General features: G+C 39.3%; 1 protein-coding gene across 2 annotated transcripts; it reads left to right on the top strand.

Annotated features, from left to right (window-relative positions):
* ETNK1 (ethanolamine kinase 1) lies at positions 238-35,470 on the top strand. Of its 2 annotated transcripts, none has more exons than XM_021391599.1 (8): positions 238-533; positions 14,883-15,142; positions 15,946-16,086; positions 16,907-17,049; positions 22,982-23,065; positions 25,226-25,386; positions 27,474-27,547; positions 28,713-35,470. In XM_021391599.1, exons 1-8 carry the CDS (start codon positions 378-380, stop codon positions 28,783-28,785), a joined length of 1,092 nt encoding a protein of 363 aa, XP_021247274.1. In that variant the 5' UTR covers positions 238-377; the 3' UTR covers positions 28,786-35,470. The 2 variants fall into 2 exon arrangements, with proteins under 2 accessions (XP_021247274.1, XP_021247282.1); XM_021391607.1 differs by lacking the exon at positions 238-533 and adding an exon at positions 1,510-1,530.

Genomic DNA, 60,948 nt, shown 5'->3' with positions numbered 1-60,948 from the left:
AATTACAGGCTAAAAATTAACCGCGGTGGGTAACTCGGAGCCCGATTGCGATCAGCCACTCGACCGGCTGCGGGCTGACCCGCGCCCCCGCCGCATTCCTTCACGCCCCGCTCGGCCGGACGTGCGCCGAACGGAGAGCCGGCCCCGAGCAGACAGGTGAGGGGAGGCAGAGGGGACGGGAGGGGAGGGGACGGGAGGGGACGGCGCCGCAGGCCCCGCCCGCCTGCCCGCTCTCCCAGGCTGCTCCGCGCCGCAGCCGGGGGAGGTGGAGCCGCTTTATCGAGAGCCGAAGTGGAAATTTCCCCCTCAGTTGCCGGCTCCACCGCGGAGGAGACGCCAGATCCAGCCGCTCGTCCTTGTCGTGCTCGCCTGCCGCCATGTCCAATTACATCCACGTCCCGCCCGGCTCCCCGGAGGTGCCCAAGCTGGACATCACCGTCAGCGAGCGGGAGGGGCCCGGCTGCCGCCAGGGCGCCCTGCAGTTGCTGCGCCGCCTGCGGCCCCACTGGAGACCCGAGGAGGTGACGCTGCAGGTACGGCAGGCCGGGGTCGCGCCGGCGGGCAGGCGGGAGATGCGGCGTTCTGGGGCTGGGGAGGGAAGGGAAACGAAAGGAAAGGAAGGGGGGGCGGGCGGCCATTGTGCGGGGGAGCGCCGCCGCGCCGCCGTCCCCTCCCCCTCCTCTCCGCAGGCAGCCCCCTGCGCCGAGCCCCATTCGCTCGGCTGCCTGGCGGCGGGGCGTGGCGGCCGGCAGCATCCCCTGCCCCCTCCTCCGGCTCTCGCTTCCCTCTTCCTCCTTTCTCACCCTGCCCTCTGGAACTTAGCTGCATCCGCCCTGCTGCCCGCGCGGGGCCGGCGAGGGAAGGCAGGAGAAGGTTTGCCCTCGCCGTGCCTTCAGAGCCGGCGGGCTGCTCCTCCCGGCACCCGGGGGAAGGAGGGCGGCGAGGGGCGGCCGCTGAGGTAACGGCGCCGCGGGCTGGGGCGCTCCCCGGGAGCGATCAGCGGGCGCGCCCCGCGTGTTCGCGTGTAATTAATGTCAATAAAAGCCTCGGGTCGCTGCGTTTTTTCTCCGTGTCAGTGGTATCTCGGTCGCTGTCTGCCCCACTAACGGCCTCATTCGCCTCTCAGCCCCGGAGCCTTGCCTGGTGCTGAACTAGGTGAGCAATCATTCATATTTATGATGAATCATCTGTGTGAGGATTGGTTGCTTTGTGCTTCTAGAACATACTTCATCTACCCCTGCTTGCATCTTCAGTACGTGTGTACAGCTGCGAGAAGCAGCGGCTCGCATCCTCCCTGCACTCAGGTGGGCGCTTTGTGCCATGCCCTTCAACTCTGTGACCCAGCAGTTACAGCGTGCGGTGGTTTTGGATTTTGGTAAAGTTTCTCTTTTCCAGAGAATTATTTCTCTTCAGACTGCTATAGCGAAACTGACCACGCCATGGTAATAACTCACAAGTTGACTTGAACGTTCCGAAGTTCTGTGATGGTGGAAATTTGACTTGCACAGTACAGTTAATATGAAAATGAAGGTAACGCTTCTTCCAAATAATTTCCTTGAAGGCTACAGCCATAAGTGAAGCACAGTTCCAGTGGGTAGGATGTCTTTCTTCAGGGAGTTCTTTTTTTGATCTTGATGTACAATGAAAAGAGCATTACAACATGAAGAAGGATACTGAACAGGGCCTTGGGGGTCATTTTGTTCTAGTTCAGTTATGGGGATACTTCCCAACAGAATCGTTTTTCTTTCACGCACCCCAAGAAATAAAACTGCTTTTTAATTATTATTTAGGTGGGATGGCGCTAACCTTTTGGGAAAGTTCTAGTACGCATGTTTTAAAAAAAAAAAAAAAAGCCTAACCTACAAAAACACGCAGAACCCAACCAACCGCACTTCCTTCCTCCACCACCCAGTTTGGAAGAAGGAGCAAAGAGCAGAATAAAAGCCGCTGGTACCATTGGTGTAGAATGGGGACACATGACTGGTTGTGCTGTAGTAAAGTAATAGGCTGCTGTGTTTCAGTATTTGTATGTAAAAACAAACAAACAAAAAAAAAAGTCAGATTCTTGCTTCAACTAAATTACTTCAAAACTGAAACTTTTTTACTAACTTTATTTTTTCTTTTCTTTCTGTTAGCTGCACAAGAGCATCCTGTTCACAAAACTCTATGCTAGCCTTCTATTTTTACTCATCAGTCTGTTTCTAAACTTGACTGTATGTAACAAGCAAGAATGCTTGTGGTTGCACATGTGTTGCATATAGTAAGACGCTGAAATAAAAGGTAACTGCCTTTGTTCGGAGGGTGGAGCAAACAGAATGTCTGCCCTGGGTTCCTCTTGTTAGAGTAGCTATGTATTTACCAGGGAGGTGAAACTGAGACTCATGTATTGCATGGAAAATATGCTTGACTAATCTGAAACAGCAGCTTCATAGCAAAGCAGACAAAGAACGCTGATGGAGCTTCCTCTGCTGAGCTGTGCTGTTAACTGACTTTGCTCTAAGTAATTCTAAGGGCAAAAAGACAAGTAGGAAGTTGAAGAGTCCAGGGTTTGACTTATAAAAGTTAACTAACTTTTCTTGTTTAAAAAAAAAAAAAAATTCTGTGTCAGACTGCTTAGTCAGCAAAACAGTTCTGAGACAGCATAGTTAAAGCATCTTAATGTTTAATCTTTGCTTTAAGATTTGTAAGTTAAAATATTCATGATTTAATTATTTATTTTTTTATATTGTAGTGTAGCACACAAATGTAGGACAGCGGATGAAAATCTAAGTAGTGCTTAAACTGGTTCTAATGCTTTATTTTTAAAATCGTAGGATCTGTACTTGTTGCCAGCTACTTAGTGAATTTCAGGCAGTTTATTGTAATGTAACTCTTCTGTGTCTAGTTACATGTGATTGTTATCACCACAAAACAGCGTAGATACTCAGGCTTATATGCTGGTAAGGAAAAGGCAAGTTTTTCTGTCTGAACACTGTCCTTCATGTATTTTGTCTGTGCAGTTGTCATTAGAGGATGTGCTAGAAGCTGCCTAAAACTAAGTATTTTCTCTAAATTCTTGAGGTTTGCTTTCTCTGCTTTATGATTGCAGAAAGCTTTGTCATCAAAACAAGTATGTGCCTTTTGCACTAGTAGCTTTTGATTTTATGACGTGTGATTTTTAGTAATAAAATCATATGGTAGTTCCAAGTTGGAAGGGATCTCTGGAGGCTTCAAGCTCCTGCTGAATGCTTACAGCTTGCTGAATCCAGAAATTGGTTATAATGAATACAGGGAATGATGTGTTTGGATTTCATAAAAGAAAATGCCTTTCAAAACTCAGACACTGTTCTGGGTTAGTGAAAGTGAACATGCCAATTTTTATATCCTTGCCAATTTGTTCTAAATTATAGAGGGAACTTTGATTACATTCAGCTCTACTGCCTTAAAGAGGTTGTGAAAATATGATCATAATTTACGATTTTTTTTCTCATCTTATGGAGATGAAATTTTGTTTTTGAAGAAGAATCAGTTTTCAGTTATAGTATGAGAAAACTTAGTGACCACTGCCGTAAGTGCAGACTTGAGATTGTTTTATCCCATGACCTATTAGAGATCTTCTAGGTCAGGTCATAAAGAAGGATCAGTAGGCTAATACGTGATTGCCTCTCTGTAGTGTAATGCTATGGAACAGGGAATACAATATTTATTTCTTCCCATTTTGAAGTGATCTTTATAAAGGATGCCTGATCTTACTCTTGAAGAGCCTTAGTGTTAATTTAGATGTTGGTTATTTGCATAGCATGATACGTGCCAAAAGTTCAGCAGCCAGATTTGGGTGTCTAAAATAATTAAAATTACATGTAGCACACAGTGTTCATCCTTCCCCAAACCTAAGGAGAAGGAGGGGAACTTTTTTTTTTTAAAGGGAAATTAATATATTCAGTAAAATTTACTTTTTTAGGATCTTGCATTTGACTTGGTTCCATATTGTCTCCAGACAAGTTTCATGAGTGGTTCTCCCTCATATAATAAAAAATTGCTTGCTTTTTAGTAGTGCTGTTATGAGCAGGATGTACGTCTCTTGGCATTTATCAGCACTTCCAATATGTCTGCTTTTTTCTTCCTGTCTTGTGCTCAGTAGCTTTTCTGTGGTCAGTATTTTCTGGTGGCTGCTTTCAGTTCTGTTCTTGTGTGGGTCATGCTGTTTTCTTTATATAAACCATGCCTAGGTTCAGATTTGCGAATGACTTAAAAATACTTCAGTTTGCCTAAACTGTATTTGGAGTTCAGAACCCTAAAATAATTGAATGAGAATAAAATATGGATATAATGGGAAATGATGTAAATTGTAACCTTATTTTTGAATCTGTGTTGTTATATTTTTCAAGAGAATTATTTTTATTGTGTAGCTGTTCTAGGACATCATGATCTTTCAATAGTTGTGAAAGTTCTTACTATTTAGAGAAAGGATGACAGGAAAAAAATAGTTTCAGAATATGCTACGCTACGCTGATGCGTTGTGGTGAAACTAATCAGAGGTGTGTCTTGAACTCAATGTCATCGTAGTTTGAAAATTGAAGCAGTATTAGATGTCATCTGCTTATTGGTTCCTTCATTCTCATGAAGCATCTGAAGTTTGATAAACTCAATCACTTGTAAAAGAGTTTTTATGGTATCGGTGGGTGGGGCAACAATCATGTTCATGTGGTGAGGTCTAAATTTATTTGCCACGTCACAGTGCATGAGGTAACCCAGTTGTGTGTGCTGTAGGTGCGCTGTCTGTTCTAATGATTCTCTTTCTAGATAAAGGTAATCAATACTTGCTTAGTCACAGCTTATGATCAGGCTATGTAATGGCACATAATTTGCCCTAAGGGTTTGTGATTTTTGGAAGGGAAGAGGGCTACTGAAGATGTTCCTCCTTAGTCTGTGGGTGTTTTCTACTGTTAGATGGCCATTTCACATCAAAGCCTTCTGAGGGAGGAGCAGCAAATTCATTCTTGAATCAAAATAAAATCTTATGTTAGTTTTTTTTCTGGATTTGCCTGTAACTTTTAATCAAAATCACAAAGTCTGTAGAAAGATCATAGAATTGTAGAACGGTCTGGGTTGAAAAGGACCTCAAAGATCATCTAGTCTCAACCCCCCTGCTGAGTGCAGGGTCGCCAACCACTAGACCAGACTGCCCAGAGCCATGTCCAGCCTGGCCTTGAATGCCTTTAGGGATGGGGCGTCCACAACCTCCTTGGGCAACCTGTTCCAGTGCATCACCACCCTCTGTGTGGAAAAACTTCCTCCTATTATCTAACCTTCATCCCCCCGTCTCAGTTTGAAACCATTCCCCCTTGTCCTTTCTCTATACACCCTCGTGAGCAATCATTCCTCCTCCTGTTTATATGCTCCCTTCAAGTATTGGAAGGCCGCAATGAGGTCTCCCTGGAGCCTTCTCTTCTCCAAACTAAACAAGCCCAGTTTCCTCAACCTTTCTTTATAGGAGAGGTGCTCCAGCCCTCTGATCATCTTAGTGGCCCTCCTCTGAACTCGTTCCAAGAGCTCTGTGTCTTTCTTACGCTGGGGGCCCCAGGCCTGGACGCAGTACTCCAGATGCGGCCTCACAAGAGCCGAGTAGAGGGGGACCACCACCTCCATCTCCCTGCTGGCCACTCCTCTTTTAATACAGCACAGAACGTAGTTGGCCTTCCGGGCTGCCAGCGCACACTGCTGGCTCATGTCCAGCTTCTTGTCCACCAGGACCCCCAAGTCCCTCTCTGCAGGGCTGCTCTTGAGGAGTTTTTCCCCCAATCTGTACAAATACTCGGGATTGCCCCAGCCCACGTGCAGCACCCTGCATTTGGCCTTGTTAAACCTCATTAGGTTCACATGGGCCCACTTCTCCAGCCTGTCCAGGTCCCTCTGGATGGCTTCCCTTCCTTCCAGTGTATCGACTGCACCACTCAGCTTGGTGTCATCTGCAAACTTTCTGAGGGTGCACTCGATTCCATCGTCTGTCATTGATAAAGATGTTGAAGAGCACTGGTCCCAAGACTGAGCCTTGGGGGACATCGCTTGTGACTGGCCTCCACCCTGAAGTTGGGAAAGATCTGAAAAGGTGAACTGTTTTGGAAGTCTTAACTGGCTATCAGATGTTGACTGTCTTCTTGGGAGAATATTCTTCAGTAAGAAGTTAAGAAAATACTTAATTCTTCTTTGGAGATTTATTCCACCATAAACGAGAATAACTGTCACCTTCTAACTCATTTAGATCAGATCCAGTCCTTGTAAAAAGTGCCATATCTATAGTACGTTGGTCTTTCTGAAAGTAATGCCTCCTATTTATTTCCATGGAAACTGCAAGAGCTATAAAGAGCACAGTAACACTACTTGATAGAGCAAACTCTCAGCTACAAAACACTGTTTTTCAATCTAGTCACTGCCGTTAGCTATGTCTTCTTGCCAGTGATAGATGAGAGCCTGCATGACATACTTAAAAAAAAAAAAAAATCTGCACTAGTGGAGGTGACCTGTTTAACTGCTGTTATGATGGTGTCATTGCTAGGAAAATGTTGCCCACGCAGTCCATCTTTCATTGGCCCATGTAGATGGATAAGTAGGTACTAAAGCTGGACTATAAGGTGGATGTGTTAGGACAGTCCAGCCAAGGCTGGCAGTGTGCTCTATGATCTTCAAACTGGTATGGGGCCTGGTGTTATTTTGTTACAAGAGAAAGGTTGTCCTCTTCTCTGGCCTGAGTCTGGAAGTTTGAGCCTTCAGCTTAGTGTTGTGATGTAGCAGTCAGAGTTGATGGCTTATCCGGTATCAGTGGAATCCGGAGGAATCACTCCTTTTCTATTCCAAAAGACATTGCGCATCACTCTACCCACTGAGGGTTGCGTCTTGAACTTTTTATTCGATGGGGAATTCCCATGTTGCCACTCCAAACACTGTCCTTTTGACTCTGGCTTGTCATGTTGACACCGCTTCTCATCACCAATAATGATGCGATCCAGAAAACTGTCACCTTCAGCCTTGTATTGGTTTAACAGATCCTGACAAACTTGATTATGGTATTCATTCTGTACCTGTGTGAGCATTCGTGGGACTCGCTTGGCGCAAACTTTGCAATATTCCAATGTTGTCAGCATTGTTTCCAACGTATTGAAGCTGATATTCAGCTCTGTACATAGTTCCTTCCCTGGTTGTAATCTCCCTATTTGTGTGGATAAGCTGATCGATACTCTTGTTGTTTCATAGTGTGACAGCTGTGGTTTGTCTTTCATGTTGCTGATGCCATTACTGAAATGCACCACCCACTGCCTCACTGTGCTCACATCTGCTGTTTGGTCTCCAGAAGCATTTGGCAAGTGTTGATGGATGTCACCGCCACTCTTTCTGAATTCTGAGGAATTCAGTGTCATGCCTTTGCTTCATACGCACTTCCATGTCAGACACCATTTTGTCAGACTGCCCCTCTGCTGCCATCTATTGCACAGCAGCAAAATGCAATAGAATATAGATTGGAAGATTCAGCCTCTACTGCCATACCACCATCTGCCTCTGACTTCATGGGCCAACATAATAAAGCAGGAGACATTACTTTTGGAGCAGCCCTCATATTTTATAATAGATTTCTGCTTGAATTTTACATGATCTCCATATTGAGGATATGTAGGATGTGAAATAAAAACTTTCCAAAAAAAAAAAAAAAACCCACGAAAAACTGAAACACAAAAAAAGCCCACCACCACAAAAAAAGAATTCTTCAGGCTTTATTGTTTGGTAGCCAAAGAAGAGTGCTTATGATACTCTGCAGTGTGGGAAGTAGTACTATTGCTTTCTCCATGCTGCTGTCATGGCTGAGTGCCGTGAGAGTTCAGTGGAAAACTGCTGATCTAGCCTGGAGTTGAACTGATAATGGAATGGCACCGTGAACGTACTGGCTTCCTGTGAGCCTCAGTGTTTTTCACACCGAATCATGCTTGCTCCTGGTCAACTGAATGCCCAAGTCAGGCAGACACTGTCTTTCAGACGCCAAGTGCAGTGATCCAGAGGGTATGGCTCCAGTGCCTGGTGAGCTTTAGATGATATTTTCCTTGAACATGTGAGACTTAAAACCTGTATTTTCCTGGATTTCTTGGCTGATGTAATCCTGTGGATGTGCCTGTATAGACTGTACATTAAATTTAGTGCTTTATTTTCAAGAAGCATGTAAGAAAAATTTCTGAAGATCTTAAAGGTCATTTTGGGGTTCAGAAGCAGAACATCCCTGCTTATTTAAGCTGAAACTTGAGATCACTGTTCTGTTTATACAGCTGTACAGTTCTTATTTCGATTTTTCTCCTCCTATGGAGGAGTTCTATGTGATCATAATTTAATTCTCCATTTTTTTCTGTGAGCACCTGAAACAGTGGGATAAGAGAAAACTTTTCTTGAACCACTTCTGTATGTGAGATGGGAATATATCCAGCACACGCCCTCATCAGAAATCTAATAACCTGATCATTTCTTAAAGTGCTTTTAAAGTCTCAAAGACATTTCTCTGATCTTCATGGACCCGTTTGGTTTGTGACATTTCTATCTGCTGCTTTCTGCAAGAGCACTTGAATAACTCTTCTGCATTTTTCTTACGTTTGCTCTATATCAATAAGTGGTTCATATTTGTTCCCAGGAGCTAGAGAGCATTACTTAAAGCTCAGTCTCCTCCTGTAATTCTTGCCTAGATGGTGGTGCAGTATAAATATCGTTTCCAAGAATGTTGTCAGAATTCAGTTTTAGCTTATTGTCATATCAGCTGAAGGTGCATACCACCATGCGATGAGTGTGTGTCACAATATTTAAATTTGTGCGGGCTTCTGGAGTGCCAGAATCTTGGTTTTGGATTGTTCTGCGCACTCAGTTATGTTCTCTGCCTCTATTGGCTCTCTGTATTTCCTGATTCTTTTCAGGAATTTCTTACCTGGTACGCATAACATTCTGTAGGTTTTTTCCTTTTTCGTCCATTTGAGAGTTTACTGATTATTTTTTCTTATCTCTGTAATCAGGGTCCATTCTCTGTTCATGCGTTCGTTAAAGAGCTGCTGTTTTGCTCTGCTGCATCTCGGCTTACATTTCAGGGCAGACTTTCTAAGCAGATTCTTTAAATGTGGCATTAATGATGTTCTGAAAAAAAAACCAATAAAGTATTATGTTATTTTACTGCTAGACAACGTGTTTTTTCATGTTGGAGAATAGAAATCGTCCGCTCTGAGTGATGTTACTAGAAAAGTAAGTTAACTACCTTTTTAAGAAGCAACAAATAAAGTGCTCCTGGGTGTAAATAATTACTTGGAACAGCATGTTACAAATAGATGCTAATAAGAAGTAGAGTTCCTAAATTATCAGTTGAGGGAGGCCAATTTCCTTCTTGTAGAGATTTTCTTTTATTAACACTAATGAGGCTTATTTTGGAAGGGATAATAGACCTGTGCAGTATGACAAAAGCTGTAGAGCTGCCAGAAGTTTGTTTGACTAGTACAAGGAAGCTTCAAATTCTTACTTTGTTATACATGGTATTGCTGTTTCTCATGACTTAAAAGCTGATCTTCTACGTAATATGTTCTGTGCAGAGGGAAGGGCAAGTTTGGTTATAGGTTTTCTTTTATTGCTAAGGCTGCTCTTAGCCTTAAAGCATTACTTTAAATGCTTCCCATTTTATTATGTTGACCATGATGCCAGAGGTGGATGTCAGTGGTATGGCAGTAGAGGTAGAACCTTCCCACCAGTATTCTGTGACATGTTGTTGTGTGACAGATGGCAGCAGAGGGACAGTCTGACAAAATGGCATCTGACATGGAAATGCATATGAAGTGAGGGTGCAGAATTGAATTCTTCCATATGGGAAAAAATGGTACCCAGTGACATTAATCAGTTCTTGTTGGAGGTTGATGGAGACCAAACAGTGATGGCAGTGACAGTGGATCACTTTTGCTGGTGCAGATTTTGAGGAGCGTGGCATGCATGCTTTTGTTCATCATGCGCAAAAATGCATATCTAGTGGTGGTATGTTGAAAAATCATGTTTTGTTGCTGAGAATTTGCTCTGTCAAAAAGTGTTATTGTGCTCTTCGTATCTCTTTTAGTTTCCATGAAAATAAACAGGAGGCATTGCTTTTGGAGTGGCCTATATAGAACCATGATAGTAGGAGTAGCAGAAGGCCACAAAGATGATCAGAGGGCTGGAGCACCTCCCCTGTGAAGACAGGCTGAGGGAGCTGGGCTTGTTCAGCCTGGAGAAGTGAAGGCTGCGGAGTGACCTCATTACAGCCTTCCAGATCCTAAAGGAAGCCTACAAACAGGAGGGGAGTCAACTCTTTACAAGGGTAGGTAGTGGCAGGACAAGGGGAAATGGTTTTAAGTTGAAGGAAGGAAGATTTAGGTTGGATATCAGGGGAAGTTCTTTACCAAGAGAGTGGTGAAGTGCTGGCGCAGGCTGCCCAGAGAGATTGTGGGTGCCCTGTCCCTGGAGGTGTTCAAGGCCAGGTTGGATGGGCCCTTGGGCAGCCTGGTCTAGTATTAGATGTGGAGGTTGGTGGCCCTGCCTGTGGAAGGGGGTTGGAGCTTGATGATCCTTGAGGTCCCTTCCAACCCAAGCCATTCTATGATTCTATGAAGTTCAGTGATTTGAAGTGACACTGCTTCAGGTTATATCTTGGCTTCTGTTTGCTGCTTTTGCCAATAGATAAAGATGAGATACGTTTTTTTCTTCAGGTGGTTTAAATAATTTTCTTCTGCTGTGCTGGATTCTTAGTAATACCCCTAGTATTTTTTTTGAGGGGGGGAGATAACAAGAAACTCTTTGAAACTTTTGCTTATATAGGCAAGTTAGGGTCTCAAAACTTGGTTCTTGGTGGCTTAAAAATGTTTTCCTTGGCAGTTACATAGTGCTTAGCCATAGAGCACTGACTGCTTGTGGTACACTTAAACCATTTGGCTTGCATGCTTGACTTCTTAGGACTTGAGTGAAATTTCTTATTTATGAGTTTGTTTGTTTCTTTATCTTACAAATAGGATCGACTTTCCAACTACTTTATTGTGGCAGAGTTACGGTTTTTTGCTCCTCTATTAGGAGTCTGCCTATTCTTAAAATGGATTGCCAGGGATGATGTTCACTTCTTACTCAAGCAAGCTGATAAGTTACTAAACAGTGGTTTTTCAGAGTTTGTGAATATGACCTTTCTTTTATCACACAGGAGTGTTAAAATAGTAGTGTAACTTAATTCATTCCTTTTGCTGTTGAGGTTAGCAAGATGATGCCCTGAACCAGTTGATGCTCCTGAGCTCCATCTGTTGGAGTCCGAAGTAACAACCCCATGCTTGTCTTTCTGCGCTAACATCTGTGGCTTATTTCAGCCTCCACATGTTCGAATTCTGCCTGACCTTTGATTTTTGTCTGGCTAACTAGCTGAGATGTTGATGTACCTGTGCAGGACAAAGACCAGAACTGAGTCCAAGTGTGACTACATACTGAGGAACAAGAATGGGCATGGGGAGACATTATTTCAGGGTCAGGTAGGGGTTGGTCAGGATATGTAATGTATTAAATACCCTCACAACTAGCTGTAGTTCTGGAATATGCTTTTGTGGAGTGACCTCTTTGCAGGGGCAGGGGTTATGACTTGCTTTCTCAGGGACTTCTAGCAAAGATGTGATTGTTAAGAGGTTGTGTAACCTGTTTCGAGGTACTTTGTGGAACAAGTCAGGACCTGCCCATGTGTCAGGTGCTCATGTTTTGAAAACATGAATACTTTTAAGCTAAAGGTCTTCACCTTGGTTTAGTAAACTTGTTTTTTTTATGTGGATGCCACTAAGTCCGTTATTTTTTTGAGAACCAGACACATATATGCCTTAGCTGAATGCTGGTTAAGAGCATAGAGCATATGCTTCCAACATCAGTATGTTTCAGAAGTAAGTAGTTCTAGGTTCTGGTGGTGAACTCTTGACACTTTGAGTTAATTGTTTGTATTCTAAAATGTGTAAGAATCAGTACTTTGCTGATCACAAGAGGATCCTTTTGACCCAAACAATTCTGTAACAATACACTTAAATGGAGGGAAAAGGTTGTGCATTATAATGGTGTTGTTCATGACTTGAAACACAAAAATATTCTGCTTGGACAAAGCAGGTGATGTTGTTCCATTGCTCAAGCGCATCATCCTTATCTTAGAGTACTTGTACCATCTGCACAAGTATCAAGCGAAAGAACAGAGTGATGTTAAGAGTGTAAATGTATTCATTTTACTATAAAAATCAGTAGACATGGTGCTAAACTTTTCTTTTTAGTGCCTTAATGATGCATTATTTTAGTTTTTTTAGAGGACTGTTAAAGACTATCATTACTCATCTCTTGTAATGGATTATTAAAATAATAGATGGTAATAAGCGTCCATAAATTGTAAAGTCCTCATTTTGAGTGAGTTACGTAAGTAGTCTAATTTAGCTTTATGATTGGCCTCTGTAGATGACAAGCATGATTTGCTGAACCTGTTTGTACAAGTTTGAGTGTTCATAGCTGTTCAAACAAACAGAATGCCTTCATATCTTCTGCTATTCTGTATTTCTTTTTAGGGATGCTGAGATATTTTTTTTGTCACTATGGCAAGAAGTTGATTCCCCGCTCCATTTTTGCTTTTTCTGAGCTTGTTTGTGTCACCACATAAAGATTTGGAGGAAAGCAAGGCATGATAGTTTAAACATAATGTCTTTCACTGTGAAGTCTTGTCTCTTCCTCCTGAACAGTAGACTTGATTTCAGGATCTTTTCTTTAGCATTTAAATATTAAAAAACAAACAAACAAACAAAAAAACCTGTTCCTGATGCTTGATTTCTCCAAATCCATGAGACTTGTTCAAACAAATGGTGGTTTATTTCCAATACTACTATGCTTTTCAAAATTAGGGCCACATCTTGGGGAAAAAAATCAGTTTGTGACTCCTTTTGTCACTGTCACCAAAAACCAAAACCATCCGACTTCCTGCTGCGGGGAGAAGAAACACAGTAGTGGTGGTGGGAGAGAAGCTTGGGTGCATATCAGTAAATAAGGAATTCAAACTTTTGCAATGGAATACTTATTATTCTAATTATGATAAATAGGTTTCAATATTTATCTGCTTTTCTGGCTTTCATTATCATTATGAACTTCTGAGATTCCTCAGAGTCTACAGGTTGCCTTTGAAGCAAAAGCTGCTTGCAACTAAGGACCTACATGTTTTGAAAATGTTCAAATACAGATAATTGAGCCATGTCTCTGCTTGTCCGTTAGGCGTGTGCCAGAAGATTTTACTGAATAAGAATTAATGATAAATGTGCTTCCTGAAAAAGGACATTAAGTTAAAGTTGTAAGATGCCCACCAAAGGGGAAATTATGTTTATCTAAATGTGTGTGTTAACCAACTTGAACGTATTTTCTGGTCATTTATTTTAATGGAAGGTATTGAAAGGTTCTTTTGTACTTCGCTTACTTCTCATATTTAAAACAGCAGAGGGCTGTTGAGTAGTCATGAAAACATAGATGTTTTTTCTTGTGGTGTTGGCTGTTTGAAAGTGTGCTTGTCACCTGAAAACGTTAATGTTTTGCCCTTAAGTCACTTACTTAAAAGCTAGAGTTAAGATGAATAATGCTCATCTAGCAAGAACCCAGTCTGTGTTGGCAAGGCACAAAGTTTGAAAACACCAAACACCTATTTTCTAAGTTGTAAAATTCCTCAGGTTGTAGATGATGAGAGAACTGCTATTTCTTTTGTGTTGCTTTCAAATGTTTGACTACATGCGACTTTGTGCACATAGCTTCTTAGTAACTGTGGATTTAACCTGCTTACCTAGTAGCATTTGTGAGACTGCAGCCTCGTTAATGCCTAGTTTAGTCCCCTGTTATCAAATGTTGAAAGGAGAAGCAGTAGTTAGTGACAAGTTTTCTTTCTTTCTTCCTTTTCTCCATAGCTAAGAACTCAAAGCAACCATGCCTCCACTGTTACTTGAAGGGCAGTGAATAGGTTGTCATCAGATGTAAATATAATGCTTTTACTTATTTTTGTTGAGGGTCACTTGCCTCACCTCCTGTGTATTCAGGCATCAGTCACTAGGCTGGTCTCTGAAGCGAAAGTAAATTGCAGGGCTTTAAAAAACTGCTTTTGTGTGCATCTTTAATGATAAAGACTTAAAATGCTTGCTTGTCTTCTGAGTGGCATGAACCAGTTATGAAGCAGAATGATGAAAAGAGTGAGTCTTGTCAGAAGCTCTTAAACTTGGAGTGGTACCTGAGGCTGAAAACTTAGGTCTTGAATTTGAAGTGCTTTTTCACGTTTGTAGAGGAGCCAAAGTGACTGTAGGAATTGTTCTCAAATAGTAAAGCCTCATGGCTAGTGGGAAGGTAACACTGAACTTGGACTGCATCTTACCCCAATTTCACTTTGTTAAAAGGAATACCTTAGGACTCCAAGAATATCTTTTTACTGTTTGTGCACTCATCAGCAAACAGTGAAATTCTGAGGTGCATCAAAATTGTTTGTACTGCCTTTGTTCACGATATGGTCATTTTAGGATTGCTACCTTGTTCAAGCTTTGATTTCAGTCAGTTTCATCCATCAGTTTCAGAGTGGTTATGTAAGAACTTGTTTTACAACATTGAGCATTCAGCTACTGCCTTTTACGTGTAGTGTTTCTGTAGGTCACTGTAGCATGTTCTCACATTGTCCTATTTTCTTTTGATGTGTTATGTGGAAAAACTTTGCAATTTTCTTCGTCGTTTTCCTGTGTTTGAAAGATTTATTTTCTTTAAATCTCAGACTTGTGAGCCAAATGACCTTGCATTCTTTTCTTGAACCGCAGAAATATGGATGCAAAACTAAGTGATGTGTTGTTTTTACTTTTCAGCTGTTTACTGATGGAATCACCAATAAATTAATTGGCTGCTATGTGGGTGACATAACAGATGATGTGGTTCTAGTTAGGATCTATGGAAACAAGACTGAGCTCTTAGTCGACCGTGATGAAGAAGTGAAGAGTTTCCGTGTGTTGCAGGCCCATGGCTGTGCACCTCAGCTATATTGTACTTTCAACAATGGCCTATGCTATGAGTTCATGCAGGGAGAGGCCTTGGATCCCGAGCATGTATGCAATCCTGATATTTTCAGGTAAGCTTTTTACTTAATTATTTTATCATACAAGTTCTGTGATGTACCTATGATGATTGTCAAACCCAGAGGATTTCAGGCTTAGTGTATGAGCAGGCAGAAAATAAATGTTATTATAAGCCAGCGTGAAGCTGATTTTCAAACTTGTGGTGGTTCGCTGTTATCACATAGTTAGAAATGATATTTCAGTTGTGAAAAAATCATCTTTGCTGCTCTAACAGAGGCTTTATACGCATTAGAGTTCTACTTGTGAGTGTTCAATGCTTGAACATTGCTGTTTGGGAAATAATTTAACATGGTGCAGTTAGAGGGGCTGGGTTTCATTAAAATGAATCCTAGCTCTTTTTCTTCTATGCTTAATTTATGAGTAGGTTCAAAATGTTTCACTGAGACTCTTTTGTATTAGTGGCGAATAGAAAATGCTGATGTTTTAAGGTTTTTCTTAGCTTTTCATGTGTGCGCTGAAATGTATTTGATGCATAAAAGCTGCAACTAATTTAAGTCTTCTGAAAATATGCATGTCAAAGAGTAGACATGTCAAATATCCATGCTGCAGCTGAATTCCAGTTCCTCTCCCTGCTAGTGCTTCACACACGGTACTGCTTAAAGACCTTATGAGTCTTTAAAAATGCTACCCTGTGGCTGTGCTGTTCTTATTTATACTCTTTTTGATTTCTTTGTTGGATCTCTTACCATGTTTCTGTTAAATGTTTTTGTTGTCCTCTCTTCTTGCTAGGGAAGTTAGTATAAGGACTGTCTAATCTGTTGCAAACGTAAAATTAATTTTAACTTTCTTTTTGAAGACTCATTGCCAGACAGCTTGCTAAAATCCATACTATCCATGCACACAATGGATGGATCCCAAAATCTAACCTGTGGCTGAAGATGGGGAAATACTTCTCTCTTATACCCACAGAGTTTGCAGATGAGGAAGTGAATAAAAGGTAGGTATTTGATTATTATGTGCTTTCCTGACTTTACATTTTTTCAAGATGATGGCTGGAAATCTATATATATATAATTTTTTTCTCAAAAAAAGTTGGTTTGAAATCCAAAGCTAACAAAAGGCTGTTTAGAGTGACAGGGAGGCACGGTCAGACTTCAAAGCTAAAACTAATTTGAAGGCGTATGTATGATATCATCAAATTTCCTTGATAAGCAGATTCTAGCTGAAATGTTCTTTATAGATAAATGTTCTTCATAGAATTTCTTTGAGATCATTGATACGAGGTGCTTCTTTCTCTGCATTGTAAATGCTCTAGCAAAGTTGTGGTTTTCTATAATTTTCTAAGTTCTCTATAATTCTCTAAATTCTCTAGAAAAGAGTAATTGAAAAATCTTAAAGATGTCAACTTAAGTACATTTACTGTAATTAAAGGGAAGAAAAGGAGTCTTAGTTAATCCGAATAGTTAAATGGTACTTACAGTTATGTATTGTAATTTGAGCCAACAAGTGAATGTAATTAATGCTATAAACCTTTTATCTACGGTCCTTTAAAAATGTGCAGGATTGTGTTCAAATTCTATTCCTGACTGGACTGCTGTCACATTTACAGTAGATAATCTATAGAATCGCTTCAGGGAGGACAAAGTAGAATATTGTCATAATTTAGCTGCAGTGGTGCCAGGGGAAATAGCACTCTAGTTTGAGAGAATTATTTGAAATAAGAGTGTAGAGGAAAATAATTAAGTTATTTCATTACAGATGCTTGGTATGGAACACACTACTGAAAATTAACTCTCAAACTTCTTACACTTGAAAAGGTTTTTAAGTGAAATTCCAAGTCCTCAAGTTCTTCAGGAAGAGATGGCCTGGATGAAGGAAAGACTGTCAAATTTAGGATCACCAGTGGTACTCTGTCACAATGACCTGTTGTGTAAGAATATTATTTACAACAAGAAACGAGGTAGGTATTAAACTAAGCAGTAAGTAGTGGCTTAGTTTGTTTATTCTATAGTTTCATTTGCTACATCAGTGGTGTCCCTTTAATGTTGGTAACAAGTGAACTCAGTTTGAGCTGTTAAGATGCCGTGTAATGGTAGTGATACCTGTGTAAATACTACATTGTTGAATTAGTTGATTCTCATCTATGTTACTGTACAGAGAAAAAATGCTGTTGCTGCTTGCTTTTATTTAATTAATTTGTTATTTTATAATCTGTATGACTAGGTTTCAAAGTATATCATTGTTTATGGTTACTATATTCTAGTCATATGAAAGGGAAAAATTATACAAGTGTAGAAAATAATCTGAAGATATCTCCTGTAATCTGTGTGTTGTTCTGGTTTATGATTGTGCTGCTGCGAGGAAAGATCTTCATGACGAAGTATCGAAGTATTTCAGTGATGCTTGGCACTGCATTCAGTCATTCAGTTTACGTTCTGCATGACGTACATAGGCATCATGTTAGATTTCTTTAAATACATACTTGATTCAAACAGTTAAAGGCAGTGCAGGTGTTGGTGAAGATGAATTACTTTTGAGTTAGTTTTTAATAAAACCAAAATAATTTTATTAAAGAATGCCTCATAGAATCTGTAAAGCTTCAGTATTAATTCAGTTTATTTTATTGGTTTGAGGTTCGGTTACTAAAATAATTAAATAGAGTATTAAAATAAACAGAGAAGGCAAACTTTAAGATGCTAAAATGATGTGGTAAAAATGGTTATGTTTGCACAGCTTTCCTCCCATTTAAAATAGCTGAGATCAGCTGAATGCAATAAATCCATCGGGTTAGATATTCAAGATTCACTTGAAATGAAGATGACGTGATCTTTTTAGTAACTTCACATGTCTGCAACAGTTCAGTAACTGTTGATAATTCAGCCAAAATTGTGTGGAGTGACTAGGAATCAAAAAATCAGCATGTGATCTTACATTGGAGTTGTGATACAGTACCCTCCAAAAAAATCTATTGTTCTTGTGTAGGTTTCTTCAGTGCTGAAACTACCATGGGTTTTAACATTCCCCAATCACCGTTTTAGATAAAATGTAGTTTTTAGTCACTTTTCCATGATTCAATGTAAAATACATCAGGAATTCCTCTAAAAGGCTCGCTGTCACGGTCAGTAGACTTAAAAGTTCCTACCTTAAAACAACTGCTATATGCTTTTCTTTTTGCAAACAGAATGGAGGAAAAAACAATGCCAGCAGTGCATCACTTATGAGCAATCCTACAATAACCAGTGTGTGAGTGTTTAGTGTTGGGGACAGGGTGGGGAGGAGTGGGAGGGGTACGTAAAGCACTTTGGCTTCAAGCTCGCTGGGGAAAAAAGACTTGGAAATCTGAAATGGGTAGATTGTTACACTTGTTTGAATGTTGCACAGGTATTGTGTTGTAAGACTTCTGCAATCTAGGTACAGCAGGTACCACCTTATAGTAACCAAACCTCAATGCCAGCTGTAGTATGTTTATATCTGTCCTTTGAAAGTTATTTCTTATAGTGTACTTATCACAGAGCAAAAACATCTATTTGCTTATTAGAATGATCTTATGTCATTTTTAGAAGTGGAGGGAGGCTCAACTATAATTCTACGTGTGTTTTGCTGGAGTTTTGTTAAGCACAGCAAAACCTGATGTTGGTATGTAGAGAACTTCGTAAGCACAAAATAAAATCTTTAAAGATGCACTTCATTGAGAATGACATCTGGCTGTATGAAGGTAGCTAACAGCTGTGGTGATGCTGAGACTTCACTAAATTTGCTTAATCATCTAGAGAGATTTGTGTGTCAAAAACGTCTTGGCTGAACCTCAGCTGGATCTGAGGAGAGAGAATCAGTCTTCTAGATAAACCACTCAGTTTTTTTTTTCCCCTTTCTCTCCATTAAACATTGAGCAGTGCTGGTAATGTTTATCTAGCTTTTCAGAAGCTGGCACAAAATAACTCATTGGTTTTAACAACACTGTATTTGTTGTGTTTGTAAATGCTTAGGACATCTTCTCAACATGTTTTTGTTTTTAAACTACAGGCTGACGACAGATATTAGGATTCTTGTCCAATGCAGTTAGAATGATAGTAACTTATTCCAGTGCCTTGCTTTCAGACTTGGACTCTGGATTAAATTAATGTTAAATTTTCAGACTTGGAAGAAAAATCATAATTGTCGTGCTGCTTTTGAGAAGAATCAATCTCATGTCCTTACATTTTATTTATGAGACTGGAATAGCATGTTGAATGCTATCTTCATTTGCTGCGTTGTAAGTTATCTGATTTGAATTTGCTCATGCTGTGACTGAGAGGACTTGGCTTCTTCTTGCTGCTTTGTTAATAGCTATTCTCAGTCACTCAGGATATGAAATTAGCAGGTGTTATTTTACATAACTCATAATAATTATCAATATGAATTACTGTCTGAAGGATACAACTCAGAGCTTCTTGTTGCCCTTAATTGCAATTTGGACATCAAGGTAATCAAAATGTGCTTAGTAGCACATATTTATAGAGCTCCTGTTCTGATGCTGTTCAAGTTTTTTTTTTTTTAACATAAGCTGGGAATATCCAAAATATATATTCTAAAAGTATTCAAATACTTGCTGTTCAAAAAGACCAATTACCAGTATTCTTTTGTCTATATCTGTGTTCTTTTTGAATGTTTTAAATTCTTCTGCCAGGAAGTTAAGTGTGTAGGTAGATGGTTAGATTTGTTCTGTTTATTCCCTCTGCCTACCCAATGTTTTCTATGATCTTTGGTAGGAGTCTGTGGGTGCTCAGTGCTTCTGAAGACTGAGGTATGTTTAAGGCTTCTAGTTTTGATCTAAAAACCTATTTTAATTTTGCAAAGGTATATTGGGTATTTATAACTAAAATTATTCTGTGGGTGTATGGCCCTTTTTTGTATTTTCAAATATGGTTGTAGCCTGGATCACTGTCTTCTCTGAAGCTGTCTTGTAGGACATCAGTGGCTCACCTGATGAGCAGGATAGGAGAGAACTTGCGATACATCATTCTAGTGTAGTAACTACAGCTAGGACTTGCTTGTTAAAAGCATCTACTTCATTAAACTGTTGAAAATGAAGAGCAGCTATAGAGAGGTTGCACCACCCTCCTGCCTTTCAGTTCCCTGAGGAGATCAAACAGATGTCCTCTTACTTTTTCTCCGATTTGAAATTTGAATTTCAGGTGTATAAAACACAACATGGATTCTGTTTTGTATCTTTATACAGTGTTCATAGATGAGATTGTGTTGCCTACAGTAGTAGACATCCCTTGATGAAAGGAATGTATCACAACTTGAAAAGTAAATAAGCTTAATACTTTTATTTCTGTTAGTAACAGTAGCTGCTCCAGAGAGATGACAGAGCTTAGTTTTAAATAATGTCTCCTTCAATAAAACACAGATATGCTCAGACTACTGTATTATTGGTCTCCCTACTCACATTGATACTAGTGGGATGTACAAATTCACTATGTTTCTTTAAAACCTTAAAGCAAACTGATTAACTGTAGTGTTACCGTACCTTTAGAAGCAGCTTTGCAGTATTACTGCAGCAAATCTTTAAAGCAAATTCTTATACTGTGGATATTTAAACAATAAGAACAATGCTTCTTCTAAAGGAAGGTAGTTAAAGCTCCACACTAGCACAAGTCTGAAAGAGATTAATAAGAATGCAGGATCTTTTTACTATGAAGCTTTGTCTTATCACATATGGGTTGCCAAATTTTCTTTATCTGCTACAGATAACGTGCTGTTGTTGCTGCCTTGTGGTGATATGCACAGTGCTACATAAGTGCACTGAACAAATGCTTTATCACATCACTTGTTTCCATGTGCCTCCCCATTGGAGAGTGCTTGGTAATGGCATCATCTGTAGCTTGTTAGATTCAATTTCTTATGAAATAAGACTATTATTTATATGTGCAAGTAAAAATTAAATTTTGGCTATATTTAAAAAAAAATGTAATGGCACATACATGTATGTTCAAGATGAAATTTGGACATAGAAGAAATTTATTTTAAGGTATATCTTATGCTGGTACTTTACAAGCAGACTTTAACCTGCTATGTTTTTATCTAATGTGGGGAAAAAGCTGAATACAGTCAGTTTCTAATGATGGTAGGGTGGGGGGGGCATCAGGAGGTCAGTTGTGTTGAAGAGTATTAACCAGGGTTGGGCGGTGCATTTTGACTGGCTTGTAACTTACAGGTGTTTGTTATTAAAAGAAGTACTAAAGAACCAGTGAGAAGCACAAGCACATGCACGTGTATGAATCTGCCAGTCAAGTAGCGGCAGAAGTTGGTCTGTGACAGTATCATAAGATCTTGGCTGCATCTGCTGTAAAACTTCTTGTCCCTTCAGACCCTTCAATTTTCCATTGCCAGCAAGATTTTCCTGGGAGGAACTTGCCACTTTGCATTCTCATGTTGGTTTGTCAGAGCCTAAAAGGTTTAACCTCATAACTTTGGTAAGCAATCCTCTTTTTCTGTGGAAGCAAGGGTAAATCTGACTTGGAGGATTGTGACTAAATGATTTTGTTAGTCTTTTGGGGTTTAACTTCAATTGTAAGTGCTTAGACAAGAAGATGGATGCGTCTGGAACAGATAGATGTGTTATTGTTTCAAACTTGGTAATAATGAACTGCATAGACAGAAGGAACACTTCTAACAAAGTTGTTCTGTGTTAACTTGCTTGGGACGTATGCCTGACATAGCTATTGTATTTGATATGTGCAATATTCATAAATTCTTAGGAGGCAGAGTATTAGATTCTTAATCCTAAGCCTAGAAAATATATAATAGTTAACTTTTAACATTATTCTTAATTTGCTTTTTTTTGATAGAGATATAATGGCATTAGTATCTATAAGTTTTTTTTTAAGTGATGCTAATAAGATTGTTCATTGAAACAGGAGAATGTTTTTATAAAGTAAATACGCAACTAGTCATTGAAAGAATGAGCGTAGAGAGGCAGAAGAGTACAACTGTGAACGTTAGCCATTTTAGCACAGTGTGAGAAATGCAAGCTTTCACATTTTAAGGTTCCACTTTGAATAGCACGCTACTTCCCTTTCTGTTGCTCCCTTAGAATAAAAGAGCTCTAATTTTATCTAGTTATTTGAACTTGTTGACGTCTTTAAAGCTTGCTGTGATGTAGACGTGCTTGTGCAGGTTCAGTGCTGTATAACATCCTTGAGTGAAGCACTTTTCCCAACTTCCCCAAAGACAACCACTGACTAGTAAAAAGGTTAAGTAACTTGGAAACATTTGGGACTGATGCCACTCTTATCAATTCTTATTTACACTATACTTGGTAGCTTCATTGTTTTGAGCGTTATCTATCAGTATCTTGAGACTAGTCTAAGCCAACTTAAAACAAAAAAGGGCAACCATTAGAAAAGTCTTGCTTTGTAAGTGTGCTTGAAGAAAGCACCTAGTATCAGCATACTAGAAGGAAGTAGCAACCTGTTGCAATGTTATTCTACCATGCTTGCATACTTGTCTTAGAATAAATAGGACTGTTGTTTTTTAAGTCAGGGAAAAATTGATCTGTGATTTCTACGTAAAGCTTAAATTAAGGCTCCTCTACCATATTTCTTATTTGGAAGGTAATTGATGCCCTCGTGTGGTAGAAGTTAAAATTCTGCTAATCAGAGTTTAAAAAACAGAGCATTTTAAGCTCTGATTGTTAAGAGATCCCTTGAATGAATTTTCAAAGTAGTCTCATACCACAAATATCAGTCTTGCCCTATAAAATCTGAGTGCACGCAGCTGGGTACAAGTAAGATAGAGATGTGCTTTTTTGTTTGTTTGTTTCCCTAAAACTTCAAAGGACACCAAAGGATTAGGGCCATGATTTCATTTGATGTGGACTCTGATGTTGCTGCTCTTGTCTCACATAGGTGATGTGCAGTTCATAGACTATGAGTACTCTGGATACAACTACCTGGCTTATGACATTGGCAATCACTTCAATGAATTTGCAGGTAAAAATTAGATTTTTGAGGTAAAGGTAAAGTGGACACAAAAAACCTTTGAATTCTCATTCTTGTACCACGTTCTGTTTTTCTTTGTATATCTAGATACGTGCATGTAGCTGTTAATCTAATGGTATCAAAATGTGTTAATGCCTCTACTTGCCGGCCAGTTATGTCCTTCCTTTACAACTCTGCTAGCTCAGAGAAGAACAGATAATCTCTTAAGTTTTACAGGTTAGGATAATACAAAACACTCAGGTTTCACAGTTGTTCTGTGAAATCACACAGCAGAGACTCAGCACACTATAATGAAATACCATGGATGTATCTGCAACAGCATAAGTAGTTATTTAATACCTAGAATATGCTGTGTGATTACAAAGTTATAAATGGCAGACTTTACATTTTTTTCGGTGGTTTTGTGTGTTTGCTAAGTATTTGCCCTTGAGTTATGTGCTAAAAGAAGTAGAGGCTAAGAATGTATGGTTGGAAAAAGTGTCAGATTTTAGCATTGAGTTGTGGATAGATTAATTCATTAGCTACCTGAGTTTCTTTTGGTGAATGCCCCTTCCCTGTACTCCGTAAGAGAGAAATAACCTTGTGTTTATGCAGTGTTATTTTAGAAGACGGAGTAATAGGGAAAATGTACACAATTATTAATATAGGTGGAAAGTACAGTGTGGTGACAGTAGAAGCCTTTATTTATGTGCCTGTCATTGCTTTTCAAATCTCAAGTTCAGATAACTTAATCAAGTATACGCTGACAATTTTAAAATGTAAGTATTTAGGAAACAAATTCTTCACAAAATACACTTGAAAGCTTTCGATTGATTTCATCTGAAACTTTTAAGAGTCGAAGTACATCTTCAAGGAGCTAGGTACAGTAAGAAGACTCTACACAAGTAATTTTTTCTCCACTGAAGAGCAGCTGTGCTTCACCTTTGCATTATTTACCCATCCAATACAAATGTAATTTTTTAAAGGCTACATTTGAGGATCAGATGTGGGAAAGAATTTAAGTGCTAGGAGATTGCAGTGATCGTAAAATAGGACTAAGGGAGAATTAGATATGAAAATGTCATTGTCATGGACACAGCAGTTAGTAGCATGCATGGCCACAACCATTTGGCCATATGAAATTGTATAGATTTGTGGTATGTAATCTGCTGAGGTGAAGCTACTTACCTTGTGCAAGAGAGCTGTGTACTGTAACCTCTTTCCTGATGCACTTGTACAGTAGGTCTGACATTCCCTTAGTACTTTCTGTGTGTTATATTTCAAATCCAGTGCTTCCAGAATAGAGTGGTTCTGTTGCTTACGCATCGTACTACTGATTGCAAATGTGCTTTCTTTCTCAGGAATAGTATGTTTCATATTTAGTTTACTGCACATACATACTGTTTTAGTCTTCTGGAAGGTGAAACAGAGGAAAGGAGACCAAGAGTGTTTTTTCAAAGGAGGAGGTGGTGTGGCTAAGAATGACTTTCTAAACGTAAAGCAGTCTTTGCCCGTGAAGCAGGATTAATAAAATTTTCCACATCTTCTGGGAGTTGATAGCCAATGCGTGTCAGCTGTGATCTAAATCTTGGGACTCCTGATAGACTTTGTGAGGCCTACTGTTGAGAATCTCTAGTATAAACAAACTTGGAGCTACATGCTAAGAAGAAAGGTATGGCAGAAGAGAATAGTTATGGAGATAAGACTTGTAATTCCCCCTATGGAGGGGAGGAGTAGACTACCCTTAAGTTTTAGTCTCAGAAATTTGAGCTGACAGTGTGTATGTTTCTGGATTCAGCTTTGGATAATGTTGCAAATGAGTCCCTGTTTGATGTGCAGGAGGGGTTCTGCTTTGTAATGCAGTTTTTTTTTTTCCTGAGATTTCTGTTAAAGATAAACTTGTTGCATTTCAAAACAAATTGAGTGTGTATGTGGCTGAAAACACCATAAATCTTTCTATTTTGAATGCTGTGTAATTCTTGTCTGAGAAATTCTTGCCAACAAGTAACTGATCTGATAAGATCATATCAAAGTAAAAGTAATTATGTTTTTCTACATCAATCTCTGTGTTTATGTTTGGGGGTAAGAGGGGAAGAAGCGGTTCAGTACTGTGGTTCTAGTGGTCTTTTTAGATACCCTAGGATTCAGATCTTTTTTTTTTCCCCCCCACAGGAGTAAATGAAGTAGACTACAGCCTTTATCCCAACAGAAAATTACAGGAACAATGGCTGAGATCTTACCTTGAGGCCTACAAAGAATATAAAGGATTTGGCACAGAAGTCAGTGAAAAGGAAGTTGAAGTTCTATATGTTCAAGTCAATCAGTTTGCACTGGTAAATAATCTGTGGATATGAATATGTTAAATGCTGTATTTTTTGTCTGTGGGCAAATGTAATTGTCAATTTCTTAACCTGGGTGCTGTGTTATGTAAAGAAAAACTTCTTAGCATGTTCTGTAGAAGCTTTTGTCATGTTGTGTGTTGACTCCATGCAAAAGAGGCAGTGAGTATTCAGAGAAGATGATGAGCTTTTTAGCAAGTATAGCTGCTAGCTGGCAAGTCCCTGTGTTGGAAAGAGTTTATGGTGGGTCTATGCTGAACTCCTTGTCAGACAACAGAAAAACAAGGTAGAACTCCATAAACTCACATACATCTTCTGATTTTAAAAGTTTTTTTTTCAAAGTAAGATAATTTTTTGTTAGAGTAAAACTAGGAAACTTTTGACTTATTAAAAAAAAGTGATTGAACCTCTTTTTAGAATCTTTCAGTATTACCATAACTCTTTCCTTGCCGTCAGTGTTCTGGAAAGCCATGTGATTTAAACTATAGCAAAATGCACGTGTAGTCTTAAGGATCGCAGAAGGTTTTCTGAGGGCTGACTGTGAGTCTGTTCCCCTGCTCCTCTTGTATCTCATGTGTCATGAACTATCTCCTGTCTGCTGTCAGTCTGCCTTCTCACTCAGGCTTCACTTCATTTTGCTTTCTCCTAAAGTAAAACATGCTAAACTATTCTTAGGCTGACTAAGGCTAAAATGCCAGTTTGATCTTATTTTATTTTTCTTTCTGACTAATTCAAGCACACCTTTATACTGTAACACCTTCAGTTTTCTGGCAAAAAGCTAGTGGTAACAGTGAAGAAATACGGGTCCTACTCTAGGAAGATGATTATTAAACAAGCCCTTAGAAAATACTAGTTTGTTGTTGTTCTGTTAAAATCTGTATAATCTTCTATTAACACTGAATTCAGTTGTCTCTTTCATTTAGGAAACTTAGATTTGCAGTTGTGTTGGCTGGTGGTCTGATGTCAAATATATATAGCATTATTTTTGTCAATTCTAAACCATGGTCATACTAATCTTTAAGGGAGGATAGTGTTCTATTCAGAGAACAGCTTAAGATGTGCCTTAAGACCACACATGATGCACAAATAGTGCCGAATGCAAGTAGGTGTCAGTTAATGTGGGCTATGGGAAAAATTAATGGATGCTGACATAAAGCTCCAAACTGTTCACCGTCAGGTAAAGTTATCAAAGCTTAGAGTCGCTAGAGGAAAGTTTTGTGCTTGCATATAATGGTTGCTGTTTTAAGGTGTTTTCAGGCATACATGCATGAAACTGTCTTCTATACTTCTGGTAAAGTGTTAGATGCAAGCTCCAGGAAGCAATTTACTATAAGCAATTACTAACTGAATAGAAGTTGAAAGTGTATTGTATGTAACCTGAGCGGTCCAGAAATGTCTTCAATTATCAGGCTCATGTCCATTGCGTATATTTGTTTGAAAGTTCGTTAGCAGTCACATCATAATAGTTTCAATCCATAATTTCAATCAGAAATTGAACGTAGGCCTTCAGGCTGTTCATCTAGACTAGTAAAGCAGTTATGGTTGAAATAGATTACAAACGTGTAAATGCTGAGGAGATTCTCTTCTGTAGCTACAGATCATGTTTTTGTCCAAATCAGTGGTGAAAGCGAGTTGCAGTTTATAACAACCTAAGGGTGTAATCAAAGGTTCAAATGGAATTCTCTATATGTGTTAGAGTTGAATATCATTAATCCTTAGCAGGATATTAACAGTAAGTTGTTTAATAAGTAACAGTAGTAGCAGTTCTATTTCTGTTTTCTTAACGTGATGTATATAATTACACAACAATTTACTTAATAGGTGAACTCTTTCACAAATGCAACATTGTTTCTTTTTCCCCAAGAAAAGTAACAAGTATAGTGTGTCTAGAGGCCAGTGGATTTACTCTGCTAGTAATTAGTTTCATAATACTTGTTTACCAGTCTCTTTGATGAAGAGATACAAAGCGAGTTTACAAAGATGGATTTGGGGAGTTCTCTTGTAGATGATTCTATTATGTAAGAATACACTTACATATGCTTTTATACAATGCTAATGTTTCCTAATTTTTTTTCCTTTAGGCTTCCCACTTCTTTTGGGGATTGTGGGCTCTAATTCAAGCCAAATATTCCACCATTGACTTTGATTTTCTAGGGTAAGTATGCTTGCTTCATGTAATCATACAATAATTGAGATTGGAAGGGAATTTTGGGGCCATCTGGTTAAGTGTCCCAGATATCATAAACTGTGAGGTCTGAGGTGTCTGATCTGTGTGATTGTCCTGTAACTTTTGAAGTGAAAATAAACGTAGACAGCTTTTATGGTCTTTTTTTCCTTCCTCCTGAAAACTTTCTAACTTAATATGTGCCTTTGGGCTAAAATACATAGCACATAGCAAGGCAAGGCACTTAACTAGAGGAGTAAATGCTTTTAAGCATTAAAGGTGTTTCTTGAAGCAACAAAGATGTACATCCCGAACTGCAAAAGTTAAGAAATGGGTCTCTTGTATAAAACTTACTGCACACAATGTTGATCTTAGAAATTCCTCACTTCTTGAAAAGAGCCTCTATAATGCCAATGAACATTAAGTTCTGTCTACTGAACACTGACTGATGGTTCTGTTTCAGGTAGATGTCTTTGGCATTTTTATTTTTTAATAGTCTTTCATCACAGCAAGCAGAAGAATATATCTGTCTTTTGTTGGGGACTGGGAGAAGTGATAAAATCCATCGTTTCACTTGGCATGAGTTTCTGCTTCAGTTTAGAATATTTTTTTTCTGTTAATGACTAAGCCAGTTTAATAGGTTTAGTTGTGCTGTTTTGTAAATGATACCAATGTGAGTTTCTTCTGTGGCTTTGTGACTAGTTATTCCAAAGGAGAAGTACTTATAAGTAACCGCTAGATGGCGAAAAAAGCAAGTAAAAGCACAAGTGAGAAAACCCAAAAATGATGTGGTTTAGAAAAATAACATTCTTCAAATGAACAAGATATTTCTTTTTTCTTTTTTTTTTTTTGTGTGGGGGAATTGTAGCTGTCAATTGTAGGACCCTTTATTAAGAACTTTAAGCATGAAAATGCCACCTCTGATACACTCAAAACAGCATTTGTTTTGCAAACTCTAGCAAGCTGGGAGGAGTGGTGAAGTGGTGTTGTTGAGGACTACCATAATATGGTGGTTCTATTCTTCCTCCTTTGGTAGCTGCTATAGGTTAGTATTTGAAACAGGCTTCTGGGATAGGTGGACTTCTGATTAGCCCTAGGATGTTTCATTTTATGAAATTGTCTGCTCTTAACTTCAGGTCTTTTTCCCTTTGAATAGGTATGCAATTGTTCGTTTTAACCAGTATTTCAAAATGAAGCTGGAGGTCATGATGTTAACTCTCCCAGAGTAAAGAAGAGGAGCAAACTTACCAAGTGGATTGACAACCCCTGAATCTTTTCTGAGAATGGATACTGGAAAAAAAGCTAAACATTTGTTGAAGTTCTGTAATGCTCACTTGGTGGTTCTTGCTTTATAAATAATGCCTCTAAACAGTCCTTCAATGTTAAATTTAATATGAAGAGCATACGTACTGCTGTTGATATAAAATGGATTAGAAACTTGCTAAATCTAAAAGTTGTAGAAATGGCAATTTAATCCTTTTTTGTAATTTAACATGTTGTATGTGAATTATTTATTTTAAGTTTAACATGATTCCATTGCTGCTTTCGTCAGTTTTTGTAAAAGTTGGGTGCAGACGGTGAAGTTGTTCCAAAGGATTTGTTTAACAACTTGTTTTATTGAGCTGTGTTAACTTATATTAGAGATCTACACAGTCAGCAGATATCAACCTTTTAGATCTATACAGGCAAAATGTGAGATACTGGTCACAGGTATGTAGTAACCTAGGGGAAAAGGTTAGGATGATCTTTTTTATTTTTTTTAATTCTATAGCGAAAAAGGTAGCTGTCCACATTATGGTACTTATCTTCTGTCTAAGAATCAGCCTTCTTGCTAAAATGATAAATAACGTTTTGACTTTCCTTTCTGTGTATTAAGCTGTAGAAATGTGAAAGTTCTGTAGCCGTCAAATTCTTTTAGACTCCGTACCATCACAGTGTTCGATGGGAAGTGTACCATCTCTAACTTCTGTGGGAAAGCTGCTTGTTTGTTAAGCGTACTTCTTAAACAAAAGACCACTGTTCCAAAATTTGTATTACTTTTTGAAACTTGATTCAAAATTTCAACACTATTCTGGTCTCTGGTGTGCTTCAGCAGTATCTGATGGAATGGACTATTGAACTGCAAATTAGTGAACAGAGATCCTGTTGCACTGGGGAGCAAGACACTTAGGTTTACAGTTTGTTATATTGTATATTGTCTTTCCTTCTGCTTTGTCATCATCTAACCTTGGATTCTAGTCTTAAATGCTTGATCCTGTAGTTGCAAATTCTGTAAGTCTGTTTTTTTTCTGTGCCGTCAAATTAATTTTCAAAGTCTCCAGTTCAAAGGATAACATGAAAAAGTATGACTTGAACAATGGGACTTTGATTGTCACACACAGCTTTTTAAAGCTATCATACCAAGAATGGTCTGGATTACAAAATGTGAACTGAAAAGAAAATGTTTACTTAAGAAAACCATATGTAAGTTTAAGTGGAAAAGAGGCTTTAAAACTCTTTTAGAAGAGGTAGGAGAAACAACAAAAAATAAAACCAACAAGCAATTTGGAGTTGGGCAGGCATATACTCAGCTCTTGGGTATACTCTGAAAAACTTTGCACTTTGGTCACTTAAGTGCCCACGTGTACAAAGTCTGTGTGTGGATACACACATGCAATCACAAACTTAACTGAAGAGTAAATATTATGGGGAGCTTCTGGTAGAGACTCCAGCAAAGATATTTATTCTAAATTGCTTTGCGACATACCGGTGTGTGTGTGTGTGTGTATATGTGTATATAACATACACATACACATTTGCTTTAAAGCTTTTTTGATTCTTTCAAGACAAAGAAGGTTGATGTGAATGAATAATTTTCACCTTGAACAACCATTTTGAATGGCATTTTTTTTTTTTAACAGAAGCAGGGGTTGGGTTTTTCCCTCTTGTTTATATTCATCTCTGAAAGTTATTTTTTTTTTTTAAATTATTTAGTCAAAACCTTAACTGTAATGCAATGGGAAAACTGGGCTTTTTTTTTTCCTGTAACTTGAAGTTAGCATTTGCTAGCTGGAGGCTAATATACTGGACAAACTATCTTGGTAGTTAAATAGAAATGAATAGCTAAAATTGACATTTATATTTTCTTTTGTAGCAGATATAGAGGATGTTGCTAGAGCTCATGAAAGCACTGAAGACTCTTGTTTTCTGTACTTTCCCCCTGTGGGCATGATTGACATGTATTGAGTAATAGCCTGCTGTCTTCGTAGTCCCTTCAAGTACGGCATGAACTCTTTGAAAGTAAGGTTGATAAAGATTTTAGAACTTGATGTTTTGTTTATTTTCTTCAAATGGTGTCTTTATTTCTGGCAGTGTTGCTTTGTTTTTAAAATATGTGTAAGAGGCTGTGAAATTCAGTTTGTCTTGGGAAATCCAGCACTTGACAGAGCCTGTCTAACTTTCCCAACAGCTTGCAACCCACATTCCCTTTTCAAGTACCAGTTCTATTTAAGTTTGGAGTTAGTGTAACTTTTTTTTCAGTAGTATTTTGTTTATATAGTTCAAGTAGCAATAACTGTAGGAGTGGAAACTTGGAAACTCGCTTCTGCAGAACCAAAGCTCTTTGTGAATGCAGCTCAATCTCATTCTTATGGAGTTAATTTCCACTGAATCTCCCATAAAAGCACTTTCAAGCAGATAGTAAATACTGCAAGCTTTTTCTGAGCCACTTTGAAGAAGCACAAGGATTATCACAGGTTATAGTGGTCAACTTTGCAGTACTGATAGAGGCTTTCGTTTTGCATGTTGAAGTTCATTTTACACACTTAAATACTGCTTTGCATCAGCTTTCTTTCAAGACAAGTACAGATTAAAACAATTCCTGATAAAAAGTTCTGAGAAAATACTGTAAACTTTTCTAAAATGAAATGCCAGTTACCTTGATGCTTGTACCATATCACGTTTAGCCAGTAGCACTCAGATATTCTGTTGCAAATAAGAATATCTACAGATGTATTAAATTTGAAGCAGTAGTTTTTTCAATAGCATTGCAAATGTTAAGGTAGCTTGAAACTGTGAATACAGGACATTCTGAATGTAAGTTAGGTACTAAAGCACCAAACTAGAGAATGTGTACTTGTTCTGATTAGTTTCTCTCAGTCTCTTAATAGCAACTTTAAGATATTTGAAGGAGGGCAAAAAAGACTGAGCTCTAGAAACATCCTGTAGTAGTTTTGACTGTGACTTGCCAAGAAGATACTCTGTTGCCTTTATGTTAAGCTAAGGGCATAAATGCCAAAATTAATAATTCTTACTGTAGTTAAACCTATAATGTAAATATAAAGAGGATTATTAATAATGGCATTCTTGCATAAATAGCATCAAGTCAATAGACCATAGTGGCCTGGTTGCTTTTGTAAAGCAGAATAGTGTGAATTTTTTCTTCTCGTTTCTGCAGTCAGATCTGGCTAATCAGTGCTTAATTTTTTAAGTTGTTGAAGCATTACAGGAGTAACTGATCTCTTCTTATATAATTTTAAATTCATTTATACGTCTTGATTTGCATTTTAAAAGTAATTACCAAATTTGTATTAACCAGATCTGACTGTATATGTATATAAAACAGTGTAAATAACCATTTGTAAATTAGTGTGAATTGTACTGTACCTTGCTTTTATGGACTTGTGTACTGCATTGTATTCTCTCCTATTTTGTAGAAATTTTGATGTAAAGAAGAAATCTAACTCTGTGTGCTGACTTCTTTTGTTAAATTTATCTGTAACAAAGCATAGTAGTTATGTTCAGGTATCCATTTATAGCCTTGGACACCCAGTGTCTTTTTTCCCTGCTAGCTTTTCTAACATCTTGCTCTTGGGAATGATTCTGGGAAAAGAAGTTATTCGTACAGTGCTAAAATGAAGAGAAAGTCTATTCTGATAGGGCAAACGATATATCAGAGGTACCTGTAAGTATCTGCGGTATAGGGAAGGCTGTTAAAATTTAAAACAATTTCCTATACATTCTTGAATGCTGGTGACTTCTAGACCATAAGCATGTTGAATTGAAGTACTCTTAAGTGTGCGCTCCTGTCGTGACAGCAATTGAGTTAGTTGTGATAGAAGTCTCCGAATTTAAATGTTTTTGGTGGATATAGATTTAAAATAGGATTAGTTGCTAACTTGTAAATGCTTATAATAACCCCCTCACCCTCAGATCACTCAAGAAGTTCTACCAGTCATTTTCGTTCACACTAGAATTATTGGTAGATCCTTTAGACTATTTGGGACTTAATTGAGGAGGTATTTTTCCTGTGTGCACTGCTCTCCCTCCACAACCCCCAAACTCTAGTTCATTAGGGGAAATACGATTATAAAAGCTTCCTTTCCACACTTAATCCATATTTTTTTTTTACTGAAATTGTGTTCTGCTTTATTAGTATATGACTCCTCATCAGAATTATTTTTGTTAAAGTCCCTTGCTAAAGAGGCCTTTGACCTTGGACGTGAAGCATAGACAGTTGTCCCCAAACGGCCAGCTATTTTTCATTACTGTTGCCTTTCAATACCAATTTTGAACTGCATGGTGTCCTTCAAGCTGTTAGTATGTTCTTGTCCCTGCTGTGTTTCTGCTGGAAAACACTGGTGTGCAAATCTCGTCCATCTGACAAATTGATCTTGATACAGTTGTCATATGTTGTCAGCTCTACCTGCACTGGATGAAAGGTACACATGCTTATCAGTGTTGACACTTAAGTTAGTGGGGGTCCTGGGAAGTGAGCTTGTCATAGAAGTGTTCATCAGGAGGTGGGTTGGGTTCAATAAATATAGGTAAAAGGAAATCCACATGGAAAAGAACTTCAGCTTTCAGCGTAGGAAATTCTTGAATATGCCTGTTGCATGGTTTAAGGACAAGAGCAAATGGGTAAAGTTTGTTTCAAAGTTAAGTTCAAATTTATTTTAAAACATTTGCTGGCTAGAGAAGGCTTACACAATTATTATTATTATTTTTAACTCCTGCCAAAAGGAATCTTAACGTAACTGCTTTTCTAATTAAAACTTTTTTTCTATATCCCACTGTAATATAATTTCTTGCTCAGGGTAATTCTCCCTGTAGCTGGTAGAAGAGGTTGACCTCATCCTATCTGTTTTGTTTTGTTTTGTTTTGAGTTAGTTATCTGTTCTTCATAAATATCAATGTTTTTTCTTTTTGTGTTTTTAAATACGTGTTCACAGATGCACGTGAACATGTAGGCTACACGCTGAATGTTTTCATTAGATGTAAAAGAGATGAAAAGCCGTGACCTTTGGTCTTGTACAATATAGGTCTTCTGTTAGCCAACCACATAACTTAAAGGAACTCATGGCAGTGAGAAACGATCCAAATTTCGGTGGGGTATGTCAGAAGAAAGCAACTTTTGTGGCCTTTATACCTCTGGAGTGGAAAGGAAAACATGCAAATTGTTTGCATGTGCCAGTTGTATGGAGGTGCTTTAAGTGATGTGGGGAGACCCTGCAAAAAGCATTGGCTGACTTTTTAAAGTGTCTTTTCCAAGTGATCTATCTGTACAGTTTAAGTTGCTGTAACTAGAAACTAGCCAAATCAGGGGCCCAGAGAGGGAGGAGACATTGTAAAAAAAATTACCTATATGGTAAAATCTGGGCACAGTCAATTTGCAACCCTTCAGGTGTATTTTGGGCCTTTTCATTTATTTAACAATATAGATGATGTTCTGCACTAGGTGGTTTAATAATGGGTTTTGTCATTCTTGCTAAATGCCAGAAAACTGACTGAACGTGGGCCTGAAGTCAGAGAGTAGTCTGACCTTAGAACAAGTGGCCAGGCTTTACCAGATGAACACAGAATTCTACACTAGTTGCTTCTGTAGCCTTCTGGAAAATTTTAGAGCTTTTGTCTCGGGTTCCCTGTTGTATAGAATTTTAATTAACACCCCCCCAAAATACATGATGCTTATGGACCTTGGGAAATCCTGGTGCTGGTTAAGCCATGTGAACATTTAGAAAGCACATTACTTGAAAATCTAATGAACGTTAAAAATAAATGATGAAATAACTTCAGGTACTGCACCAGCCTTATGTTGTGTGATATTGCAGTTGCATTTTTTTCATGTTGTAGTATTTTTTTTTTCCACATAGTAGAGATCCATGCAAAACACAAGGTGAAGGAGACCACAGAAAAGAAACAGTAAAAACCGTTACATACAGTCCCATAAAATGCAGAGTAGGTTGGGGGGGGAATAAGGGTTTCCTACCTTTGGTGGTAGTAACTTTCAACTGTTATTAAAAAAAAAAAAAAAAAAAAAGTAGGCGTCAAGTCTTAAATGTGTGACAGACTTTTTTTTATTTTTTTTTAATAGGTAGAAACATTCTTAACATTTTGTATCTCAAGTACAATCTGTGGTAGTCAGTAATGCTGCTTTGTACACAAGTGCTTTGAATAGTCTCAGCACCAAGAATGTATCCACTCTTTAATATAACTTAGATTCTTCAGTTCTGTCTCAAGCGTCTTAATCCAGCTATCTAAAACCCTTTAATTACTTGCAGAAACAGGGCCATAGCATAGTAGGGGTATATTCCTCTTCGTGTCCTTTTTGTTTCTTTTTTCCACTGAATATTTGCCAGTGTTCTTTTAAACGTGAGTCCATTTATGTGCTGTGAATAAGTTAAATTTAAAAAGCAACCTTTATCTTCTGACACTGTCATCCCCCCAAAAAGTCCCCATGACCCTTTTTGTATGTTGTGGAGTTCAGATGCGTCATTTATCCATTTGAGTGAACTGTATTTCTTTTGAACTAAATGTTATTGAAGCTCTATTATAAGGCCTTCTACCACTGATGAAATGAAGTAATGTACCTTTGAAAGAGATTTATATTGTGTAAATAATTTCAAACTGCAACAATAAAGTTTGTTTCTAACTGCACTGTTAGCATGTATTGTAGTGATTTTGCTTCCCCCAGATGTAAAAACACTTACTGTGGTATAGAGCTGTTGAAAGTTTTTGACTTGTGTTAAAACGTATACCTCTTGCTGGGATTGACGACCCATTTGAAAGCGAAATGCTTTGAGGTAGTACTCTGCTTGCACAAAGTTGACTCTTAAATTTTTTTGCATATTAAATAGCCGCCTTGGTCATTAGCTACTAAAATTTCACATCTGGGAGGCAGAATGTAAGTGAATATGGGTGTCAGTTGGGATCACTATTGAGGAATTGGGGAAAAAAGTCAATCCTGCTATCGAGTTCTACTTCTGCACAGTAAGAGCTGTGTTAACTACTTGAGACCTGTTTTACAGGCTTTGCATCCAGTGCTAGGGGTACTATGTTAGACAGTTGCTTGGGGGAACATGGAGTGTGTATTAGTAAAATTCTGCTGCCTCCATTTTGTTTGTGCAACTGTAAAGACCATGATTTCACCAAGGCAGACATTACTTGGGCTTGAGCAACCTTAAGCAGTTGACCACTGAATTTATTGAGGAAAACATTGAGTCAGTCTGTCTCTGTGATGGATCTTCCCTCCTTCTCACTGAAAATATGTCTTTCCTACGTACACTAAACAGAAAATTTTGGCTTTCGTAGGTTTAGGGGGCTTGATTAAAGAGTTACCAGTTTTTGCGTCTGTAGGAAGGTATGGATAGAACAAGCAAGTTCTGTTGCATGCGGAAGGAAATCTATCTTTGGGCTTGAGAGAAAGCTTTAACCCATCTTTGTAGGCGATTTGAGCCCCATGCATCTTTGTTTAAATAGATTTTTGAAATGTCAACTGTATAAAATGTGCACCTATGGAAAACAAAAATTGGTCCTTGCATGAATTCAGAATAGCACACCCTTAATTTCTAAGTTTATATTGGATTTATTAAATGGAAGCCTTTACTCCCATTAGCACAGCAGAGTCAAGCTGCACAAGAGTGTGCTGGAATCCTCTATACATGTCAACGTGTGTGTCCTACCGACAGCTTCGTTTTAGAACCTGCACTTGCTACTGAAGGGGTAGGGACAGCTCTTTTCTCTCTTTTTATTTAAGTCTCATAGAGTGCTCTTACTGCTGGCAAGTAAGGACAAAAACATTTCTTTCATCAGGAACTAGCTTTGAAATGGGAAGTGTGACCTTTTTCTTATATACTCTTGGAAGTCTTGCTTAAGCTGCTAACCGTAACTTGTTTCCTTCCCATCCTCTGTTCATGTTCCCTTCAATTAGGCTGCAGTTCATCCTTATCTTAGTTTCTTGCAGTGCTATTTAGAATAATGCTGCTTGTCAGTGTTTCAAAGTTTTGGGAGTGTGAATAGAGCAGAGCATAGAATTGTTCAAATAGTAGCAGTTACTTCAAAGGCCAAAGGTGGTGTCTCCTTCAAGTGACTTCATGACTAACTGGGCAAGTCAGATGCACAGCTCTTTCTTTATTGCAGTTATTTTCTATGGATGCCTTTTTTGTGCCCTGTGGAACAGAACAGGCTGACAGACTCCAGCACTTACCCGCAGGTGGCAATGGAGCTGCAGGCTGCGTCTCATTGTTTAAGAAGCATTTAAAGACAGTTTATTTCTGTAGTACAGCATGCCATACATTGAGTTAAACGGGGAAAAGGGTATTCTTTTATCTCTCAGTGAGTCGCAGCCAAGATCTGTAATTGCCTTCCTCTTAATGTTGCATAACTGTTAGCAAGACTCAAGCCAAGCATTAATGAATTTCATCAGAACTTCATTTTTTAATGAGCATCATTAATCGTTAGTCATGCGTGCTGCAACCTACACTTTTCTGAAGTGGGGGTTTGCCAATTGTCTTGCACTATAAAAACAGCAGCATATCTTCCCCAGATTTTATCAGTAAAATAACAACATGAAAAGACTGGAGGGAGAGAGACACAAAAAATACCTCCTTTATTTGAACTTTTAAATACTTGAGATGCTCTCTGAAAGTTAGTCTGCAATTTCTGCTTGTGAGCAGCTGCTGCTGCCCTGCTTTCTTCTCTACAAACTTCGATAATACTGTGAGAGCTCACGTGAGAGCTGGTAGGGATCTTATGTACCAAACTTAAGAATTACACCTACCATGGCTTCTTAAGATGGATTCATTGGGCATCCTCTAGCTCTTGTTACAAACTCCCATAAGTTTTAAAGGCAAAACTTCTTTTCAGCTTTGGAAAAACGACAGCTAGTGATCCACTGTCCAGTATATATTCCTTCACATAGGTCCTGAGCATCCCAGAAGGAACATCAGCTTCCTGACTGCTCCAAACACTTGTCTGGATTTAGCAATTCAGGTGACTGTCCTGATTCACTCCCCTATCCCACTGGGGGAGAGCAAGTGAATGCTCTTTAACCTGCGGTTAAACCACACCAACAGCAATACTTTATTTGCACTGAGCTGCCTAGCAGCTCATTCATACTCCCTCTATAACCAAGTGGAGCTGCTACTTGCAGAGGTGGGTGAATTAAGTTGTCACGCAGATGTCACCGTGTTAGAGCTTTATGAGAAACAAAATCTCTTTCCTATTTCCTTTTCCGTATCTTGTACCTTAGACCAAGGAAATGTATTACTCTAATCTTAACTGATGTGGATACAGATGTTTGTGGCTCAGGCGGAGGAGTAAGTGGTGTGAAGAGGGAAGAGTAAATGAAGGGATCTTCATTTTCAAGGGATCATAATGAAAAGTGCTCCCGAGGAGAGTAGAAGCACCATGGAAAAGAAAAATGGGGGAAGAATGGAATACAGATGGCAAAAGAGAGTGGAGACAGCAACTAAGAAAAGGTATACTGACATGGAGGAAAATGGGCACATGAAATAGGGGGAACATCCAAGATAAGAGGGAGAAGATACTGAGCAAGTGGTGACAAGATGGTGGAAAGAGTAAATTAGAGATTTGCTGTGGATAATGAGTTTGCAGCAGAGGAAAAAATGAAAACCTCCTTATGAAGGTGTCATAGTTAATTTATTTTATTGTTTCTCTGGCATGTATTATCAAAAGTGGTTATGATTTTGGATTTCTTTTGTCTGAATGCCCAACTGGAGATCCAGCAATGTGCAGAGTAGCTTTCTGTGGTGTCCCGAAAGCATTTCTGCTTACAAGATCTGAGCTTCATGTTTTGGAAGTACATTTATTAATGAGGTGTAGGGTTAACTTCCACTTCTTAGGCTTTCCTAGGTTAAAAAATGGAAAGGAGAAATACAAATGTGTGCATGAGGTATTCTCCAGAGTGGGCACACATTTAATGCTGCAAATGCTCTTTGAACAAAACTTAATTGCTGCTATTTATGCTGTGCTAACATGAAGATGAAGGTTTGTACCCAACCTTTGCCTAGCCCAGATGATTATGCACAATTTTGTGGAGGAAATAGTAAGGGGCACTGCCCCCAAAACAACCAACCAACCAAAACAAAACAGATACAAAACAAGAATATTTGGGATAAAAATGTTTATGCCAGCGTATAGTTGGTCTCAATTTCAGGTGCAGGGTAGCATTGCTGTCTTCTGTGGCTAAGATCAGCAAAACCTGCCACACAGGACTTAATGTGCTGTGAGTTAGAAAGACAGATTTTAATAAGGCATTGGCTATTGTCTATTCTGATGTTTGTGTGTGTGTGTGTGTGTGTGCAGCAAAGATGCTGTAAGTACAGCACCTTACTTTATGTAACATGATTATCAACATGGGAGACCTGAGGAAAATGATACTGAGATCTGGCTGGGAAATTCATCTTGCGATAAATGATGTATGGATTGCATGAATGAATTGGTGACTGAGACTACTGAGTTATCTTTTCCACGCCAAGTTTTTAAGTCATGTCATTCGGTGTTCTGATTTATAGCTGCTTCATGGGAGAAGTATGTGCTTGTGTTCGGGTACTGCAAGTGGAGAATTACTTTGAGTGCCAAAATCAAGGGATATTTTAAGTTTTGCCACTGAGTAATATTATTTTGCTGTATTATACTTCATAATGCTGGACCAAACTGGATATTACTGCTGTTTCAAATCTTCCTTTGGGCTATGAACAAATGCACACATTTATCAGGTGGAATCATCAGCATGATTGTGTATCTGTTCACTTTAATACCTTGCTCTGTTATTAACCTGTTAACTAGCCCAGTCTGGGCCATCTACCTGTGTTCTAAATTTCCCTTTTCCTACCATACTTTATATAGCTTACCTAGGTCTTAGATTTATCCTAGATACTGATCAAAAATGAAATGTGTCAGAGATGCAAGCACCTACTACTAGCACAATTAAACAAATCCCTTTCTTTATATAAGTCTGTATAACAAATATAATACACACAATTAGTGCAAATAATGTAAATAAATTCATGAAGATCACTCCTGCTCTAAAACCAAAACAAAGTCTTCTGAAACTGAAAAGCATGATGAGAGTTTGAGAGCTGAAAATGCCAGAAGCAGATGGACGACAGTGTTCTATCGCTCTATCAGTTGTTTACACCTGGTTGTGAACAATGTTCTACCAAAACTATTGGTCCTAACTAGTATCTGTTGTGTGTATGTTAAACAAAGCAAAAAACCAGCTGGCTGGCAAATATAATTTCCTTGCCAAGGGAAATGATCTGAAATTGTAAAATGTTATCTTACTGTTTATTTTTCTACTGAGAAACACACAGCATAAAATAATTCCATTTCTTAGAATAATTTGATATTTTATTTAAATATATAATATTCAAGTCATGGATGACAGATAATATCTCTGAGTTGCTGTTTCTGTTTTCTGTATTTTTCAAATAGAGCAGTAAAAGAACAGACATTATCTATGCTATGAATGAGCTTAGACACACAAAGCTGTTAAGCTTTTTACTTTGTGTGTAAATATACTGAGAGAAAGAGACAGTCTTCCTCTCAAGGACCTTGCAATAGAAATAAAGGTAGAAGAAGGTTGTATTCCCATTTTACAGGTAAAGAAGAACATAATGGAAATATAAATTACAAACCCAGCTTTACGCAGTGACTTTGGTAACATGAGCCAGAATTAAACACAGATATTAAATGGATCAAGCTTTTCAAATATGTATTTTTCTCCGGAGGGCAAATGGTGCTCAGTGAGACTCAAATGTTCCTACAGTTGTGTTCTATTTACTGAAAGTTTCCTGAGATCTGGAGTGATGTATAAGGCCTTGATCAAACTGTCTTTTCAATTAAGAAGGCAAGCAAGTATCTCTCCTGCATCTGCGTGTCTCTTCACCACTGGGGCGGTTCTTCTAGAAAGGCTCTCTCTTTGTCACCCTCCTAAAATAAAGGTTAAAAAGAGACTCCTGTAAGAGATGGTACAAAAATTTTGGAAGTTCAGAATGTTTCTGTAAAATGAATACTGGGACACTATTTTTCTCGCAAATCCAAACATCCACCTGCAACAATTGTTGACCATGCTGATAACAAATGAATGATTTTCAGCATAGTTTAGGATCCCGTAAAAATTTCCTGGCTATCCTTTGATTATCTGCCATGTGCAAGTAATTAGTGGCTCCAGCAAAGCAGCCAGTCTTGACTTGAAGGGAACCTGAAATGGAGAGTTCTCTGGTTGGGTAGATACCATGTTCCTATGGTCAGAATATGTCTTAATTTATCTGCTTTAAATTCCTTGTGCTTTTCTGTACTTAAAATTTTACATTAGTGATCCCAGAACCAGAAGGTGTACTCCACTGCTGGTCCCCTCTGTGTGTCCCGCTTGCTTCTCCCCTACATTCATTTAGTGATCTGTTGATATTTATCGCCGAGGCAGAGTTACCATCAGGCAGCATCTTTGTGCATGGGGACAAGATCTAGACTTCCTTGCACTGAAACCTATGGTACTGGAGTCATTGGGTTCTCAAGGTGATCCCGATCGCACTGTGATGGCCCTGACTGCTCTGCCAAACCCCTCATTGCCTAGAAATTGGTCAAAAACATTTTTATATTCATGTTAGGATCACAGATGGCAATACTAAATAGCAGTGGGCTGTGAACTGTTCCCTCTCACCAGATATCTGACACACAGTAATAATTCACCACTGACAACTATTTTTTGAGATCTGTGATTTAGCCAGTTTTTAATTAGAGCTCGCTAAAACAATTCTTCTGTAAAAAGAATTCTGTTTGTCAAAATCCAAATGTTTTGCAAGTATGTGTCAATTCTGACAAATATTTTTAACAAGAAAAAGTCAAAACATTTCATTTTTACTTTCTTGATTTATTTTAATAATATCGAAACATTTTGTTTTGATATAAGATAAAATTGTTTTGACTTTATCCTGTTTTCATTTCATTTTTTTCTATATAAAAGTATCTTTAACATGCTTCATATTAAATATACCAGCTAACACTTCGTATTTGACATAAAAGAAAAGCTCAAATGAGATGGATAAACATTATCCAAATGAAGTATTGGAAACATGCTGGTTGTTCTAAGTCAGCTTGGAAGAAGTTTTTAACCCTTTTTCCTCTGATTTGGAAACTATCTCAGCCTCTCTCCAACATTGGACATGGTCCATGACTGATACCCAAAAGGGTAGGGTACAAAAATACTAGTGTGTCATTGACATCTCACCCTACCTCACCTATCCAAACGTGTGCTCAATAGTCTCAAAGGGCCAAATAAACGGCTTCAAAATCAATATTGACACTGAAAACAGTTATCATCTTGTGGCTCATAACCAGGTATCACGAGGCACAGATGACAGGATAGTTCGCTGTTCTCCCAACCCCATGACAGGCTCTGTGGTGTCTTTACCCATGCACCACATTGGTTTCTTGATTCACTACATTGGAAATAAGCTTTCAGTGAAGCCACTGCGGTCCCGGCAGTGTCTATGGCTGCTGAGGAGGAGGCGGCAAGGAGATGCCATGCAGCCCAATGTAAAGAGCAAGAAATGATAGCAGAACTGAATAATAAAAAAAAACCGGTCATAAAGACTCTTCCTCTGACTGCTTGTGTGTAGAAAACAACCACTTGGTCAAAATGGAAAACTGGGTGAAATGGGCATTCCTATGGGAAATGTCTGTTTTCAAATCTGTATCCTACACAAAGACTTAGATCTGATATTGTTTTGTTTTTCTCAAAAAAAAATTTTAAAAAAGCTTTTTCTTTCCAAATTATGGCTAAACTTAAACTTATGTAATAGCCATTAAGTCTAAGCATGTGAAATATTTGGCTAAAAATTACAAATGCTATTCTCATCTGCAATGTTTCAGTTTGTCCATGTCCAAAACTTTACAGTTTCAGATTCTGGAAAAAAAAACAACAAAGGCAAGAAAAACATACTGAAACAGAATAGTCTTCCCTGTCAATATTTTTAATATATGCATATATATATATATATTTTGCTAAATCTATGCAACAGATGTCCCCATGAAGCAGGAAGAAACATGATACCCAGAAATACATGTCCCTTACTGTACGGTGGGGATGTTGCTGGCAATTACTGACCTCTACCTGTAAAGCCAATGTCACCTCTCACGGAAAAACAATCTTGACCCAGGCTACTTTGGAAATACGGTTGCAGTGTATCCAAACTCCTAGCAGGCTTAGATTCTTAGATCTAAAATACCATCTTTGAGTCAACGGGGGCAGATTTCAACTCGATGGAGGTGGACTCTTGTCGGTGGTGAGAAGCAATAGAACAAGGAGCAACAGGCAGAAACCAGCCCACAGGAAGTTTCATCCAAACACGAGGAAGAACTTATTTACTGTCAGAGTGACAGAGCACTGGAACAGACTGCACAGAGAGTCTCCTTCTCTGGAGATATCGAAAACTTGTCTGGATGCTTTCCTGTGCTTCCTATTGCAGGGAACCTGCCTTAGCAGGAGCGTTGGTCTTGATGATCTCTAGAGGTTCCTTCCAACCCTGAGGATTCTGTGATTCATTAAGTAACTACTTAATTAGATGAATAAAAAGCTCTTTCCTAATCAGTAGATCTTCTGTCTCTTACTGAGTCATATTCTGAGTGACAAAAATGTTTTTTTTTTTAATGTATTTTCTCTCATTAACACTGTAGAAACTGTAGCAATGACTGATCTCGATGTTCTTTTGCATCAGGAAGAGACTTTTTAATGAACTTTATTCTATTACTCCCATGTAAAGTCGTTAAAGCACTTTTTAAATAGAGAACTTAATTTTGTTTGAAGAACCTTTAGTGCCAGTGATGCATAAGGAGGCTGCTTTTCTTTACAGCACTCTGGCCATAAAGAATACTGACCGGATAGATTTCAGTTTGTGTTGAGTTTGCTGCCTAAAATCTTGGTTTTTCGTAGCTAAAATGTATCTTCATCAGGGCTGATAGCAGTACACATGAGCTTACTGATGTAGTGCAGTTTATAAATACAGTCTATTATTTCTTTCTTTGATGGTTTTATGGAAGAGAAATAAACTTTAGCACAAATTATAAAAAAGAGAAAATGAAAAACATTTTGCTGAAATGCTTACATGAGGTGAAGATGTGGAAGAAGATACAGTTTGGATACATGGAAAACATAGTGTATACATACTTTTACGTATGTACACTGTAGAATTATGGTCTGGATGTTATGCAAAGATGATAATTAGTCTCTATCGAACCTTCACAACCCACCTCCATTTATTTTTTATTCTTCTGCCAGATATTTTCTGTTCTGTCTGGAAGATGTGGAAGTATTTTTATGGCTTGCAGTCAATTTCTGTAAAGCGTTGACTGAGGATATATCATTCCTCTAATTAAATATAATTTGTACACAGTATTCTCCAGATCTTGGATTTTTTTTTCAGCAAGTAACTCCTATATCAGAAGAGAATACAAATCCTGCTTTTCAAGCCATATTTTCCAAAACTAAGTAAAAATATACTTCAGAATACTCCCTGCTCAATTTGCGTCCTCTAAAGAAACACCTAATATTAATGTAAATAAAGAAGAAAAAAGGAAGAACAAAAGAGAATAATAATAATAAAAAAAGTAAACAAAACAAGATCTTCAGGTAGCAATCTATACCAAAGAAATATATAAGAAAGGCAGTGCACACAGCAAGATTATATCAACAAATGGAAGCATTACTTGTGTGAAATGCATGTGTACTACCAAGTTTGCTTTTTATCCTTACTATAATGCAAACACATAGATACTATTTTATCAGTTTACTCAGGAAAAGCATCTAAAGAGAATGCTGTTCTACAAGGAGGCCTTCACAGGTGGCCATAATACCATTCGGTTCATTGCTCCATTGGAGAAGGCCCAAAAGGCAGCCTGTAGTGACACCAATATCTACCAGTTGTATTTTTGGAAACAGTGTTTCTGCTGCCTTTGAGCATGTTGGACCCACCCCAAGACAGCAAAAAAAAAAAAGGTGTGGAACATCAATACAAAATTAATTCAGAACAGAAATTCTGAAGAGAGGAGTTACAAAGTGGAGGACATTTTCAGTTTAATTAATCTGAGATGTTGACTGTGCTTGTATACAAGCCTCTGTGACTCTACAAGATGTGAATACATCTGGAGTAGCTGCTTTCAGAAAGAGCACATTTGGATATACCCAAGCCAACACCCAAGAACTGGGAATTTTCAGCAGAGGCACCATGGATTTTGTGCTGAATTACTAACATCATGCCAACCTCATGTGGTTCCAGCAATACTCACCATGTATAAGAGGTATCAGTGAGCAGCAGTCTCAGCAAAAGAAGTATTTATTTGCTGTGCAGTATGTGTGTTGTTCTTTTTAGCCTTGCTGAATATGACTTGGCAAGATATGCATGGTGTCCACCAGAGGAAATGGGTTTGACATCCTTGACTGAATGAGATGACTGCTGAATCTGCCTGAATGAGTGGCAACAAGCCACTCTCATCTGTAACCCCCTTGTTTAGATGTCTAACTTTTTTCACTGTTCTTCCACCTCTACGAACAGAATGCTTTGCCACAGAAGTAGTAATGGCAAAAAAGTTACGTTTAAATCTGTTGGTGGCTATTAAAACATCCTAGTACTCTGTAAACTAAGTTGTTGCATTTGGAACAGGCTGCCCAGGGAGGTGGAGGAGTCACCGTCCCTGGAGGTGTTCAAGAAACGTGTGGATGTGGCACTGAGGAACATGGTTAGTGGGCATAATGAGGTGGGTTGATGGTTGGACTAGATGATCTTTTCCAACCTTTATGATTCTATGATTCTCAAACTTGCACCAGTTGCACTGAAAGTTTCTGTGCCAGCTCTGCATCTAAAAGTGATAATATTTTTTTAAAGATTATTTGTACTTGAATAAAGGAAGTTTCTATTAGTTTGTTAGCTGTCTTTTTTTTTTTTTTTTCCAGAAAGACAAGATTACTTTTACTTTTAGAGTGGAGAAGAGCATTCCGTTTTTCCTCCTCTCCATGCAGAATTTTCTAGGATTGCACTTTTCACAGCTGCTCACAGCTAAATCTTGTTCAATGAGATGATCAGTTCAATGTGCTCCATGAGGAAATAGGACTAATACCTGGGGAGGACTGGCTGCCACCCTCCAACTTCTGCAACATTTAGATAGGTATCTTTCTTTGTACCTAATTTAAGATTTGACTCTGAACGTGCTTTTCAAACTAATCCTTTATTCTACTCCATATATAATCTAATAATGGCTTGTGCCCTGCCGTGGCTCAAACAGCATGTAGGAGGACTGTGCTGGGCTAATACTTCACCATACTCATTTGCTCATGTGGCTTATTCACATTTCTTACCTATCATCCGGAGGTCTTTTAACTGGAAGCCTCCAGGGCAAGCTGAGCTTATGAATGTGTAGCAAGATTCACAGCGAGGTCCCTTCCCGATTATTTCTCTGAATCCTAGCAGCTGTGGTTAGTTATATATATACATGACCAGAACTACAGAGGTCTGATGTCCTTCTAGAATAGGTTGTGCTAGGGGATCACTAATTGTTTTAGTCTCAGATATTTTTTAATTTAAACAGTTCTGTTTCCTCTGTGAGTTCTTCTGCTGCTATCTCAGTGGCTTTTTGTCCCCTGTCAGAATAGTGATAGTTTTTTTCATGAGAAAGACATTAAATGAGTGCTGCCTCCTCTTCATTTACAAGGCTTTTTAATAGATCATATTCTTCCTCAGAACTATGAAGTTCTGTGTTAGATTGCTTCACAGTGGGGCCATTTCTTTTTTCCTTAGCTTTCTGAATGTCAATGTCTATTTATTTAGATTGTCTAATTAAAAATAGACTGCCTAAGACAGATTATTAAAATTTATCTTTTTCTGGAAAATTATATTCGGATGGAAAATGCAACCTAAAAAAATTAGGAAAATATTAATATTGCAAAACAGATTGCAAAAAAATAAAATAAAATATGTTTTTGGCTGATTTGATCCAAGTGAAAATAATTCATGCATAACTCTCCACTAGACTTACAAAGAACATTACATTTTTCATTCTGGAATAAAACACTGAATGCTGTTTCTCTTCCAGCAAGTTGTTTCACTGAGACATTTGGTCTTTCTTCTATTCCATGAGCAAGGCTCCCTGGAGGACCACATCTCCCACAACATAATGAATAATTTCCTGTGACCATGCCAGCTGGTACATTACAGGAAGGTAAATCCCACAGGGAGAGTGGGGACATTGGTCTTGTGATTGATTCTCATAAAGCCACAGTGCCAAAGAACGCAAAGACTGAATACTCTTGGTTTGTGTCAGAATGAAACATTGCAAGCCAGCTTCACGTGGAACAGGTGATTCGGAGAATATCAAAACAACTATGATTTATTTTCAAAGACACAAAAATACTGGAATTTTCTTGGATATTCTTTCTACATGACCGTCAGCTCTGTTCTGATGCCTTTGGACTCAGGTCCTAGGCAACCAACTCACTCAGCATTGTTTGACGGGTCTCCTCAATTCCTTTGCTCTGACAGACACATTCCCATTAACCTTTATTCTTGAAATTGAAATGTCATTGCTTTCATGGTCTTAAAAGATCTGATTTTTGCCATGTGCTACTTCAGACCTGGAATCAGAGTTTTTAATTAGGGGTTTAAATTTGTTCTGATTGTAGAGCACCCCTTTTCTCACAGTAATTTCTTGTTTGTTATTTCCTGCTACAATATTAGCAACCTTCCTCATGAAAGCCTTTTTGTTTTACGACAGATAGATTGGTAGATCTTTCCTCCCTGAGTTTGACAAATTCTGTTTTAAACTGATTTATAGTTCTGGTGTCCAGAGTTATCTTTACTCAAGCTTAATTATGTGCCACATGGAAAAGTGCTTCCTCTGCTCATTCCAGCCCTGTTGCAAGATTGATTCATTTCGTGTCCTGAGCCCTTAGACACTGAGAAGTGGCCCTGTGTCTTCCCCTGCTGCCCTTATCCACAGCCACCAGCATTTTGAGGACTGCATTCTCTCTTCTCCAGGTGGAGAGCCCTTGGGCACTTCATTGTTTCCCATACAGACACTGCTCCCTGACTCTCCCCATGGCCGTTGCCTTATCATTTCTACGTCCCTCTAACATTTTGGAGAGTTACGACAGGAACATGAAGCAGATGCAGCCACATGGCACAGTTCTGCTTTCTGCTGGCCCTTCCTTCCCTCCTTGTTCTCGGTGTCCCATTTGTCTCTTCAGTCACTGCACAGCATGGACTTGATGTTCCCATGGCATTATCCACAGTGACGCCGAGCTTTTTCCTGAGTGATAATTAACAGATCCATGCCCAAGCGCAGCCCTTTGCTTTTCTTGGTGTTTATTTGCTTTTCCTGGCTACCTTATCACCTCCTCACCCAATAACTTTCCCCCACAGATGGACCTTTGGATTTCCGAGGCGCTGCCTGTGCCAAATACTTCTGCTGCTGGCTCGTGTCACAGCCCCAGCGTGGGAGCTGTGCTGGAGATGTTTGGGAGCTCAGCTTGGCTACTGCTGCCCTAAGCGAAGTTTCCACTCTGTTTTCCCTCTCTTCTTAGTTTTGAAATGAGTTGCACTGATTCTCAAATCCTTCTTAAAAACATTTAGTACCAAGTGGGATCCTGCATGTACTTCCCACTGTCTCCTCCAGCACTCCTTCTTGGGGAGAAGGCTTTCAATGGCCTTGGGATTGTCCACTTTGAAAAAGGATGGCTGTTTCTGTATTGTATTTTCTTAGGCCTGAGCTGCTTCCTTTCCATGGCACAAACAGAAACTTATTTACATTCCTCACTTGCCTAGTTAAGCTTTGCCAGGATTCAGAACACAGTCTTGAACAGAACTGAACTTTGACATTTTCTCTTCCAACTTTACGAGTTCAAAATGCCACGCTACCGGGGAGCAGAATCCCAGAATAGAGCTGTTTGCCTCTAACCCCCAGTGAGAGATTATATCAAGACAGGACAAAATGCACTGTAGGTTAAGCTGCTCTTCACCCTCCTGGGCAAACTGCCCTGCAGACGCCTCTCTTGGCACAGGGCTGTGCTTCCAGGCGAGCATCACACACACCCTGCAGCTGCAGGGGCAGGGAAATGGAAGTCATCATGCCCACATGTGAAAGAGCATGTCTGAGCTCTCCATGTCCATCTGTCTTCCCAAACGCAAGGGATAACTTATCCTGTGAAATCACAGCAACATGCACTCCATTTGCCTCGCCCCGTGACATGATTTCTTGACTGTTGCACTGGGATCCAGTGATGGATGTGGCTCCTCCAGGATGCTTGCTCTTACCACCTCCCATCACATCCCATTGAGACATACAGAAAGGACAATGGCTATTTTTAAAAAGAGAAAAAGCAGCACTGATAGAATTGGGCTGGTTTTGATCCACAAAAACTTGGACTTAGCAGTACTTCTACTGTGTGCCTACCACCACAGGCACAATATGCGAGTTATCAGGGATTTCACATAGTTTATTTTAACCTGTGAGCAAAACCAGGCGCCCAGAAAGAATGAGAAAGTTGTGACAATTAATTTACTATAGCCAGTAATGTTAAAAATCCTGCTCTGTGTGTTAAGCTCATGATGTGCCTTAGCTATTGCTAGTTTCCCACATTCTAAAAACAATATAGCAGTCTTTCTTCACATTAAGCACAATAATGGTGCGACGTTGCCATGACTAGAAGCAATTGTTAAACAGATCTCCTTATTATATATAATTACCTCACTGTCTAAGCAAGCAGCCACACAGAGCAGCTTAATTTTTCTTAAATTTAATTGAAATCTGACAGTATTGCAAACTCTCAGAAAACTGTAACAAAAGGGCTTGGTATTCATAAAGTAATTTGCTGCTAATTTTGTTCAGTGCTTTGAAAGGTTGCTGGAAGTAGGGGACCACAAAAGAGAATACACTGCTCTAAGCTGGGATTTTTTATCACTTTCTAAATGACATAGTGAATGACAGGGAAAAGCTGCACGATAGTGGCTGAGTGGGTACTGATGGCTGCTGCGGAGCTAAATGATGTATTGGCACTAAAATATAGCGAAAGAACAAATCATCAGTGACTTTTCTATTTCATTCTTTCAGGAAGAAAAACCTACATCAAGAATTCCATAACTTGAATTAGATTTGTTAAAAAAGACAAAAAAAAAACAACCCGAAAAAACCTAACCAAAGGAAACACTCAGCAGACAAGCCTGGTGGTGTGCCCACGCTCCCTCACCCACAGCTGCTGCAGCACAATAGGCAAATGGCTCTGAAAAGCATAAGAAGAGTTTGGAGGAGATACAGGTTGTGCATTTTAAAAACCTGACATGCTCTGGAGCATGGCTGGAAATCTGCTGGAGGGGGAAAAGAAAACCTGTGTGGAAAGAGGATGGGTATTCCTTCTGACCACCTGGGTTTACCCAGCTCTGCCGCCTACAGGAATGAGCTTGTTTCCCTCATTGATGGATGGGGACAAGCTCCTCCAGCTGCATATGCAGAGCAGGCAGGAGGAAAAGCTTGGTGTGATGCATGACAAGCACAATACCTGCTGGTTTGTCTAGTCGTAGGGCCATGAGCTGGGGCTCTCCCAGAACAAGTTGCAAGTATTCAAGTCACTGAATTCAAGTCAGTACACTCTGGGTCTAAGAAGCATGAACGATTTACTTGCCCTGTGGATTAGGCACCCAGAGACACCTGAGCCATGCCAGCTAGGCACTACCAGCACATGCACTGGTCTTCATAGTTTGGGCGCTGCTGAACTGGGCTCTGTGACACACAGACAGCATAAAATACACACCAAGTAGGTGGATCCTGATGAACACAGATTTCTTTTTCTTGAAGCAGAGGGGGTCCAGGGATTCATAAGCAACCTCAGCTGGGGGCAGGCTGGAAATTCCCGACAAGTCGCACCCCTCAGCCGGCAGGGCTGAGCTCACTTCCTGCCGAAACCACAGCAGTCGCACTCCAGAAGTACAAAAAGTGTAGGATTGGAGAAGAGATGACCTCAGTGATGAGAGCTGGGCTCCACCCTCCCTGCTCCACAGGGGGTGATAGCTGCCCTGTGAATGACTGCAAGTTCCCCGCATCCCGACATGGTCTGGACACGATCAGTGACCTCACAAGCTTATTATCGTTTCTTACTTCACTTGCATTTTTTTCATTTGAATTTTTCATTTACCCGTCCAATATTTTTATTCTCCCAGTGTTTCTTAAGCCACCCTTGGGCCCAATTATTAGCAAAAAGACAGGGGAACTAAGAATAATCTTGCTTACATTGCTAGGGTAGAGGTCAGCTTTAGGCAACAAGGATGTTTGTAGTTCTATTAATACAAAAATTGCTTAAAAAATAAATAAAAACAATCAGAGCTCATATGTTTTAGACAAAATGAAATGAGAGCTCATCTGCACCACTCCCTGTGCAAACAGTTCTATTTCCTGGCAGACCTTTGAGACCCAAAGTAGGGGCCTCAAGAGCCTAAACTACCCAGCAGTCCTTAGGTACCAGACCTCATCTCAGGGCAGCCAGAGTGATGTGCTTGAAGGATTCTGAGGAAAAACATCAATGCAACACCTATGCTGTCAGCAGCATCAGGCTGAAGGATGGAAACAAGCGTGTGCAAGCAGACCTAGAGCAGCTGCCTGCACAGAAGAAAGGTGTGGAAATGAAGTGTAGAGAGAAAGGGAACCTTTACAGCGCACATGTCAACAGGGAACGTGATTTTAGAAATTTCTTGCTTCTACATGGTAGCTTGCTTTAATTTGACTCAGGTAAGAAAAGTCCTCACAAGAAGAATTAAGAGTACGTCAGTAAAAGTGAATGGGCACCTACAGCTTGGGTAGGTCAAATAAACCTGTCATAAATAAGTTCTTCTAGTGACTTTATTAGCACGTAGCAGCTCAGAAATGCCATGTTTTGCTTTAAGGAGCCACGTGGTTTAGGAATCCATTGACAATCCAGGGATACATGAACGAACTACATCAACAAGGGTGTATGTGGGATCAGGTGGATGGACTCCAAGGGCAAAGCAGACTTTGTGCCCCTTGGTCAGCTTGGTGTGGTAGCAAAGAACTTGTGTGTGGCTGCCATGCCTTGCTCACAGCCTTCTGAGACAAGAACTGGAGTGTCTGGGAGCAATGAGCCTTTTGTAATTTCCCAGTAAATCCATCCTTGCAGGAGGTCTGCAACCAGCAAACTTGTTCAGTAAGCAAAACAAAGATGAGTCAAAGCTGTTGGATGACAGTGTTACCATCTTGGCTCCAAGTTGAGGAAGTTTCTGCTCTAAAAACACCCTCACTTCTCAGAAAAGAGAAGAAAGAAAGATAATGTATAATTTAGGACTCAAATCCCACATGCCACATGCTCATGTATATGGGCCCAGAGCCTGACAGATGAGCAGCACTGGGCAGTAGGTACTCAGGCTGCTGGGGTTGTGGGCGTGAGGGAAAGTAGGTAAAGGCAGTCAGAGGCCACATTGAGGTGGGAGAGGTTTCAGATAGGTTATGGTGTGATTATCAACCACCACCTGAAAATCAACTCTCAGGGCTTCCACCTGCAGCTTCCCTCCAAAACCCTCTACCTCATTTCCTTGGGGGCGTAACACTGTAAGCCTCAGCTGGGCTGCTAAGAGCAGTGTGAGGGTCTGCTCACTGCTCTGTTCCTGGGTGTGGCAATGCTCAAGACTGGTCCAGGTGCTGTCCCTGCAGACAGCTGTTGTCACCCCGAGCGTGGATGGGAAGCAGCAGCAGGAGCATGTCAATCAGCAACTGGTGTAGGAATATCATTAAGCAGAAGACGTTAAAAATAGGATTTTGCAATCTAGTGAGCGGAAATTTCAACCAGATGGCAGAGGAAGGAAGGAGATGTTGTTCCCACCCTCCAGGTAAGGCTCTTTGCTAAATCATTAAGTATGAGAAGGCTGAGGAGGAGAAGGCAGGTGTACAACCCTGCATCAGCAGGATGTGGGGTCAGTGTGGGCCATGAGCCTGTGCTGTGCAAGGTGCTCAATGTCTCCCTGTCCTGCATGCTGTGAATCACAGAGGCTTCCTGTGGTCCTACTGGTGTGCTGAGAGAGGCACAAAGTGAAGTGGGCATCTCCTGCCCACCAGGTGTTGTGTCTGCTGTGGGTGCTAGCTAGTGGGGTGCGCTGAGGGAGACAAATGGGCCTGCAGTTCCCATGGCGCCCATGGGTGTTGTGTGAGGTGTGATCACCCTGCTGTAGGACAAGGCAAGGGACAAACTCATAGGTGAGAGATGGCTCAGGATGGCCTTTGTGTTGCCTAATTGATAATGACTTCTCATGGTAAGGGGTCACCTGCTATTACTGGTGTTGGCCCTTGGTTACTGTGGGCTGGTAGGCTGGCACCTCCCTTTGAGTGAACTGGTCTGGCCTGTGCTGTGCTCCAGCTAGGGGGGCCTGCTGCATTGCAGTGGGCTAAATGGTTGTACGGCTGGTGAGCCACCTAGATGAAATCAACCTTCATTATTATTATTTTTTTTATGTGACAGGAAGAAAAATATTTTTCAGCAAGACCTGTTTTCCCTTTGTAGGCTCACCAATTGCTGCACCAATGCAGTTGCCCTTGCAAGGGCAGGGATAAGGGACGTGAGGTAGGAGGTTCTGTGAGAGGTGCTGCTGACTGATGCTATCAGGAAGCATGTGTGGAAGAGCTAGGTTCTGCATCTGTGTCTGCTGCCACACAGAGTGATGGGCCTTCTACACCTGCCATCTCCTCTCCTTTCCTCTGCCCCGTGTTGCCTTCTCCCTGCCTCTGCTTCTGGCCCTGTCTCCTGGTCCCTCGTGGTGCTTCTCATTAACCAGATGGTGAGTTGGTGCAAATAAGCTATCATGGGGAAAGGGTCATTTTCTTATCATCTCAAATGTGTGCTTTGAATTAAAGTTCTCAGTTAAAATTGTGGACCTAGTGTTTAGTTAAAACAAATGCTACGAATAAGGAAGTACTCTGCCATAAGACAGTTTTTCTCTATGTCATGGAGACACTTCCTGGTGTCTTTCACCCCTCGAGTATGAAGTTGTCATACATTGTCATAAGGTAAACTGTTGGAAAGGAGGACTCAAGGCTATTCTGGGGCTCGTTAGTTGTGCAAAATGGTTGCAGTCAGAAACAGTGTGATAAATTAGCTTCTATTTTGGATGTGCTTCTTACGGCTTTTTCTTCTAGTTTATAATGGATTCTCTTTATACAAGTGAAGCTGTATGTGAAAAGGTGCTCTGTTGAAATGAGTGTTGCCTAATGGAATCAATACAAAAATATCTGATATTAATTTTCCAGCTACTGTGACGGGAAATTGTGGGAGGAGGAGGGATCCTCTTGCAGATGGGCAGGCCCTATGACTCCCTCAGTTATCCCCACTTAAAAGCTATCAATTTAGAGCTGTCCTGTGTATTGCCCTGTGAATTGAACAAGCCTTTTCAATCTTTAATTAAGGGTGACAAACTCTTTGAACATCACAGCATTCATCTGTTCATGTGTGGAAAGCCTGGTGTAACAAAAGAATTTAATCAAACTACAAGCCTAATAAAGACTACATTGCCTGAACTAAATGATGTTATTGCTGCTGCAGCTCATAGTTTTACATTTAAAAAAGCGGGTCAGAGTGTTCATTCATCTTGATTAGCAATGCCAACCTAATTACTTCTGGAGGAAACAGTAATTAGCTGGAGTCTCACCTCATTAATCATGACATTCTTCTAGCAGACTATTTTTATCTGATAAATGGCTTGGATTGGAACAAGGTGTATATTTGAGTTCTAGTTAATTGTACACAGCTTGCTGCATAGCATTTCACATTTTTATCTTTTAACTGCTTCCTTCCTGTGAACCTCTCATCCATTTTTTGCACGCTGCTCATGTTGAATGAAAGGTGAATGGCTCATGTAAGAAATGTCAACTTTAATTACAGATAGGAGTATCTAAAGGTATGTTCCAACAGCAGTTAAATGGTGGGGTCCCCGCCAGCAGAGGAGACCAAGGGAATCTTTTCTCCAGCAAAATCCAGTGCACAGCTACTATTGCACGAAAACTGGCATTGGTCACTCTTAACAGAAGCCCAGTCCAAGATTTTTCAGCAGGGACTGATGATTAAACACATCCTTACTTTTGAAGCCAAGTATTTGGAGGTGTCTCCATTTAGGCACCTCAAAGCAGTGCACCTAAGTCACCATTTACTTCTGAAAGTGCTGACTTTTAACAGTTTCAAAATGTATATTTCAGAAAAAAATTTTGCATTTGTTATGCATTTATTCAAAGCAATGAAGAAGCTTATACTGGTGGGGTTGTTTTTCCAATAGTCACTTTAAACCACTCAGAGATCCTTTTTAAGATGATCGTGTTTTGTCAAATTTTCTGAACTAGAAAAGAGGAGAAGCCTGCAAGTCAGAATTCTAGAATCAGTATTCTAGTAAAAACTAAGACATTCCAATTTCCTAATGAAGATGACTGTGTAGCAGTCTGGGAATCTCTTCTGAACGTTTTCAGAGATAGTAAAATAAGCAGCTGTTTGGATGCATGCTTCTGAAACCCATGCCCTCTGTATCCATGTTACTGGACTACCACAAGGAAAGTTCTGCATGAGCCAGTGTTTTACCTTTTTTGTATGGTGCTCTAAAGGCTTTATGTCCACCAGTCTATTGCTTCTTACAATAGGATGTTAACATGAAAAAGGATAAAAATGATTAATGGAAACAAAAATAAGTTATTTTCTAATTTTCAAGTAATGAACATTGGTAGGGTTATACTTGGCTTTACTTCTACGCATTGCTTTACATTTTTGAAGCACAGAAACATTAACATCAGCTTTTCATTTGTTTCAAATAACTAGAGAAACTGGCTGTATTTCAGGAGCTAATGCATTTTCTAGAAGTAGCTTCCGCCTCCACAATGAAGTAAGTTCTTACTCTTATAAGAACAGAAAATCCTATGTTTGAATGCTTCCTGCAAGAATCTCTGGCTGTAGCTGTCCTGTTGAGGTGTCACCCAGCAAACACTGTGGTAATGTTAGAACTTGCCAGTCAAGGAACATACATATTGATGACAATTTTTGATAAACCATTAAATAAAACTTTTTGATCACTTCAGAAAGCACTTTGTGAATATACTTTAAAAAGTCTTAGTTTTCAGTGAGTTTTCCTCCCTGAGGTGTTTTTTTCTTTTTTATTTTTAGCCACAAAAAAAAAAGGAAAAGCCAGGAGGAAAAAAAGTGTTGTCCATAGATTTTTTTTTTCTTTAGTTGTTTAAAAAAACCACAAAACTCTGAAGGTTTTATTTGTAAGAACATGTTCAATGCATATTATTTCTTGACAGAAAAATAAGTTTGTGAGTAACAACTTGTATTTTGAAAAGGTGGCAAGTTACAGCCTGCTCTATGCTGTCCTGGTACAGCAGAAAACCATCTTGCTTTGCTGGCAAAATAACTCTTTGTCCATACTTTTCTGTAAATGGGAAATATCTGCAGAAAAGACATGTACTTGAGACAAATACATACAATGTGTTAAGTGACCCTTCTGATAAAACAATTACCAATTTAATTCTGTTTCAATAATCAGTATTTTTGCAGATGGTCAACTTTGTTATCAGGATCCAATATGCTTGAGGCTGATGTTTTTTGATCATAGGCCCCAGTTACAGTGTTAAGCTAGAGGCAGTACTTGTCAGATTTTAGGAATTTAAGAGTTTTGCTAATGAGTGTATACTTACCAATTAATTCAACCTTAGTAAATCTCTAATAAAAATCCTAGATTTGTTTGCCAGCATATTACCTTTAAAGATATCACTAATGTCTCATACATTCAGTCATAGATCATTTCTAGACAATTCTGCATATCTAGAGAAAATTGCTTTCCAACTCCTAATAGGTTAGAAGGAATTAATAATAATGTTTTAATATTTAAGTAGTACTTTTGCTTTGGGGTCTCAAAAAAAAAATTTATAAGTGATTAAATCTCTCTTGCTCTTCCTCTGGTGTTACATGCTCAGCTTAGAGGAGGGACTGAATCCGAAGTTGGTTAAGGACAGCTTTCTCAAAATGATGTTATTTACAAGGTATTTTAGTATATAGGGCTCAGAATAACAAATCTCATCTGCAGCTGCAGATGAATACCTTTGCATATCTGAAGTCTGAGCTTTGACTTGCCATCTGGGTCAAGTGCAGAGAGAGGAATGTGTGCAGAGCAGAGACTGGAATGTGAAAGTCTCTGCTACCGCAGAGACTTACTATTTTCTCTTACTATAGCTCTTGCTTAAGTTGAATTTATTCTAATTTCTTCTCAAAGTGAAATCTTTAATCCAAGGGCCAAGATCATGTGGTATCCCATAACAACACTAGTTCTTACCTTGAGGTCTGTGAGAAAGGGAACCAAATCTCAGCGGAGTAATTTCACTGAGTGCAGTCGTGGGAATGATGGCCAGCCACCCGGCTTCCCAGCTCTTGTGGCTTAGGTGGTGTGAGATAGGGATGGGGCAGCCATTCTAACTATTTGAGCATGCAAGGCTCAAAAAATAAACTGCAATGTAGAGGCAAGTGACTGTGCATTAAACACTTGGGTGTCATGCAATGGCATTACTATGATCAGGCTTTCAGTATAAGACACTCTTCTGGAAAAGGCAAATAATGTGGCATTTCTGCTTGCTGAAGACTAACTCATGGCTTGTAATTTTGTAAGGATTTGAAGTTATCTAACTCACACCAGAAGATAGACATAGTAAAACATGTATTTAAAAAGTTTCTAACACATTTGAAAATAAAATCAAAGGCACAACCTTATGATTGAAAGATTAAATCTAGCCAGTAAAAATAGGTTTTAAAAAAATGTGAAACTATTTTAAGGATAATGTTGGCTGTTCTAGACTATTTTAGTTAGGTCTGTGTCTCAGTCTTGTCAGAGATTAGCATAGTCCAGAAGGCTGAAGTCAGTATGCCAAAAAATCATAACAGCAGAGGTGACAATTCTTTTTATTACTTTTTTTAATAGAGAGCCTATGTCTATAAATGGAATGAGAAAGTAAAAGTGTACATGGAATCTAGAAGTAAGATAGAGATAAACCTTGGAAACTCGTTGCAGATCAAAAACAGACTCAGGGACAAAATTCAGTCCTGTTGAATGCAATTGAATTGTTTTTTTTTTAAACAATATAGTATGGACTTGGTTTAAGGCTGTAAGCCTTCTGCAGTTGTCATTCATATAATAGGAGGAAGCTGGAACATTGAAAATTTTAAAGGTGAGAGGAAAAAGCGACATCCCTTTTGTTGCTGATATGGCTTTCATGGGCAATGAAGACAATGCTTTGAGTGTCCGTTGCTTCTATTTTCCCTCTCAATTTTTTTTGTTCACTTGTATGTATGGAATTTAAAATTAAATTTTAAAATTTAATTTGGAAAGATCCTGCAGGTGATCTCTGCCCTGTGAACCACTTGTGCTACTTAAACTGAGGAGGTCACCATGCAGGAACACCCACGTTAATTATAACAGCCTCATCTATGAGCAGCCCCTTGCAGTGTACACACAGAGGAAACACATATGATCTCAATCCTGAAGATTTTACAGTCTCAGGTCAAGAGATGCAGGAGTGTCCACAGTGTATGCAAGAGCAGGAAAAGCTCGGTATCATTGAACTTACTGCGGTCTCAGTTGAGTGAGAAGGAACTGACTTTTGCATAATTGTTTTTGACAGTATGCAACAGTTTGAGGAAAAGAAACTTTTCCATCTAAACTTGTGAAATCACCTCCCATTTCTGGTATTGCACCAGTGTAATGGGGACTGATACAACTATTTCATGTCAGGTGTAATTCCTAGAGGGCATGCTGTTATCCTGCAAACTGCCTGGGCAATTCCTGCTAGCTGTTTCTCTTTGTGATGGTATATCTTAGCTGATGCCTCTCTTTGTGAGGTGATCTGTGCTTTCAGTTTTTCTAGGAGAGATGAAGAGCAAGTGCTCCTGCTCTTCTTGATTTGTCTCATCTGCAGAATGGTTCTACGTGACTTCTCTCTTTGTGCTTGGAAGCACGTCGGAGCTGCCATACATTTGAATTTTGGCTTGATATGGTTATTCTATTCATTTGTAGAGAGTATGCTGTAATTATTCTTTGCCCCAGGGGTTTGTTTGTACCGAGTCACTGAAGCTGAATTGCCCTTCCTTATGCGTATTTTCTTTGCAGATATAATTTGCTCACTTGATTTATTAGTGTGTTTATGCAACTTATGTTTGATCTTGATTATGTAAAAAGAGAAAAACGTGCTCATTGTTGCCCTGAGTTGTAGATAATGCCTGGAATCCATTAACCAGCTTAAATTAAAGTACAATTTTAAATGGATATAGTAAATAGGTAGGAGAGGCGGTGTAGATTGAAGTGCTCTAAGTGAACACCTTTTGCTTGGGATTGCATGCACAAGGCTGGTATTCCCATGTAGTTTGGCTAGCTACTGTAAGTTTGGTTGCTTTTGAGTGTGTGCTCTAACTCTTGGTTAGGATTGAAGGGGATAAAAGAAGAAAACCATACTTCAGTCATTACATTGGGAAATCCTTAGGGGGTATTGCACGTGGTTAAACTGATCAGCACAAACTTCTTTGAGGCTGTGATTTCACCTGCTTGTGTCAGCTGGAGGAGGCCTTGGTGCTTGCAGATGCCTGATCCTTCTGCTGCACATGTGGCTGGTGAGAGCTCAGCACCCATCAAACAGCACTTTCTTGTGGCTAAGTTAATTTTCTGTTAATGATATGCTGTCTCGTGGAAGAGCTCCACGATGGTGATGGGAGATGAGCAACAAATAGGGGGTGAGGAAGAAAAGCAGGAGTTCTGTGGGTGGGAGCTCATCCTCTCATGCTGGCAGCAGCAAGCTGTAGGCTGGCTCAGTGCTACTGCATCCTGAGTCAGTGCTGAGCAGGTGAGCAGGTGTTGGCACCTGGTTGGGGCTGGTCGTGCTTTCTTACTTCAGATTCTGGGACTGTGGAAGGATTCCCTGGGACAGAAAGCTTGGAGTGCTGAAGGACAGCCCTGGAAGTTGAATTTGCCTCTGACGGAATCCTGCTGAAATCCAGAAATGCATTCCACCCAGTGAACCAGACTCCTTCATGCAGTAATGCTGCCTAACGCAGCTGTGGCCTCTTTGCAGGACTGGAACAGTAGGGAACAAGGAGCAAAACTGAGGATGAGGCTCAGCGTGTACAGATTTGTGTATCTTTGTACACATCTGGTGTAACTAAATCTTTGTGTGCAAGGCACATGTGATTTTTGAAGTGTCAATTTGACTTGGGTAATATTCAATAATCTCTTTTTATTCCCATTTAAAATCTGGCTTAATTAAAATGTACGGAGTTCCCACAATGAGTATTGTTTCTAAGCTGTGTGTCTTTTTCAAATTCCCAGTATAAACAATCCTGTAAATAGGTAATTAAAGCCATCTGCTTCTTGGTAGCCCAGTTACCTTTGCAGCATCATTTACATTTTTCTCCCCTTTAACTCAGGGAATTAAGCTGCCATAAATTCTTACTTTAGTGGATGAACTGTTTAAAGAAAATGCTTGTGGTGCCTAACTTGTCAAGACAAAAAGACATTTTCTATTTAACTTTTCTTCCAGTATGCCATACTTCATGTCCACACAATTGTGCCATCAGAAGACAGACATGCCCCCAGCCTTTAATTCAATGCGAGATATTTAAAATTAATGCATTGACTGTCTGTGGTCTTGATTGTTATTCCTCCTTTTCATTGAAAAACTGCTGCTCTGGGTGCATTGGCTACCACTGACTTGTGGCTTGAGGGAAAGGGGTAATACTGAGGCTACCTGCCCCCTCAGGAAGTGGGAACTGAGGCTAAGTGGAAGAGAAGCTGGGGCTTCTCCATGTTCCAGCCAGAAACAATGAAGCAGCCCAATGGAGGGGACCTGCTCTCTCTGAGAGCATGCTGTAAAGTACTTTCTCCTGAGACCAGAAGAGGAATAAGTTTTAATAAGTTTTCTCCATATTATTTCAAGCTAGTAAAAGGCCGTGCCCTCTTGAAAGTTTTGAGCAGCACTTGGGAACTTCTGTATGTTATTCCTGTGATAGGATCTTATTTTCCTGCCTTCAAAACAGCAAGTTCACTACTAATTACTCACTT

The sequence above is a fragment of the Numida meleagris genome, chromosome 1, assembly GCF_002078875.1.
Source record: "Numida meleagris isolate 19003 breed g44 Domestic line chromosome 1, NumMel1.0, whole genome shotgun sequence".
Lineage (NCBI taxonomy): Eukaryota > Metazoa > Chordata > Aves > Galliformes > Numididae > Numida > Numida meleagris.
Note: the sequence above shows the minus strand (reverse complement) of the source record. Positions and strands in the feature narration are given on the sequence as shown.

Bases quoted from the DNA above. Each gene is read 5' to 3' on its own strand.
- ETNK1 (XM_021391599.1), top strand. From the start codon at position 378: ATGTCCAATTACATCCACGTCCCGCCCGGCTCCCCGGAGGTGCCCAAG. The intron at 17,050-22,981 runs GTAGGTATTAAA...TGTCTCACATAG, and splicing joins TATTTACAACAAGAAACGAG to GTGATGTGCAGTTCATAGAC. The intron at 23,066-25,225 runs GTAAAAATTAGA...TCCCCCCCACAG, and splicing joins TCACTTCAATGAATTTGCAG to GAGTAAATGAAGTAGACTAC.